At 41.8% G+C, this 69,931-nt stretch overlaps 5 protein-coding genes across 9 annotated transcripts in view; 3 read left to right on the forward strand and 2 right to left on the reverse strand.

Annotated features, from left to right (window-relative positions):
* Positions 1–5,108: 5,108 nt before the first annotated feature.
* LOC121198447 (trinucleotide repeat-containing gene 6A protein-like) lies at positions 5,109–38,087 on the forward strand. Of its 2 annotated transcripts, XM_041062607.1 has the most exons (26): positions 5,109–5,300; positions 6,858–6,909; positions 13,611–13,709; positions 20,852–21,190; positions 22,049–22,096; positions 23,497–25,557; positions 25,693–25,891; positions 26,004–26,467; positions 26,627–26,758; positions 26,875–27,030; positions 29,426–29,614; positions 29,750–29,916; positions 30,088–30,165; positions 30,522–30,689; positions 32,034–32,153; positions 32,433–32,570; positions 32,761–32,853; positions 32,980–33,154; positions 33,328–33,474; positions 33,863–34,033; positions 34,123–34,263; positions 34,720–34,827; positions 34,929–35,159; positions 35,744–35,814; positions 35,982–36,121; positions 36,623–38,087. In XM_041062607.1, the coding sequence occupies exons 5-26, from the start codon at positions 22,051–22,053 to the stop codon at positions 36,969–36,971; spliced, it is 5,544 nt and encodes a 1,847-aa protein (XP_040918541.1). In that variant the 5' UTR covers positions 5,109–5,300; positions 6,858–6,909; positions 13,611–13,709; positions 20,852–21,190; positions 22,049–22,050; the 3' UTR covers positions 36,972–38,087. The 2 variants fall into 2 exon arrangements, with proteins under 2 accessions (XP_040918541.1, XP_040918543.1); XM_041062609.1 differs by lacking the exon at positions 22,049–22,096.
* Positions 38,088–45,122: 7,035 nt separating this feature from the next.
* On the reverse strand, positions 45,123–47,944 carry ndufab1b (NADH:ubiquinone oxidoreductase subunit AB1b). The gene is made up of 5 exons (XM_041062646.1): positions 47,734–47,944; positions 46,423–46,542; positions 46,246–46,333; positions 45,424–45,539; positions 45,123–45,321 (listed from the first exon to the last, which is right to left on the reverse strand). The coding sequence occupies exons 1-4, from the start codon at positions 47,902–47,904 to the stop codon at positions 45,448–45,450; spliced, it is 471 nt and encodes a 156-aa protein (XP_040918580.1). The 5' UTR covers positions 47,905–47,944; the 3' UTR covers positions 45,123–45,321; positions 45,424–45,447.
* Positions 47,945–48,351: 407 nt separating this feature from the next.
* On the forward strand, positions 48,352–52,298 carry dctn5 (dynactin 5). Its single transcript, XM_041062644.1, has 6 exons — positions 48,352–48,506; positions 48,697–48,765; positions 48,893–49,011; positions 49,168–49,279; positions 50,042–50,144; positions 50,250–52,298. The coding sequence occupies exons 1-6, from the start codon at positions 48,459–48,461 to the stop codon at positions 50,345–50,347; spliced, it is 549 nt and encodes a 182-aa protein (XP_040918578.1). The 5' UTR covers positions 48,352–48,458; the 3' UTR covers positions 50,348–52,298.
* Positions 52,299–52,325: 27 nt separating this feature from the next.
* On the reverse strand, positions 52,326–59,959 carry c18h16orf72 (chromosome 18 C16orf72 homolog). The gene is made up of 5 exons (XM_041062636.1): positions 59,586–59,959; positions 58,355–58,435; positions 57,792–57,859; positions 57,417–57,627; positions 52,326–56,049 (listed from the first exon to the last, which is right to left on the reverse strand). The coding sequence occupies exons 1-5, from the start codon at positions 59,779–59,781 to the stop codon at positions 55,733–55,735; spliced, it is 873 nt and encodes a 290-aa protein (XP_040918570.1). The 5' UTR covers positions 59,782–59,959; the 3' UTR covers positions 52,326–55,732.
* A 2,470-nt stretch (positions 59,960–62,429) lies between these two features.
* usp7 (ubiquitin specific peptidase 7 (herpes virus-associated)) overlaps positions 62,430–69,931 on the forward strand; it is a 24,474-nt gene continuing 16,972 nt past the window's right edge. For 2 of the 4 annotated variants that reach the window (XM_041062621.1, XM_041062622.1), the window contains exons 1-6: positions 62,655–62,898; positions 67,100–67,204; positions 67,493–67,691; positions 69,004–69,142; positions 69,496–69,584; positions 69,719–69,827. In XM_041062621.1, the coding sequence (XP_040918555.1) occupies positions 62,805–62,898; positions 67,100–67,204; positions 67,493–67,691; positions 69,004–69,142; positions 69,496–69,584; positions 69,719–69,827 (735 nt within the window). In that variant the 5' untranslated portion in view covers positions 62,655–62,804. Of the gene's footprint in view, positions 62,899–65,507; positions 66,046–67,099; positions 67,205–67,492; positions 67,692–69,003; positions 69,143–69,495; positions 69,585–69,718; positions 69,828–69,931 lie in introns of those variants that run through there. The other 2 variants (XM_041062625.1, XM_041062624.1) reach the window with 2 other exon arrangements.

Consider the following 69,931-nt stretch of genomic DNA (forward strand, 5'->3'; position numbering starts at 1 on the left):
TACTAAATGGATAAGAATATCATTTTCACACAGTGTGAAGTGTCTAAAAATCTGCTGACCAAGCCAAGTTTTCAGATTCAGCAGGTTTTCAGATGAGGAGATAATGTGTGGCTGCACAGTATGTTCATTTTGAAAATAGTTTTTTGTTTTTCTTTAATTAATGAGGACTATTCCTTAATTTGTACGAATGCACTTTAGATCATATGCTTTGTGGTATTCAAAGATTAAATAGTAGCAGATTCATTTTCTGTCGGTCGACTAATCCGTTAATCAACAAATGGTTGCAGCTCTGGATTTGATGAAAATGAACACAGGGAGAAATGAAGAGAGAATCAGAAATACAAAAGAAGACAGCTCACGAGTCAGTGTGTGCTTGTGTTGATGGAAAGTGAGGGAGGAGGCAGGGAGAAGATAATGAGGCTGCAGAGGGAGAACGTGATAAATGAAGGGGTTGCGGTGGTAAGTGTGGACTGGATGGGGGAGTCAGTCTGAACGAGTGATAAATGATTTGGATCACACTCAAAGAAACGGTGAAGAAAGAGGTTGAGAGGCATCAAAGTCACAGACACACTGAAGCATAAGACATAAACTTGTATATATGTTGTTTTACAGGTTTTGACACACAAGAGTTAGACTGGATATTCTAGAAGAAATGTAAATGTGAGAGGAGCAGAGGCAACTAGTTTAGCCTGGCAGACAAACAGCATGGACACAAACGCACACACACATACACACTGCAGCATTATGAACACTGCAGCTTAGTAGTGTGCGTGTCTGTACTCAGGACAAGCCTATTACTACTTGACATGCAAATCTCTTTTCTGACCTTCTTCTGTCTGTCAGTCTGTCTCTCTCGCACCCCCCCTTTCTCCACATAATCTCTCTCCCTCATCACTAACTCTGTTCCCTGCTCCTGCCTGCTCACTTTCCCTTTTCCTCCTGTACATTCACGTTTCAGCCCAATTTTCTATGCCCCTTTCTCTCTCTCCAGCACAATGGTCGTCCCATTTTTACAGGCTCCCTAACTCCTGCAGCTGCAACCGATCACTGTGACCTCTGTGTGTGTGTGTGTGTGCATGCGTGCGTGCGTGCGTGTGTGCATGTGCGTGTGTGTGTGTGTGAATGAAATGCAGACAGTGGTTGAGGTAAACCCAAAAAACAAGCAAACTTTTGGACAGAGAAAACATTAAATTCCCAGAAAATAAAACAATAAAGCTTAAAACATTCAAATGTGTGTGTGAATGAATATGCATGTTAGGTTTTGAGGAGGTTGTCAGGGCATGTTGTCATGTGTATGCAATTGCATAACTTTATTGCAGCCAGTGTTGTCTCAGCAAGTGTGGACATTAGTGTATGAGCTCTCGTATGCATTTGTTTGCCCAAGTAACCAGGGTCTCCTGGTTTCCTGCATTTGTGTGTGTGTGTGTGTGTGTGTGTGTGTGTGTGTGTGTGTGTGTGTGTGTGTGTGTGTGTGTGTGTGAATGATTAAACCTTGGCCTGTATACACTGCTATGCCTGTCAAGGTGACTGCCTTTTGTCACAAACTATTACCAAACTCTTTGACTTCGCAGCCCTGCTCTGCTCCCTGTAAACCCATTCATACACACACGCACACACTTAGCTGGGTTTCAAAACTGTATTTGTAAGTTGATTCATCAGTCGTTGTGTCAAGCAGCCAAAAAGTAGTTTTCTGCTCTAAAGTTAATATTCTAAAGTGGCCTCAGTTTTACGTTGCCTCAAGCTTTGAGGCAGAGCTCTGGTACCACTTGACCCACTGTTACAAGGCATGCAGAAAGGAGGCCATTTTCAAGATGAAAATTTCAGCAGCACTTGTAGTGTAGAGCAAAGCGTTCCTGGTAAACCCAACAATAAAGTTGTCCTCAGTACTATAACATTTTACTGAAGTTTTCACCTTCAGCTGCACCAAATTTGCAAGATTATGAGTTTAGACATTCTCTTCATGTGGGAGTTATGACTGTATTTTACATATATTTTTTAGTGTTGTTACTCTGCCTGGCAGGCCTGTGAGCTCTGTGGTTTGTTTGCATGCATGTGTCAAAGTGCCCCAAACCATTTGCTATCATGTCAGTACATCCTGTAGTGTAGCTATCTGCCTGCAGCTTATATACAGTTGAACTGCAAGGCTGGCAGATGATATTGATATGGGGTGTTTGTTGTAATACAGTGCACTATCAAGCATGCATGAACTCTATAGAGAGGTACGGTTGCCAAGTGGTGAATGCAAAATCAATGCTTGATTATATCTTATCAAAATCACTGTTATATGTTGGTAGAAACTGAAGAACTCTTAAAGTTATGACCTCTAATTGAACTTGTAAAAAAACCCAAAACAAAACAAAAAAAACTTGTAGTTTCCGGAAACATACAGCCACTTAAAAATGACATTTAGAGCAGAGCAGCAACAACTTAAGCAATAGCTGTTGTGTGGAGCTCTTGAAACCTAATCAAAAGCTTTTGAGATTAATGTATTGTTTTAGCATTGTGGTTTCATTTTTAACAATTTAGCCCATACATTTGAACTTTAGCATGTGGCTCAGCTAACATTACAGTCTATGACTGCATGCCACCGTTTGAGCTCAAATCCTGAAATCACACCATGTGCAACTGGAAATTCTAACACAGGTTTCAGACGAAGGACTTCCACAGGACGTGCCCTCACAATAAACAATGATTACAAGAGGGAGAACTGGGAGCAACTGTGATACAATTTACAGAGGTGTGACGTTTTTATTGACCTTTGACTCTTTCTTCACACAACAGTAGAAACACCATTTTCCAACATGAAACTCAGAGTTTTGCTGTTATGGGCAGCCCTGTTCTCATGCATTACTTATCAGATATCTTTCCGGTCTGCTTGATTTTGTTGCAAAAGAATAATAATGCTTCCAAGGTTTAATTTAGCAACCTCTGTGTCCTCCTGACATCCTCACTGTGCCTGGCTTTGTAATTATGACTTAACAGCTGTGACATAGTCGCTTCAAACAAGTGCATGAAGGCAGGGAGACAAATGCAAGGACAATCACCTGGATATTTTCCCATTTGGAGACCAATTATATCTGAGTTCCCAGTTGTTCCGAACACATCGGCAGCAGTAGGAATCTACTGGGAAACCAAGCTTTGGGTATTTGGCAACAGTCCCCTCCCCCCGGGGGCTGAGAGCTTACCCACTTGTTTTTTTACTGTATAATCTAATCTTGCAGTCTTTAATACCTGGTCAAATAAAATCATTACTTGGCAGGAGATGAACTCTACCTCTCTTTCTCTTTCTCTCAGTCAAATACACACAGATAAGGGAGGTAATTTGTGCACAAGGTTGGGGGTTGTTTTTGCCAGTGGTGGGTCAATGGTCATTGCTTTGCACACAGTCTCTCCTGTAAGCAGCAACAGCCTTTGTCTCATTGGTGAAACGTTGGCAGATTCCACACTGTATTTGTTTCTCTGCTGTTTAGGCATCACCCCTCTCTTTTCTCTCTCTCTCTCTCTTTTTTTAATAAAAAAAAAAATCTTTTCAAGGTTGTTTTCTTACATAACAACCAGAGCCATGGCTAAGACAAGCCTGTGAAAACAGGAGAGAGATGCTTAAATTCTTCACATTCTTTGATTGTCTATAAGTGTGTGTGACACATATTTTTGCTTTCATTTCAGTGTACATTCATTCAAGCACACTCAGCAGTGATGTGCAGAGCATTTGTATTTCCTCTTGTACATACCAGCAAAAACAGACTCACTACTGGGAGCTTTTACGTGTTTATGTTTGCTGCTTTTAAGACTGGTATTCCACAGCAACTGTGCTTTGATGGGGAATTTCTACTCAGGCACATACACGCACACACCACGTCAGTTACCTTTTTTAATAGTGTGAGTTCAAGCTAATGTAATTAAGCATAATGATAATAATTAGATTAATTAAACAACTGGCAAGAATGTTCTTATTTCACTTGATTTCTCCACCACAGGAAGGTCAGAGGTCAGAGTCCCCTACTGTACAGATCAATTTAGTGTTCTGCTCAAGGACACTTCAGCAGGGTGGACATAAGTCGATATGAGGGTTTCACTTTGGATTCTCCAGCTGAAGGCTAATTTACACTACTCCCAATGAATAAATCATTAATATTGTCTAGATCTGTTTGAATATATGTTTGAGTATTTCTACAAGGACTTAAAGACACTGAGATTACGTTCTCTGTATTTTTATTTTATTTATTTATTGTAAATTTGGGAGGCAAAGTTGACAGTTGTAAACCTACAAAAGGTGGGTATTTTATGAACTCATTTCATAAATTGTATGTCTGAAAAAATACCCAAATGTTATGTCTAAAACATTTAAATATATCACAGTAAATTTAAACTGTAGTAATTTTAATTTACTGTAGTAGGTTTAAATACACTACAGTAAGTCTAACTTTTTGGGCACCAAAATAATAAATACTGTATGTTTCAACAGTCTCCCCAGAATTTTATTCTTGGCAGCATGGAGTAGAATGTGAGGACAGCATTTAAACCTTCATGATAAGAAGTCAAATGTTTGGAAAGTATAGCTGAACAGTTAATTTAAAAGAAAAAAAAAGATGAGATATAGCCAATTTGGTTTCTGCTCATAGTATTGGGGGGTGGTGATGGAAGTATTGGGGGAATTATGGCCTCGGTGTTTTCAAATGTGATTTTCTGTTCCTGGGCAGACAAATTTGAATAATGGGATATACATTCTTGGTGATTAGGGCCTTTATTTATTCATTGATTTTACTTTGTCAAGCCCTAATTTGTGGGGTCTTTATTACACATCGTGACACTTTTTATTCTCTATGAATCTCTTAAAACAAACAAACAAAGCTTTTATATATGTATTTATTGGCTCTAATTATATGGTACTGTGCTTATATTTTTCATGGGTTTAATAATTGGAAGGGAGACAGCTGCTCACCTTGGACAGGACTGACATGCTTGGCCTCACAGATTTTTACTTAGAATTTCTTCAACTCTATTTAGCTACCTTTGGCTGTATTTGGTTTTCTCGTTCAGAGGAAGTGGTGAATGTGTTTCCTGCCCTGTCTCCCCCCTCCAGAAACACACACACACACAGGCAGAGCTGAAGTGAATGCAGAGAGAGGAGGGGAAAGCAGAGCTCAAGCGAAAGAAGGGTTTAGCCAGCAGCGAGTGAAGAAAATGGCGATCACGCAGGACGAATTCCTCCCCTCGTAGATGCTGCAAACGCGCCGAATTTCTTTTAGCCTTACAGCCGGCTTTCCTTTCCACTCTGTTGCACTTTATACTTCAATGAGGTGAGGTTGGTTTTACGATGTTTTCTTATTAGATGACCGTGTCTTTTTGTCGAGCTTTATGTACATACGGAGTCCGGAGCAGGGGAGACCGGGGGCTGGTGCTAGATAAGTTGAGTAGTCGCTGTTGTTTAGTTAGCCGTGACTGAGCTATGCTAGCCAGCTAGCCTCCAATTCAGCTAGTACTTGGCAAGGCGGCTTGGTTGCATTGCAGTTTGCAGTGGGAAATAGTAAACGCATCGACTGACAGACCATTGCGTTAGACTGAAGACTTCAAGGCAAATGCGATAGGCAAACACTTGCATTTGTAGTCAGTTTAACCTTGTGCTGGCGCTAACTAGTACGAGCATTGGTTAACCTTAACGCTAGCTCGCCAGTTGTGCGTACATTTCTGTCAAGAATATTCCCTTATTTCGTAACATATTAATGTCTCCGGGGATTTGTTCATCAGTAGTCCGCCATAGTTTGCGGGTTCAACGTATCCCGTGATTATTAAAATACCGTAACCGCTACTTTTGGAATAAGACCGGGTAGGTTAACTAGCCACTTCGTAACGTTAGCTTTTAGCTAGCACTAGCAGCCATGCTAATTTGACGACGCAGGTTGCTCGGTGGTGACTCCGACCGATTGCCCTTTTTTTTGGTGACTTGCATAGGGGACTCCGTGATTCAAATATCACTAAACACCCAAAACCTTTGCGGTGAGACGTAATATTAGTGTGAAATTGGTGGTGAAATTCTCTGCCTGCAGAGTTGTATTTCGGTCAGAGCGTTTAACACCCTCTGTCGGCAGAAAGACGGAGCCAGCTGGTTAGTCCAGCACCAGACGTCCGCTGTGCTGGTTTTGCAGTCGTGTTCAGCTAACTTTTTACATTCACCCGACGACGCTGCAGACGCTGCTAAACCACATAATATTAAAATTGCAGCGACTGCAATTAGATGCCCTGTTAGGGCCATTGTCAGTCTTGGCTGCGCTGGAAAAATACCAGGCTCGAGAGAAGCCATGTTGGTTAAGCTGTAAGTCAGGCTACAGCTGAGATAATGGCCGATCAGGACCAGATCTGTAACTCTGACCTACACACTCACTCTTTATCAGTCATTTTCAGACACACACAGTCTCTATTCACCTTGTAGCGCCTGAGCTTAAGGGGCCCTGGTCATGCATTGCCCTGTTATGCAGTTCAACCTGCATTTCCACATCGCCCAGCTGAAATACTTTTCATGCAGCAGTTAGTTTAGAGTCTCGCTGTTTGTTTGTGCATGCCTGTCCTTGTGCAGATTATTTGAGTGAGGTGCATGTCTTTTAACCTGTGCAAAATGAATAATTAGTTTGCAACATTTTAATGAACTTATGTTTACCAATTCAGATGTAGCACTTGTCTGTGTAACCCTCTCACATATAGTTGTTTCGCTTCCAAGGTGTTGTTTAATCACAATAAACCAATAAAGCTGCATCACACCCACACACAGGGTATCTTTTATTTGTGAAGGAGGTTTGTTTTGGTTAATGTGGCCTTTGCTGTCTGAGAGATTAACTTCTTATCTGTTCGTTCTCCTTCAGAGATTCGGAATTGGAAGCTGTAGCCACCAAAGAAACTGAAGCATCTTAACAGGTGAGTGTGACAAACAGTAACGCACACGTACTTGCACACTGAATTTAAGAGCATGCGTATCAGTTTATATCACCTCCCTAGCCACTTTTCTCTAAATGATAGCAGGAACTGCATGTGTTTGTGTGTGCTGGGGTGCTAAAACGGTGTGTGTTTGTGTGGGTCAGGGGGACACGGGATGGGCAGCTGCTGCTTATGCAAGCACATGCAGTTCCGTTTGAATTGAATTGGAGGGTCTGGGTTGGTCTAGGCCGTATTGTGCTGAGTAAGCTTTGCTGTTTTAAAATCGCTAAATGAGGAGCCAGAGTCCTGATGTTTTGTGTGTGGAGAGGTGTTTGTGCAGCTCATTGTGTCCATACAGTTGGTCTACATGCACGCACACAATAGAGCCGTGGACCACAACTAGTCCATCACCCTGCTCCAAGGGACGTGTTTAATTTATAGATCCTAAAACTGTTTATGAACCTTTTTGTCATGCTCAATTTCCTGAATTGTTTTTTTGTTTGTTTTTTGTTATGATTGTGCTGTAATTATAGAGCCGGTGCATCAAGTTAGTGCTCTTTGACACCTCTCATTCCTAAAAGTATCTGTTGTTGTCAGTGTTGGAGTATGTTGTTCAAACAAAACATGTCAGACAACATATTTGTTGTGTTTCACGATTTGACAATATTGTTTAGCTAATGGCCTCATAAAATATTCTATTATGCTGGTTTGTTTGGAGTTCGTTGCTAAAGACAGATGATGTTTCACATTTTCCCAGAATTGTGGCTTATTTTCCAGTTGTGTGTACGCACATGTGTTTGGAAGTGAGTGCTGCTTAGTAATGTAAGGGGAAGCAATATAAATACCCTTAGATGTAAAATAACATGAATAATTTTTCCCATAACAAGTAATTTGTCTGCAAATTGCTCCTAAAATTTCCAGTTAAATTATTTGCCGCATGGGAATCATGTTTCATTTGATCTTCTACACAAGCCTGAAATATGTTTCTCCCAGTTTAGCTCGGCTTAATTTTGGAGATGTGTTCATTTTCATATAGCTCCAGTTTTGCATTACACAAACTAGATGGAAACACTGTTTTTGTTCCATTAATAACATACTTCTAACAGTGCTGTGTTGCTTGAGGTAATTTCAGTTTCAGTTCATGGTTTTTAGGAAGTGGCTTTACTTTTGTTTAGAAAAAATGTCCAGCCCTAAAGTTTACAGCTGGTAATTGATGGTGTTTTTGTAAAAGAAAAACCACAGTATCATAAATTTAATACGTTCATAGCATTTGTGCCACCAATGGAGATTACATACTTGGGGTAAAAACTTGAGAAGTGTTCAACATTCCTGCTCTGAAGCAGTTCAGTTATGCATCATCAAAACTTGATTTTGGACTAGATAAATTTGTAATCATAACCCAATGACAAAATAATCTGTAATTAGGTGTGACTAGTGTTATTTCCTTTGACTTTGTGGAACAATTTGCTGTTTAGCTTCACTTTCACATTTGATTGTTGTTTAGCTCCGTTCCCTAAATTACTGTTCTTCTTTGCTTGTATAGAAATATTCAGGGTTTTTTTTGTGAATTGTTTTAGCTGTCACACTGTAAACTTACACAGAAGGACTCCAGGCGTAAATAGCCACCTTGAGATTGTCGTATTGGGAATTTAATACTGCGGTGCTATAAATTCCTAAAGTCTTGCAACATTGCTACAGTGGTTGGGGATCAGGTAGTTGACCATTGCCCCTCTGAGCAGTAAAGCCACACCTGCAGATGGTCAAGAGAATGGAAAAAACAAGAAGCAGGAATGGAGCGTTTGATTCCACTGACCTGCGCAGGCACAAATGGGATGCCAATTTTATGTGTGGATGGACAGTTATGTCTTTGGCTTTGTAATTTTTCAGATTAGTATAACTGTGTTTGTGAGTCAGAAGTACAAAACTTTGACCTTAATTCATTTTTTATTGGTTTATTTGGTATAATGGTTTTGGATATGAAACCTATATTACAAAATGTCTCTATATTAATCTATTAAAGTGTTAAAATTGTTTTATATATAATGTATATGTATTAATCTTAAATTACTGTAGGAGACTTTTTTCATTACACCATGAAGTCACGGGTTGCTTGATGCCACACATCCACCTAAAAAATAGAAAACCAATGTGTGATTTTTTTTCACATTACCAAACAGTTTTGTGTAATGGCTTACTACAGTTAATGTAACTGCCCGCTTAGAATTAAATATTTTTAATTGTATGCAATTTGAAATAATCTGGATTTGCCATTTAAGTTCCTTTGTTTTTGATGATATCAGTTGTGCGAAAAAAACTTCAATCTGCATTTTAGAAACCTGAAAAAAAAACCTTGCTGTTAGAAATGCTTTGGTTCACAACTTGCCTCACCCAGCTCTCCCAGCAGAAAAATTGAATTGCTTTTTTTTTCAGCCAGAAATATCATATTGCCTCCTTAAGTTACCGTGACCTGAAATGAACCGGCCTGATTTTGTGTTCTCAGTCTAAGCGAGAGGTTTAATGCAGCCAGGCTGGAAATGTCGCATCTTGCAGTGTCAGCCTTACAAAGCCTTCCCTGTTGGGCTGTTTGTGATGAGGAGATACCCGTTGTTATTCACTAATTGAGTGATGGCTTTCCTGAACGGAGCCTCCTGTGTTTAGCCTCCGTGAGAACATGCTAATGCAAATTGATGCAAATGATGTGGTGTTGTACATGCAAATTAGCCACGCGACTATCCTCTGGTTTTTGTTCTTCAGGGACAGAGAAAGCCTTGTGAGTGTGTGTTTGTAGATGCTCATGTTTATCGGTTTATGTTTGGGTGTATGTCTGGTGTCTTTGTGTGAAAGCAGCTACTCCTTCAAAGCTACAAATGCAATCAATACTCCGTCTCCTATAACTTCAGCAACACTTGCTGGATTCACCGCATGACTCACGACTGGGAGAGAAAAAACACCCTTTACAAGGTTTATGGATGAAGTAGTCTAAAGTCTCAGACTTCTGATCTCCACCACCTCAGAAATCCAAATATAGTTGGATTATTTTTAAAGCGTTTCAGCTTTATCTGACAGCAGGCAGAAAAGGGCCTAGAAAAAAGGCAAGTGGGAGGCAACAAAATCTGTCTACACCATGAATCGCTCAAGAGCAGAATTATCTTTAATCTTTGCTGAATGTAGCAGATTCCCTAAAGTTAAAAGGAAAATTCAGGGGAAAATAATGAACCTGAAGATTGATTTATAAGCTTTTTTTTTTCTATCAGGATGCTTTGCCCTGTTCCGATGGCACTTAAAAACTGTTTTGCAGAGTTGTGAATTATATCACTACTGACCTTTTACAACTGTTTACCTCCTCTTTCATCTGTCTGCTGCTCTTTATCCCTTTCAGCCCTCCCTCTGTCTCAAAATGGAAAAACCCAAAAAGTAGAGGCTTAATAGTGGAATCAACTGTTCAGATGGTTATTTTATCCACTCTAAACACAACAAAGACCATATTTAGAGATAAGATATTTTTGGAAAGTGATGGCTCTTCTGCTGTCTGGTCGTGTGTATGTGTTACAGTGAAAATGGCAGCTGTTTTCTTTCTGAAAGTTGTTGTAAAATGATGCAACACAATGAATGTAGCATTTTAAATGTATTTTGTTGATTTTGTTGAAGTATACTACTACTAGGGCTGCACTTAATGTATTTTATTATTAATATTTTTATCTCCATTCATTTAAAGTCTTGTCTATATATTTGACTCCTTTGTCCAAATTGACATATTCACACTGCTTGTTTTGTCCCAGTAGTAGTCCAAATATTAAACTCACTGTAATATAAAAGAGAAACGCAGAAACATTTACATTTATTAAACTGGTACCAGCCAATGTTTGACATTTGTGCAAAAAAAGTGACTTGTGATTAATTGATGATGATGAAAAGTCAACTGATGAATGGCTGTTTTAAGTGTAGGCTTAAATGTCTTAGGTTTGCACGGTGTTGATGTATTATTCCACACTGGCCAAATGGACAGACGCCTATTAGAATCTGTTCTTGGCAACTTGGACAGAAATCCATTTTCTGAATATCACTCCACAACTTTAATTTTGTTCACAATGCCCAAGAAAATAATAGCAGTGAACATTGTAACTGCAGTTTTGTACATGCTGGATTTACTGAAGATTAACACCTTTCAGACGGGAGACAAACAGACAAATAGGGAAGGACAACTACCATTCCTGGCCTGATTTGTCATAGTGGTAACAGACTCATTAAAGATCAGCAACAGAAAGCACATGGTCAGTATTTGTACTCATCACCTTTCAGGTGACCTAGATTTGGGAAGAGCTGCTGGTAATCAGGGTTTAGGCAGTTAATGAAAGTGCTTACAGGGGAAAAAAAGCTGCAATTTATAGTCTTCAATTTAATTTTAATTGTTTTTGTTTAGTTTTCGGTACCACCCTGGAATAGGATAAAACAAACCATAAAACACATTGTTGCCCTCTTGTCTTTTTCTTTCCTTCCCCCCTGTTCTGACTGCCTTGGTCTTCTTTATCCCTTTGGTTTGCTTTTGGTGGCTGGAGGTGTCCTCCTCCCTCTGTCAGCTGTAGCTGTCGGGGGATGGGCAATTGTCGGTCCATTCATAAACAGATGCTGTCCATGGTGTGTATGTGTGCTCTCCAGGAGGGCCCCCACCAGGCTCTGCTGTTGTTGTTGTTGAACCCAGAGCCATCTGCTGAAGCACTTGATGGTTGGAAAGGAGTGGAGGAAGGAGATGGGGGAAGTGTGGGAACAGAGAGAGAAGGGTGGTGTCTAAAGGTGGTAGCAAAAAAAAAAAAAAGAATGGGACTGTTAACATATTAAGGCAAACACCTGATTTAATCTGTTATTTCAACACATTTACCAGAATAATTTAGGGAAATTAAAGTCCTTTTGTGTTGGAACTGAAAATTTCTGACTTCAACAACTTTTAAAGGCAGTTTCAAACAGCAGCACATGTTGTTTGAAAAACTTAAACCTCCAGCATGTAATAAAGATATGTGAGGCCCTTTTCTTTCGTAGATATGTCCCATAGCACGGCTGCAGTATTCGCTCTGACTCACAGCAGGTCAGTGCTGTTTGTAAGATCTGTAACTGTACACAATACTGTAAAACCCTACACAAATCAGATGTGGTGGTTTCCTTCAGGTCAAGATAAAGTAAAAGATTTATTTGGTTTTTATTTATTTTTTACATGGACAGTGCACATTGGTCAACATCAATGTAAATGTGTCACTGGGGAAATAAATGGTTGATTATCAATTGTTGTCTCATGGCCAGTTGTTAAATAAGCCATTAGACTTATCTGATGTTAGTGAGTTGAGGAGATGACTCTTCCTGTTTGACAATAATTGAGCACAGTAAATTGTAAAAAAAATGTACTAAATATATTAAGCCATAGTTATTTTTTGGGGGATATTTTTAGTTTGCAGTGCAGAATCTTATATCAGCATCATGTCTTTGATCGATCCTACTAGAACATTTCATAGTATTTGTGAGCCACAGTGAAATTGTCAGATGATACCAGATGATTAAACATTTAAAGTTACAGCCATGGTGACTGTCAAAGTTGTTTCAACATCTCTGTGCGTGTCTGTTTATAGCTAAGGTAAGTGCTGTGCTGTAATCCCATTATTGGATTAGACTGCAGCCTGCAGCTTTCTCCTGCAGGCTAAATGGCACACCCACCGGGACCAGTGCAGCTAAACTTAACACTCACTGAGGGAGAAGCTACAGTCTGATTATAAACTAATAGGACACTAATTGGAAGACCTTATTTCTTTTTGGGAGCAAAAACAGTAATACTGTGAACATGTTTTATTACAAATGTTTAATTGAACCAATTTTTCTATTCTGGTTTGAAACCAGTGATTATTTTCATTATAGATTAGTTTGTTATATTTAGCTTTAATCAGTACATGGTTTGATCTGTTAAATGTTAGAGAGCAATGAAAACACCCAGAGCCAAAGTTGACAGCTTTAAGTTGCAGGTTGAGTCTGATCAACAGTCTATTCCCAAAGATATTCAGTTTACAGTGATATAAAACTGAGAAAATCAGCAGATCTTCACATTAGAAAATCTGGTAGTTCCATGTTTTTGCTTAATAAATGACTGAAACAATTAGATTAGAAGAATTGCTATCTTAAAACTTTTTCCTGTGAAAAGAACCACTATGCAAAGTAAAGATGCTGGATGGGAAAAACATTTTCTGTGATTAAAATAATGAAGTGATACAGTTTGGCAGCCCTCTCAAGTTCACAGTTTTTGACATTTATACCATATCAACTTAACACTCCTGATCAAAATTGTATTCCTCTGATTAAGTGATGGAGTTTACTTGAGAAAAAGTTGTCTGTTTAGTGATGGTTGTGTGCATGTGCGTGCATGTTGGCACAACATGAAAGATATTGCAGGATATTGTTGGAGCGCTTGGCCTGCCATGTCAGATCTTTCATTCTGAATATAGTAATCTCATCTTTTATTTGGATGGCAGCCAGCTCCCTCGTCTCAGTGCATCCAGTTTTAGCTTTTCCTCCTTAAAGTTTGACTAGGTTTTAGAGGTTAAATTTTGGCTGGTTGGTGGAAAAAAGAACGCTCAATCTTGTGTCATTCCATATTAAACATAAAAATGTAATGTAATTGCAATTACAGTGCAAGTAATGGTATCTCCTCCTGTTCTCCTCCACAGGGATCACACCCATAGAGGGAAGAACAGTGGATGGAAGAGAGAGAGAGACAGAGAGTGTGAAGAGGAAGGAGGATAAGAAGATACAGGACTGGACAAAAGGTGAGAGAAGGCGTCATATGTCTTCTGTCAGGAGCTGTGGGATAGTTGTTTGGTTGTTTTCTTTAACAGTTTACTTAATTGGAGTCATAAATTAGGACAACATCATGAGATGGTCCTACTAAAAGTCAATTAAAAAAAAAAAAAAGAAAAAAAGAAGTTATTTCCGAGCCCAAGTCCAATTGTGTTTAATGATTTTCCATTGTTAAGGTCGTCTATCTCCATGTGGACTCAGTCTCTGTAATTCATCAGCATCTGCTGCTTCTAGGACACCTAACTTCCTTTCGCCTTGCACAGGGTTATTTATCCACAATGAGCGATGTGCCATTAAAACAGTGAAGTCTAGCTCTTATAATGTTCAATAGGCCCATTTTGCCAGCCAGCAAATGCAATTCCGCACAATAAGCAAGGATATGATTAATATTGAATATCAACAGAATTGTACTCTAGGTAGTAAAAAATGAACACTTTAAGCTTAAAATAGTCTCACAACCCTCAGTGCGGCAGTTTAGTGTAGAGACGTGAATCTGGCAGTACATGATAGGAGCTGGCTCAGTGTAAAATACCAAAGCATGCTTGACTCCCAGAAGACTTCAGAATATCCACAAACTGCTTGGCTCACAACATAAAAAAACCAACACTAGACTATTTGTTCACTTAAGCAATGGGGCCTTTGAAGAGTTTTCGAATATTAAAATGTTTATTTTTTCCCAACATTTTTCCTCCCTGCATGGTCTGGGTCCTGTTCCTGTTTATCTGTCCCAGTAGTGCAGTGTGCTTTGCTCTAATGACAGCGCCGGTGTACTTTGCCATGTGACGTAGTCGTGTTTTCCATTTGAATTGCCGTTACAGTTTCCATTGAGTCCTGTTTGCACGGGCCTACTATTGTTACAGCTGAAACTACAGTCATGGCTAGTGTAGGCAGGAAGTCTGATAGCGTATATCTCCGACCTTGGGTGCGTCTTTTGAGTTTCAGTTGCTCTCTCTGTCTCGCTTTTTGAGTTCACTCTTCCACTGTCGTCCTGCTGTGTCTCTAGCTCTGTCTCTCGCTCTGACTGTGCTGTTAGATTCGCTGATGTGTCTCTGTAGTAACAGATGAGTAGTTCAGAGTTTGTCTCTCTAGTACCAGACTGAACTGGCACAGCCATTTATTGTCATGGAACCTCTTCCCCCAGATAATACAGTTATACAGTAACAAGAGTGTAATCGTTGTACTTCTGAAAGGCCCAGTGTCTGGCTATAGTGCGTGTCTATAGGCTGCTTTGCCTTCAGCTGTGGAACTCTTTAGCATGCATTCAAGTTCAGCGATCTTTGGTCTTGAATCCAGAAGGAATGTGACATTTTGATTGAGTCATATATAAATGAAATATTTCAGAAGAACTGCGCTGATAAATTGTTTAGTAGATTGACTGAAAATTAATCTGTACCACTTGATAACCATAACCAGTAGATACACTGAAATGAAAATAATTGTTAGTTACAGCTTTACACATAAGAGAGAACAAATGTGCATAACTTGTACTTGATGCTTTGAATGTTTGAATGCAGCTCATACTTTATGCTCCATGATGCGTAAATGGGTACAGTCAATAACAGAAAAATGTAAATATATGCTAGTACAGTGCGATAATTATCACGATTCAACCTGGCTGATGGAATGACCAAGTTATTTCAAAATAAGAGAAAATAACCTATCAACACTGGCTTGTTATCTCCCTTGTGACTGGTAGAGTAGATAAAGTCCTGTAAGCTCAAAATAGTTTAACAACCCCGACTGCTGTGGTTTAGCGTAGAGACATGAGTCTGGCAATACATGATAAGCGTTTGTGTAGTATAAAATAGCAAAGCATGCCCAGCTCCCAGAAGACTGAAGAAAATCCATTTGCTGCTGGGCTCAAAACAGAAGCTTGAAAAGGATCAGTCCTGTTGACTAATTTTAAACTATTTGTAGAGGAGATAAAAGTTTCTGAGCATGCCTGGTAGCAAATACTACCTACCTGGGTGTGGGTGGGCAGGTGAGTGTAAAGTCAAATGGATGACTGAATAATGGACAAATCAGCTGAGTCATAAGCAAAACCTGAAGCCTGTGCTTTGGCTAACATTGCCCTGGGTTTGAGTTTGGTTAGTGTGTGGGTGCCCCTCCGAACACCTTCCAAAGCTGACGTGACAGTGGTGGACTGTGCAGCAAGTGCGCTTATCTGCTCCTGCACACGCTCGCTCTTCTCATGTAATCTTATGCACAGCATACTGTTTTGTTAGTAAAGCAGACCAGACACATGCAGCAAAGTCACTCCCTTAAACTGCATCTTTTCTTAACACTTCAGTTGCGCTCTTCAGTTCCTTCATGTTTATGTCACATGAGACTAGGGAAGTTATAGCAGGACGGAGGCAGACTGCCTGCTTACACTCCCAGGGCTCCCCTCAGCTTTTCTGCTTGGTTAGTGAGTGGTTTTTACATATTTGAGACACAAACACTGGCGTGTGCTTCTTGCACTGATGTCATCTTGGTTGGACAAGCTCGGAGGAATAGGGAGTGTTTAGGAATGTCGCCATGACAACAGGATCTTCCCCAACAAGCACTGGTTACTTACTTCAGCTCCAGGAAATACATTTGAGATAGGTTGCTCTGAGAAAGATCAAACTGAACTGAGTTTTAAGATAATCAAATTAAAGATCATTATAAATTTTGTAATAATGCACTGTACAGTATAAAATATATACAGTACAAAGAGCAAACTGAGCCATCAAAATAAACATGTCTGTAAGCATGAGGAGAGTTTGACGATGTGCATGTGTTGAACTTGGAGCACATTTTCAAACACAGCACTACATAGGCAGAATCAAGATGAGGAAACATGTCCTTGTACGAGACATTTGTCACACATGCAGTAATTGGTATGTATCCCTCCAGCCAGCTTTTTATCATGCAAGTGTGCATTTATTTTAGTGTTAAATCAGAGTGTAACATACAGTCAGTGCACTAATGCTTGTGTGCCGTTGAAGTAATATGACAGGTGAAATCAGTTTTATAACAGAACTAACTGGATAGCCAAGTCCAACTCATGTTGCATATCTGAGCCTGTGTGTTTTCTACACCTGTTATACCACCGACTGTTTCTTTTTCTACATTAAGATTTGTTGTTGAAGGCCTGTAATGTTTTACTCTTATGCAAATTATTAAAAAAGAAAAGTCAGCGTTGGGCAACAAAGCATCATGCTTCAAATAGATTTTGTAGTTGCATAGCAACAGCAGGACACGTGAAAAGTGCCTGTAGCTAAAAACAATGTTCAGTTGTCAGTTAAGTTGCATCCAGAGTGTTTAGACAATCAAGTCAATCAGTGCAAAGCTTGTAAAATGTATTGTTCATTTAATAACCTTTGTACTGTGAAAGTGTGGCTTCTCCGGTAATTGTTAGGGATCCGTTTCTAAACATGGAGCAATCATCTAAAACGAGCCATTTTAAGCAAATATTTAAAATGCATATTTTTATAAATATGTGGGAAAGAATATGCCAGAGATTCAGAGAATAAGAAAGATGCATTGTTTGAGGGCCTCTAACAAGTTTAGGCAATGTCCTAAACATTTCAAACCAGTTAAACGTCTCACTTTCACTCCATACAACTCAAGACTTTTAGTTAGCCTCAAATGTCCATAGAGATATACCTGTATTTATAACAGGTTTTTTTCATGAACAGATGCTCTCAAAAACAGCGTATTATATCTGCTTGGATGTATTTTGGTTTAGATCCACCTCTGTTCTACTCCTACTCTCTAGGTTAGTTTATGTAACTGGTAAGGTAGAAAACAGTGCCAGAGCACTTCATTGGTTAATTCTTGTCGTTATTTTACCACTGGTCAGGTGTTCAGTGAATTGGCTTCTTTGCCTTTAGTTTCTTTGCTTCGTACTCCTTTGAAGTGAGAGCACACATTGTACTGGGTTCATGTGCTGCTGACTTCAGGAAGTTGACCTCTTTGCTTTTTATACATGTTAGAAGCTGCAGCTACATTCCTCTCACATCAACCTCAATGACAGGCTCATTTGCCTCTGCCTCTTCGTCCTTCCTTTATCACATTGCACTTCTCTGTTTCTCTGTCTTCTCTCTTCCCCTTTCTTTACCTTGGTATTGTTGTTTTTTTAATCTTTTTTTTGCATGCCCCCCCGGCCCCCCCAGCTGCACTCTCTGTGTTTGTGTCTTGTCTCTAAACCCCCCACCCCCCACCCCAGTCTGTAAGATGATAGCAGCAGTCGAGCTGCTGCCAACTCCAGGGGCCCTCATGAAAGCTGTTCTCAGATGGAAGCAGGGGGAAAGAGGAACAAACTGTACTCTGTGTACTGTGCAGCAGCAATGGCCATGCTTATACACACCAGGGACAAGAAATGTTAATGTTTTGTATGCTACACTCTGATTGTAAACTAAGAAAATTGTTATTTGTGTTGTGATAATTCCCAATGAGCTAAATAAGTGAATAAGCCTTCTAATTAAAAACCCTGATAGATTATTTGACATTTAAGAAATTAGGTGCAGGCACAACTCCAACTGACAATTATTTTCAATATTGATTAATGTGCTGATTATTTTCTTGAATGATTTACTAAACCTTTGAGCCTATAAAAGGAAATAGTAAAAAAAAAAAAAAAAAGCCCATCACAAATTTCTAAAGCCCAAGGTTACTTGTTTTATGTGGAAAGGTTTTTTTTTTTTTTATACAGTTTACTATCACATTACACAAAGAAAAGAAGCAAATTCCCACTTTTATTATCAAAATAGTTGATTGACTTTCTGTTGAAAGACAAATTGGTTAATTAAGGAATTGTTTCCGCTCTAGAAGACACAAACCAACAGTATTATGTAGGCAGCAAGTACAGGTTGGGTGTTGGAGATCGCAAAGCTCAGTCACCCCCCGTTTTGTTTTTTTTTTTCTTTGAGAAAGAAGACTACTTTCTCAAGTAAAATGTGACATATGTTTCTACATTACTTTGATTTGCACTACCTTATAAGGATAAGTTGTTATCCTTGTGTAGGCACTTTGAATCAGATTCTTTGGGGTTGACAGAGGTCTTTCCATGTATGAAGGTTGAGTCAAGATTCATGGAGGTAAACAGCTCAGTTTGCTGGAAGGGGTTTGCTCTATTTGCGCTCTGGCTGCCAGAGGCAGGTCAGTTCCACAGTTTTGCTTTCTTGCTTTTTTTCATTCTGTCTTTTGGATAATGCTCCTTCTTTAAAATACTTTTGAGACACTTTTTTGGGAGGTTTTTTTTGTAATGATGACATCCTGTCTGTTTTTGATTGGATCCAGAGGACGGCTAAACAGCTTCTGGCGGGCTTATGTTTAGGTGCTGGCTGTATGCCTGGGTTTAGCTAGTGAGTTGAGTTAACAAAGGTGGAATCTGGCCTCAGTTAAGCGTGTCTGGTCAGTATGTAGGCTTTTATAGCCCTGGTTGCTGTGTGACTGAAAGAAACCTTTTCCCTGAGTTGCAATAGTTGGATTATATTTTGTGTTTGTGGAATGAGGTTATTCTCACCACAATAAGCAAGCCAGTCACCCCTGAACATTAAAATCACTGAAATCTGCTCTGAACTTGTAACACATGCATGCTTCATTTCATCTGCACACTTGCTCATTGTCCACACATGGGTTTGTTTGGTCTCTTATCATGTTGGCTAGTGAACAGAGTGGTTGCTATTTGAACTGAAGGTTTATAAATAGACCTGTGTACTGCTGCAGCAGGCAGAGAGAGCTACCACACTTGCTAACCTACACTGAGAAAAGGTCAGCAGACACGCACACACACACTTATCTCCTTGCTGTCAAATACACTGGTCCACTTTCACTGAAGGATGTCTGTGTCTCTCTCCCGTCTCTTGATTCGTGCCTTTGTCCTATTTTTCTTTTTATTGTTTTTTTTCCTCCTTGTCTCTTGCTGTCTTTGTCCCCTCACTACTTCTCTTCCTCTGCTCTAGGATAAGAGGTTTTGCTTGCCATGGCGTCCTAGGGCAGTGCTGCCAGCTTTAAGCCTGTTGTATAACCCTAATCTAGTTCAACTCATACACATTCATTCCCCCTCAAGAAGAGAAGGTGTGGGGTGGTCACTCGCTCCCTTTCTTCATTCTACTTTTCTGAGTAACCTAGCTGACTCACATATTTGTCTCGCACTCAAGTGTACCATAAGCTGGGCCAAGGACAGATGGGAATAATTAGTTTCTTTCAGCATGAGAAAGAGGAAGAGAACAATAGGAAAGGATAAGGCTGTTTTTGGACAGCAGTGGCACTGAAACAGAAAACACAGACTTGTAACCCTCACTCATTTCCACACTTTTTACAGTGGAGGTGCAACCACTAGCTATGCCGTCGGCCCTGCTGCAGCTGACCTGCACCTCTTTAATTTAACTATGCATGTAACTATGCATCAAGGCTATGACGGCTAAGGAGCTACCACGTGGAGACCATAAGAATAATGATCTGCTTGTGTGGTGTGACGCTGGTAGGGATTGTTGTCAGTGGAGACAACATGAAACAAGCCTAAGAAAAGCTCAATAATTTTTTCATTTTCAGTAGTGCAAGAAACATTTTGTTCTTTAATAAACCATTTCCACCACAAGCCTGCTTGTGGCCATCATTGCTCTTTTGCAGGGATTAAAAAAATGTAGCCATGATAACTGTAGCTTTGGGTACTTTTACATAATTTTTTTGTCACTAGAAAATGCTAACCCTCCCACTGTCACTGTATCACAAATGAATAAGAGAAAGTACACATCACTACTTTCTGTAAATAATGATCACGTACAACACTCATCCTGTGTTATAGTGGTGCTACGAATCATTAAATTAGTCTTCAAATAGGCCTCGTGAGAAGTATACACAAGCAAAAGTGTTTTTACTGATTCATTTGTGTGCGTGCCATCTATTCATCTGAGTCCCAGTGGACTGGTATAGAGGCACACGTGTGAGACGTGAGGGAGCGACAGTCGTCTAAAACCCTCTAGAAACGTTAATAAAACTGCTGGTGGTGTGGACTGGTGATGGATGTTGTGATTGAGAGTTTTACAAACTGATGATTGTAGACTTGTTGATAATGGACATGCAGTATTTTTAACTAACCTCCCTGTTCTCCCCTTTTGTCCCTTTCTGTCGTTTTCTGCAGTGCCAGAGCTTACCAAGTCAAGGCAGAGTCCTAAATCTAAACCACATCCCCCCCTTCCCCCTCCCCACGCATACACCTACACACCCACATACTCACACATACACACACACACAAACACACGCATACAGTCTTCAGCAATGCCAAGGGGGCCTGATCAGCCTGCTGCCCGCTCTGATAAGCCCCGCCTCTTCATCTCAGACCCTTGAGGCTGTGTCCTCTGAGCTTTGACCTTTGACCTTCCCTTTGTCGACCTGGGAACAAGAGGTCACCTGTTCTCCACTCAACCCAGGGACGCCCTCCTGCCCAGCCAGGAGCCGCAGCCACAAGCCGCACTCACAGGTAAATTATGAAAAAAGAAAGAAAAGAGCACCAGCAAACAGCAGTGGGTTACATTCAGTTAGAATGTATCATTGAGGCACACTGGCCTACACAAACACACTGTCTGCCAATGTTCACATTCTTGGATAAACAGAGAAACAATTGGACAATTACATTTAAATGGCAGTAAATGTTAAAATGTGGGTGTGTTCTTGCTCACAGGTCCTGACGAGTTTCCTCTTTTTCTTGAATCCCAAATACAAAGACACTGTCTAGCCAAAAAAAAGAAAACAACCTGATTAATGAATAACTTGATTAACCTTTAATGAGCCAAATTTGTGACCTTTAACTAAACTGCATGTTATAAAAATGTTTAAGCAACAACTTTTTAACTGTTTCTAGTTTACTGAAGTTGTTGAAGTATTTGCCAATTTGTTAGTTTGCTCTAAATTTATATTACATATGTAATACTCAGCAAAATAAAAGAATTATTTATAGCATGCTATAGAAGTATTTATAGTTTGTGTTGTGTCTTGCAAATCACTAATCACAACAAGCAAGTATAACAACTTATTGCTGATTTGCTTAGACTATGAGTTAATACAAATGTGAATAGTTCACTTTATACCTTCATATGATGATCTGTACCTGCTAACTTGGGTTCAGAGTCTAGCAGTGACAGTCCACTAATACTCTTCTACTTGCAAGCCCTTCTCACTGTGAACCCCTCTGACCTAAACACTCGTGTTCTTTTCTATTTTCTTGATTCTCAGTGAATGATCTCTCTATTTCTAACATCTCCTCACTGTGTTTGTCTTCTGTCTCTCTCTCTTAACCCCCCTAAGTCTGTTTGACGGTCTTTCCTCTCTCTGTTTCCAGGCATGGCTCCCATTCGGGATTCCGTCAGCCACTCCCCTAATCAAACAGGTGACTACACATGGCTTTTTTTCCTTCCCCTTTTCTTCAGCCTTTCAGTCTTCCTCACGCTGTCTTACTTTGGCTGTCTGCTTCGCGATTGTCAGATTAGGTAGAAGCAGTGTGACTTGACCTTGACTGATGATGGATTTTATTCATGGAATATCAGAAATTCAGAGAGAGAGATGAATGGGTGTGAAATGGTGCCAGAGCTCAGAGTTTATTCTTTGCATGTCCTGCCCTCTGTATTTCCCAGGACAGTTAGAACCACTGCACCTCTTCATCTAACTCCATCTTCTTTTTTTTTCTCATAACCCAAAAATGTTTACTAACTGCAAATTGTTTTTTTCCCCCATTTCCTACAAGTTAATTGTTTAGTCATAAGGTAGAAAGTCAGCCTTTCTTTTTGAAATGTCATCTCATATTTTGTCTGAAAACCTTTAATTGTCCTTTCAAGGTGTCCATGTATCACCAACCTCTGCACAAAAAATTGTCACAAGGAAAATATCTATTTGGAGAAACTTAATCCAGTCAGCTCTTGTTAACATTAACTAACCTTCAACATCATGAGAAGTTCTTTTATAATGAAGACATGCTTCATTGACCGCCTTCACATTAAAACGCTTACATTGTGAGTTATCAGCAGTACTACTGTGCATTAACATTGGTTTACCACAGCAAAATGAATGGGGGCTCCCTCTACAGCAGTGCTGTAAGAGTGACAAAGAATACTGATAAATAAAGTAGTATTATCCACAGAGAGTTTCTGTACCACTGAAAATTCAGGAACTTGCCACTGTGACTGATACAGTGTGTTCAAAATGGCCATGAAAGCAAAATCGGATCCCAAGTGGTCTCTGTCATTTAATTTTGGAGATATGCCAGGTCTTAATGAAGATGATCTTAGACATTTTAAATATATTTGGAAAAAATGTCAAGATGTAAACAAAGTCTGGGTCTTTTCAGTTGTCACCACCTCTTCTCCTTTTCCACTTCCTCCCCTCCCTCCCTCTTTTCACACTCAATTGCCACCTCCCCTGTGCCCTCCATCTCTCCTCTCCTGCTGTTGGTCGTCCTACGCCTCTGTGAATCCTAGTTTATAGCTTTGGCATGCTTTTGGGTCCTGCTGTGGTGACAAAATGGTGGCAGCTGTGCCCAGGCTCAGGCCTGGCGCTGATCACATCCAGAACAGTTGGGCAGCTGAAGGTTGGAGGAAATGGGAAAATAGAAAAGCGATTGTGAATGAGGGAATTAAAACCACATCTGTTATTTCATTAAATATAGTACACTAAGGATAAATTAACACCTTGAGTAAATGCACTTATCTTTTGTTTTTGAAAATGAAATGAGAATGTTTTTAACACCTTCAATCTAACAGTGTCCTCTGCCTTGTCCACCCTTTGTCTCTTCAGGTCTGGAGCATCCTGGCTTGGACTCACAGTATGAGCCTTCCCCTTGGTCCTCTGGCTCTCCCTGCAACAGTGACAGCAACAGCAACTGGGGCAAAGTCCTAGTGGACGGAAGCACTGACAAACCCAACAACCCTTCTTCAACCAGCTCCTCCGTCTGGCCTCCTTCCTCCTCCTCATTCTCTTGCTCCTCGTCTTCTTCCTCTTCTGGCTGTGGGTCAGGATCAGACCCCGAGCTGGCATCAGAATGCATGGACGCGGACTCTAGCTCCTCGATCGGCTCAGAGAAAAACCTTGCCGCTGTTGCTGTGACAACAGTGATGATGATGTCAGCAAATGCTTCTTCCGCTGTGTCTTCTACGGCTTCTTCCCCCTCTTCCTCTTTGGTGACTTCTGCCATGATGGTCGGCGTTTCAGTGAATGGAGACAGCAACGGCAACAGTCGTCAGGTTGTTGGTGGAGGGATGGGAACCATCAGTGGTGCAAATAATGGAAATAATAACATCACCGGTCCCTCCCACTACTCTGTGGCTGGGTCCAGCAGTATTGGCAGCAATAACATGGGTAACCACAACATCAAGCTCGTCAGTAACAGTGGTGTATGGGGCACCCAGTCAGGCAGCAACATGATCACCACGGGCGGAAGCACCCCCTGCATCAACGGAGGGTTAAACCCAAACACTTTAAACCCAAATGCCAACCACGGTGCCTGGCTACAGAATCCAACCCCGAGCCCGGTGTCCCAGGGCCAGCGGCCTCCACAGGCCCAGGGGATGAGTTCCAAATTGGGTATAACATCCCAGCAGGGCCCCTTGCTGGGCTGGGGTGGCATGGCAGCTCCAGACAACAGCAGTATGATGGAAGACACTGAGGTGAATAATGGTACAGCAAGCAGCAAGGTGTTAGGAAGCAGCAACAGTGGAAATGGTGGCCTGCAGCCTACCAACCTTAACACTGAATCCAATGGACCAAATAACACTATTATGATGAATACTACTACTACTACTACTAACACCACAATGACCTCTAGCCCACCAAACTCTACCGCCTCACCCCAACTCAGTGGGGATTGTTCCTGGGGCTCCATTGGAGGAGGGAATGGGGGTCCGCTGGCCAATGGAAACCCCTCATCAGCCCCCCAGAACCCCCAAGGAGAGCTGGGGGGTCCTGGGGCCTTCGGTACGCCTTGGGGCGCAACTACCTACCCTGGAGACAAGGGCCCCCCAAATGCAGACACTGTGAACCCCCAAAACCCTGCCTTAATGCAGGCTGGGAACCCCCAAATCTCCTCTTCTGCTGCTTACAAGAGTAATAATAACCACAATAACACTGCGGCCCCACGCTGGGACCAGGGGCCCGCCAATAACCCAAACCAGCCTCAGAGTAACTTGTCCTGGGGTGTTGGCTCAAATCAAATCCCAGGCTCTGCAGGCCAAACACCAGGAAGTGGGAACCAAACTACGATGGGCCCTCCAGCAGGGATACCTCGTCCCTGGGGGAGCAGCACATCATCTTCTTCCTCGTCCTCATCATCTTCTTCCACATCAAACAGTAAGATGTCAAATGGAGAGTGGGGATCAGCAGCTCCTGGTAACAACCATCCAGATGCTGGAAGTCAGAAAGGAAGCTCTGCCAACAATGGCTGGAAGAGCCTGGAGGATGATGCCATGGGCATGGGAGGCGGAGGGGGAGGAGGTGGAAGTCATGGCTTGGCGAGTGTCACTGGGGGCTGGGGTCGCTCTGGAGGAAGTGAGGGAAGTGGAGAAAGCTCCGGAGGCCGATCCAGCTCAGACAGAGACAGCAGCCAGCCAAAAGGGGGGAACCGCAGAAAAGGTGCCCATTCTGCATCCATAGTATCAGCTCTGGCCCGGGCCGACGTGGACCCTAGGGTTCTGTCCAACACTGGGTGGGGTCAGACACCCATACGGCAGAACACTGCTTGGGACGTCAATTCTCCTACTAACAATCAGCCCCAGGGTCCTAGAGGAGATGAAAGGAAGCACAGCAGTGGAGGCTCCAGCTGGGGCACAGCAGCACCGGGAGCTCCCTCCCAGACCTCTGGAGGTAGTGGCATAATGTGTATGACACTTTTATGAATGCAGTATAGTGATGTAAATGAAAATATTCAAAATTAGATCAGAAATTGCTATTTCAGAACTCAAAATCAAAAAAGAATTTCTCCTTTTATTTTTCTTGCAGGCTGGGGGGGTAGGCCAGGCAGCTCAGGCCCAGATACAGGAGGTTCTGGCTGGGGAGACCAGAGACCAACCTCTGGATGGGACAGCAAAGCCCCAGCGAGCGGAGGGGGTGGGCAGAGTGGATGGGATGATGGATCCAGCTACAAGGGTAGCAACACCAACAGTAACACGTGGAGCAACAACTTTAACAAAGATGACAGGTAATTAATGTCTTTGTCTTTTTGGCCCTAACTGACATCTTAATATATTTTCTTGCTTTTTGTCCGCTGACCATTTTATATTTTACTGATCACCTTTATTGTTTTTGTTTAGGTCCAATACCTGGACTAATGCGCCCAAACCACAGCAGGGCTGGGGTTCCAGTTGTGGAAATGGAAGTGAAGGCTGGGGTGGCAGTGGAGATGGTGCCAGAGGAGGTGCCAACAACCACTGGGGTGAGCCCCAAAAAGGTGCTGGCTCAGTGGGCTGGGACAGCGACAGCGACCGGTCTGGCTCTGGATGTTGGAGCGAACCGAGCCGAACCAACACCAGCAGCAGCAACACCTGGGTAGGGAGTGGCGGATCAAATACTCCAGACCAGAGCACGCCAAACAACTGGGGCGACTCAGTCCACAAACCCAGTTCTCAGAGTAACAACCAGAGCTGGGGTGAGCCAATGAAGAACAACCATGGACCCCAGAACTGGGGTGAGCCGAATCCGAAGCCCTCCAATGAGTGGGGAAAAGGTCCTGACTCCAACATGTCCAGAGGCAATCAAAGCTCCAATAAGCCCACAGGTAGTTATTAGAGCAGTCATTCTATCACAATAAAAGTTACGATGACTACAGTGCACCAAAACTGAATTCTGGCTCGTAAGAGTATTGACACAGTATGGCAAGACGTTTAAGTAGGAGGACATAAAATTGATGACTCACTTTTATTTACTCTTCCATCAGGCTGGCTGGGAGGCCCCATGCCCACAGTAGGTCAGAAGGAGGAAGTGGCGACTGGGTGGGAAGAGCCTTCTCCAGAGTCCATACGGCGGAGGATGGAGATCGATGATGGCACTGCAGCTTGGGGAGACCCTGGTAAATACTTAATCCAGTTTTTTTTGTGTGTCTGTAGAAGAGCTGTACAAGGCCTGAGCAACATCAGATGAAAATTGCAACTGATGTCAAAACATTTAATTAAACCGTCTTCCTAGGCAAATACAGTGGTGGATCTGTCAACATGTGGAACAGGACCGGCCAATCAGAACAGGAGAACACGGGCCCGTCCTCTCAGCAGCAGTCACACTCAGCACACAGCTCGATGCATCCTCCTCAGCCCATGCAGCCCCAGGACAAAAGCTGCAGTTCTGGTATGTTTGGATATGTATGCACGCATACAGTTCAGGCACATACACACCCATATGTTTATATTCATGAACTTACAAAAAATGATCAGTTTGCTAACTGAAACACATTACATTTTATATATTTTACTCACAGATTAAACAACTAGTAGACTAAATTCAAAACCCTGGTTTCAGCAGGCACCACATCTTTCATGTAGCTTTGACTATAAAAACAAATAGGAAAAAATGTCCACGTGCGCACTTACCTCTAGCACGTGTATACATGTGAAAATCAGTGATTCTTAACACTGCTGACTCACACTTGCTCATTTCTTATTTTGGTCCTGTATAGATGTGGTTGGTTAGTTTACAACAGATATTTCAGTGTTTAGCCTGCAGGAATACTTTCATCTCAGCATTCTTAAAAGACTGTTTCAGTCAGTTCCCCAGTTCTGTATATTGTGTGCAGTTCTAACAGCATGCAGTGAATCTGGGTTGCATTAGCTCGCAGATTAATGTTTGTTTTTGTTTTCGTAGTCAGTACTGAGGTAGGACATGAACCTGTACCTAAAATGGTGCGAGCATGTAAGTGCAGGCCTTCTGGTGCGGTCTGTAAGCCTGAAGAATGGATAAAAAGGTGCAAGTCCCATCCACACGCTCTTTTTGAGATAGCTTAAATAAGATTTTAAAAGGATTTAGATTGTGACGGTACAAACACAAGAAGCGTGGACGGGCACACACTCACAAATATATACAAAGGCATACACAGTTAGCACAAAAGCATAGACAGGAAACAAACGCGTAGAGCCATTCTCTCCCATCTCCCTGCAGTGTTGTCTATGTTGAGGTCCTTCTGTAAAGCAGGTTGAGTCATCCCTTTGGAATGCTAAGAGCATTGATTTTTCTCTCCTCTCATTCGCCTTTTTTTCCTCCTCCCTTTCTCTCTCACCCGCCAGTTCTGCTTTCTGTTGAAACACAGGCTTTTGTTGGGTTTGAGAGAAAGAGTGAGAGACCATGAGTGGTAGAGGAGGAGGTCTGGTGACTTAGTAATAGGAACGGTTCCAATGTAAGATGGGAAAACTAAAACGAGTAAGGCAGCTATTCTGTAGAAGTGGGCTTGAGAAGGGGAGGGGCTGTTAGGGTTATTCGGGGTTGCTGGTCTAGCAAGCTAACTGGAGCAGTTAAGTGGATGGCTAGGAAGGGTGGGGTGAACTAGCCAGCTACTGTACTACTGAGAAAATAATTATCTTCTGGATAATGATTCGTTTTAGTTAATATTTCTTTTATTTTTGTTGACATAAAAGTGCAAAAGTCACTGAAAGCAGCAAAATGATGAGTTTAGAGAAAATTATTTGAGCGAAGTGTTGATTGAAACATAGATAAATGCATATATTCAGATAATTTCAAAAGCACAATTGAAAATTGGATGAAAACGATTGTTAGAAATATTATATAATATAGTCTTAAATTTGCATATGAGCAACTGAAATCTAGAGATTCTTTGCCATGCATATATACAAAGGCACATACACACAATAGGTTTCAAAGAGCAGTAGATGGGGGATAGGGTTACAGATTAATTTGTATGTGTGCGTTTGCATCTGTTTAGATGGACATGCACCCCTGCTTCTGTGCAAGTGTATAGGAAATCTGCCTCAAAGCATGTGCCAGTTTGTATGTGTTTGTGTATTTGTTTAATTAGCTGTGTGTGCATGTTTCTTTGTGTTGTTGTGTGCATGTACTTGTGTGCGAGCATGCCCAGTCACATGAGGGACACCAGAGCCTGAGGCCACCCCATGATCTGTCCTATTTTTACAGGGAGGTATCCCTGGCATCTCCCCAAACGCCTCCTGTGCAGGGAGAAAGTAGCAGGTCTGGGTGGTCAGCTGTAACAGGAGCCTTTTGAACTCATACGCACACGCGCTTGAACACACACAGTCTCACATTTGAAAGTGTATAGGGGTCTGTGTAACGCTTACATAAGAAATGTGACGCAGGGTTCCCTGCGTATATGAGCAGGGCTGTCTCTCTAAGTGGAGGAAAACAATGAATGTGAAACATTGTGAAAATGAAAATGTCAGCTGAGTTTCACGAAAGATTATATGCATTGAGGTGTCGATGTTACTCATCACATGATCCAAGCCTAGTGCAGCTGCTCTGAATGAGATATGTTTCCAAATAAAAATAAATATATATAGCTTAAATAATGTTGCTGTGTGTATGTGTGTAACTAATACTGTTCTGGAAATATTGTCCATCCACTGTTGAGACCAGGAATTAGCTTAGGTGCTTTTATAATAAATTGAATGCAACCGTATATATTTTCTAGCATAGAAATAGTGACATTGACATTAAACCTGCAGGTTTAAGACAGTACCACATAAAGGACAACCGAGTGACTCCCTCCCTTTTCCTCCAGGTTGGGGTGAGCCATACCCCCAGCAGAAGGAGTCCTCATCATGGGGGGAGCCTACCGCTGCTCCGCCTGTTACAGTGGACAACGGGACATCTGCCTGGGGGAAGCCCATGGACAGCAGCTCCGGCTGGGATGAGCCCAGCAGGGACAGCAGAGAGTCTGGGTCCGGGTGGGGTGGCCAGCATAAGCCTGGTAGGTGCACACATGAATATGAATATTCAGCTGAAACTTTGCAACTGTCAAGAGGATGTTAATGTTAAAACAGTCCGGCAAATACAGTCACTGGTTGTTATTCAGTTTCTTCCTCCCTCCCTTCCTCCTTGATAGCTCCAGGTCCCAAACCCATGGAGACATGGTGTGGTGAGGAGGTGTCCATGGGCAATAGCTGGGACCAGGAAGAAGAGGTGGAGATTGGCATGTGGAGCAACAACCAACAGGACAACAGGTCACATGACCAAAACACCTGGAGCTACAAGCATAAAGGCTCAAACAAGGTTTGTTCACCCTAGACATGAAAACGTTACCAAACAACCAAACACCATCTGATGTTAAAGTAAAGCTCATTAAAGTTAGGAGTTCTTTTAGTCGTCTTTATTTTTGACAGAGTAGCATATAAGTTTCAGCCAGCGACATTATTCTAAAGTGATTTGTCTGCCGTGTTTCAGATGAACAAACCAGTCAACAAACAGGATGAATCCTGGATGAAACCTTTCATCAACCAGTTCAGTGGCATGAACTTCCCTGTAAGTACTATTTCCCTTTATTTATGTGTGTTGGAAGCAGTAACAATGTGTTTACATGGTAGAAGCATCTTTACTTGAAATGGCTTGTTGGCATTTGTGTTTACCACAACAACTCTGTTACAAGCTTTGACCATATAGAAAACACACTTTTTATGGCTACATGATCAGAAGAACCATATTTACAGAATTTCCTACCAGGAGATATCTGTCCATTTTAAAGCCTTACTTTGTTTATGGACATCAGTGTTTCTAAATTCTCTTTAGTGTTGAAAGAGTAAAATTCTCTTTGAAGAATCAGTGCAACATTTATGCTTTTCTATCTCAATAATTCAATTTTCCCATCTTTCCACTTGCAGAGAGACTCTCCTGATGACTCCATGAAGACAGGAGCAGGGATGGTGCAGGACAAGCGTATGGACATGGGCAGTATGGGAGACTTTAATGGAGTAATGGGAAAGAACCCTGGGTCTCGACACCAGCTCCACAAGGAGTCTGCTATGGATCGCAGCCCTTACTATGACAAGGTAAGCAGATGCATCAGCTTTTTTTTCCTGGGTATGGTAGAGGTAGAGAAAATACTTGATACAGATTTGTTCAGTCTCTCTACTCTTGTGGTGATCACGAGGCATGTATGTGGGAGACAGTCTCATGCATGTAAGCTGCTGCAAACATCTGGCTGGGTAGTGCTCTCTCAGCCCTGTTGTGCCCCACAGTGGTTGTTTTAACACACTGCATTTGATGTGTGGACTATGGAAAGCGATGTTTCATGTGATACTCGCTGTTTTCATGTTGTAGTATCTCATCACTACCCATTATAAATGATAAATTAGGCTCTGTTATTTATCAGCAAAAAAAACCCAAAGAAAAACAAATTTATTATGCACACTTGCATGCTTAATTATAATAACAAGTGGTTTAGTTTTGCAAGTGATTTGTAATTGTGCAGTAATGATTCATTCCCTTTCATGTCCTGTACAAAACTGCAGTGGTTTGGTTTGGCTTTGCTGCTTTTCCTTCCGCACTAGCCGCTGCTTGTCCGTTACCTTTGTTTCTATCTTTCTGGCTCCCATCCTTTGATGCCACTTTCTTTTTCTATTGCTCTCCCTTCCTTTCTGTTGCTTAATTCTCTCCTACGTATCCTGTTTTTTATTTACTCTTTGATGCAGTCCAACACTGTTCACTCTCTCTCCTGTTCTGTCCTCTGTGCTCACATTTCTTACTCTGTCTTCTTCCTCCTCGCTCTGCTCTTCTGCATAATTAACTCTTTTCCTTCTTTTTTTTCCTTCCCTCTCTGCACTTCTCTGGCTGCTGATGTGCTTCCTGTTCCCTTCTGTGCTTGCCGTCCATCTGCTGTGCGCCTGGCCTTGTTTCTGCAGCTGTCTGTTTCCCCCTCTGCTTATGATAGCCCAGCTTCTGATGAGCTCTCCTCCACTCAAAGCATGAGCTTTTCCCCTTCCAATTCTGCTCAGCCTCTCCCCTGTCTCGACTCTGGGCCATCTCCTGCCCACTCTAGTCCTCTGGCCGCTCGGCAGGTGAGTGTATAAGGATGAAGAGGGTGGTGCTTTTAGGTCTTTAGCAGGGTCCTTTGTCAACCGTCTGCCAAATACTCTTACTGAGGATACTAAGACACACACAAAAAGAAACAATCGTGTGTGTATTGCTGCATATTACATGCAGGGTAGTCTATTAGATTACCCATTAAAATGTTAAAATTTCATTTCCCACAGTTGCCCAACTGTGAAAGCACTCACCGCCGAGCTAATAGCCTGTGATCATAAAGTCATCCGTTTCTCTGTCCTTTTCACATGAATGGCTGACCTGATTTTTTGACTCACAACAATGTGTGTTTTTGTGTTTTCCCTGTTCAGAATGTAAACCCTATGTTGGGTGGCAGCAGCGTAGCACAGGGCCGAGGCGGCCCCCAGTCCCAGGTCCCCCCCCAACCCAACCTTCGTAACCAAGTGCCTCCACCCATCCTGCCCTCTCAGGTAGCGCACACACACAAAACCACAAAACACACATAGCTTTTTCAGTTTATGCATTTTTTTTCCTGTGTTTCAAGCAGCTATTGGTTTCCTTTATTTCATTACAATATGAGAATGAACTTTAACACACTGTACTATAAACAGTTTAAAACACTTTCTAGATAATGATAAGACATCTGCCAAAGTGAAAACATTTCTGTGTCTAGAAATCACATTTGATTTGATTTATGTTAAACATTCAGTCCAAAGAAAAACTCAAACCAAATTCTTGTTTGTGTTCAGGTCCCTCCATCCCTGTTGAAGTACCCAGGAGGTAACGGAAGTCTGAACCCTCTGTTTGGCCCTCAGCAGGTGGCTGTGCTCAACCAACTCTCCCAGCTCAATCAGCTGTCACAGCTCAACCAGATCAGCCACTTACAGGTAGAGTGATGGAAACATGCACTTGAACACACATACATGCAAGCATGGAGAAGAGGACATTTTCTGCTGTCAAAATACAGCATATAGATCTATACCTATAACATAGGTGACAAATGCTTGTTACTGTGAAGTGAAAAGAGACAGAGAAACTGTTATTTACTTTTTTTTTTACCCTCTTGTTTTCCTGCAGCGTCTTCTTCTCCAGCAGCAGCAGCAGCAGCAACAGCAACAGCAGAAGGCTCAGAGCCAGAGGGCCATGCCCGTGGGACGACAGACTGAACAGGTGTGTGCCTGAAAATCTCTCTGGATCCTGCTACATCACACCCACACTGTTATGAAACAGCACAGTGTCTCTGTGGTGTTGCCTCCTTGGTTTACTTCTCTTAACCTCCTGCCTCCTGTTCCTCAGACACGTCCTATTGGTTCGTCTCCATCAATGATGCAGCCCCCACGTCACCTGGACCCCTCTTTGTTGAAACAGGCCCCGCCTCTCAAACCGTACCTGGATAACTACTTGTCTCACAATACCCCTGAGATGCAGAAGGATGCTGCCACTCTCGGATCCTTCAGCAACTTCCCTTTAAGTATGTTTGCTAGTGACAGTCATTTTTCAAAATGAGTGGATTCCCCCAAATTAGAATAACAGTACATTTAGGTTTAGGTATTTTCCTATGAATTATATTATATTATATATGAATTTCGTTATTTATTTAAATTGAGACTGACTGAAATTCTCCTGTTTCCCCCTTCCCACCAGGCTTGAACTCTAACCTGAATGTATCCCTGGACATGGGTGTTGGTGGTGGTAGTAGTGGCGGCAGAGCTGTGAGCTACAAAGAGCTGCCCCAGTCCAGACTGAAGAAACTTTGGGCTACTGACCCTCTGGAGCAGAACAGCAAACCTGGTACATAAGAACTAGTTTATTTTTGACAGGCTAGTTTGATGCTACAGCATTCACTGATGATTTTGGAAAGTGCCGTTGTAGTCAGTGAGAGGTTATCATTTACTTGTGAAAGGGCCACCACAGAGGTGCAGCAAGTTAGAAAAAGTTTCCTGTTCACTCACTTCCTGTTGTCTTTAACGTTGGTTTCAATTAAAAACTTTTCCTGTGACTGTGACTTATATGTGAAAGTGACTGATAGATGGAAATCTATGAACTGCTGTGGTCATTGAAACCTTGGTTTTCTGGCCTTACATGCTTATAAAAAAAATACTCATGACTAAAAATTAGCACTGGCATAAACTACTTAAAACCAAATCATCTGTGTGACTACGCTGTGTTCGTCCCACAGGTGCTATGTCGTCTGGGCTGCGTCTGGAGGACTCTCCCTTCTATGACTTCCTGTCTCCTGGCCCATCTCCCCTGAGTCCTCCCGGCCAATCAATGGGCTCGGTGGGCGATGGCTGGCCGCCCCGTGCCAACTCCCCCCCGCCCCATGGAAACACTGTCACCTGGCCCCCAGGTAGCCCCGTTTTCACAAACGCAAAAACAAGAAAAATGTTTTTTTTTGCTTCAAAAACCGCTAATCGCTCTGTCTGTGTGCGCCTGCAGAGTTCCGGCCCGGGGAGCCTTGGAAAGGTTACCCCAACATTGACCCTGAGACTGACCCCTATGTGACCCCCGGCAGTGTCATCAACAACCTCTCCATCAACACCGTCCGCGACACAGACCACCTCAGGGACAGGAACAACGGTAGGTCACACACTTATTCAAGGCCAAACATAAACAGAAACTAGTGGGAGCTTTTTCACTTTTCCATCTTGTACTAAGCTGAAAAATTATCAGTTATAAATTGTGAGCTAGTGTCAAAGCTGGTTTCTTAGAGAACGACTTAAAAACTTAAATAACCAAGAAACTAGGTGTGGAAAAAAAATCTGAGCCATACCTGTTGTAATGGCTCAGATTTACTTGATGTTAGTCAACATTTTGTCTGCTCTGCTGCTCAGATGTCATCAGGTTTTAGCTACAGGTGGTCTTTTAGAATTGTAGTGTTTCTGCCTTCTGAGCGAAAGTTTTTGCAATTTAAATGTGTGGAGAACTAAATTGATTTAAAAATAAATTTGAAAGGATTCGTGTTTGATGAGCAGAATTAATGCTGCATTCAGATTTAACTCACAGGTCACTGACCCATGTCTTTGTTACTCCCAGGGCCATCCTCATCACTGAACACCACGATGCCTTCTAACAGTGCCTGGTCATCCATTCGTGCCTCCAGCCACAGCGGTTCCCTCACCAGTACAGCACAAAGCACTTCAGGTATGTATTTCTGTTTGGAACTCTTTAAGAAGGTTTAAGATCTGACCACAGATGGGAGCAATGTGAGAAGGCTTCACTTCGTTCTGCTCTCTCCCTTGCAGCCAGACCCAGTGAGTCAAAGTGGTCTCCCGGCGGCGGTTCTGTGTCCAACTCCTCCCTAGCCCATGAGCTGTGGAAGGTCCCCCTGTCTCCCAAGGCGCTGCCTGTGGCAGCCCCCTCCAGACCACCACCTGGCCTCACCAGCCAGAAGCCCAGCCCTGCCTCCTCTGGCTGGGACACGTCTGCCCTGAGGTTGGGGGGATGGGGCTCCTCTGAGTCCAGATACACACCTGGTGAGAGAGAAAAATGATTAGCCAATGTATTTATTACTTTGCCTTTACTTGGTATTACCATAGGTAATTGAAATATATCTATTTTTGATACCAGTGTCTAATATGTGCTCCAGATTTGCTTAACTAATGGTGGAAATCAGACGAGGTTAGACTACATCACGTTTTCTAAATGTTTTGGCAACTGCCTTTGCAGATTCTTCTTAACTAAAATAATTAAATTCTTATTGATTGTGAGTCGACCTGTTTTCCAAGTGTATTTAGATGCTGCCCTGGAAACAAGAATTACCAATGGATGGTGCATTGAATAAACCTGTGTAATAAGTTGTTTTATTATTATAATACTGTTTTAACATCATGGTTTTTGATACCACATCCTCCAACACTATTTCTATTTCTCATGGTTGAATGTCTTATGCTGTAGTAATGACATCTGTACCACGTACTTCACTTCACCCCTGTTCTGTGGCGAGAGGACACCACTGACCTGTACCCTTTCAGCCACTCTACCTCTTTATACTTGCGTTTTACTTAAAATGTACGTGGCCTCAGCTGAGTATGATTTCACACTGCGTTTGTATTGGCAGGTTCCAGTTGGGGTGACAGCAGCAGCTCAGGGAGAACCCAATGGCTTGTTCTAAAAAATCTCACACCTCAGGTACTTGCACATGAATGTAACATTTAATCTGTTTTTTGTTTTGTTTTGTTTTTTTATTCCAAGTTTTTGTGTGATTTTTTTTTTTTTTAAGAAAATTGGAAAACTTTTGTGCAGTTGTATAATACTGTCCCTGTTAATCCCCTCTGTGTGTGCGTGTTGTCCCCCAGATTGACGGCTCTACCCTGAGGACCCTGTGCATGCAGCACGGCCCTCTGATCACATTCCACCTCAACCTGCCGCACGGTAACGCCGTGGTATGCTACAGCTCCAAGGATGAGGCTGCCAAGGCCCAGAAGAGCCTGCACATGTAAGAACACCAGACAACACTTGTACACATTACATACATGTTCTGTTTACCTTCACATTATAGTCCTGTGTTAAATCAGCTCTGCTGTAGTCGAGTCAGTCTCATAAAGGTACCTTTACTGTACTTTTGAATACTTCAATACTGTTCTTACTAGCCCTCCACAGACACACACACACACACAAAAACAAAACAATACAAACAGGATAGAGGATATTTAAACATTACAGTCACTACAAAATATAAATAATGCTCCCAAAATAAGGTCAGGGGTAGGGGGGAGACATTTCATCATGGTCATGCTTCATTGAAACACAGATTTACAGTAACCGGTTACTACAGGTATGTATCATATTGTCTGACCACCTGCATAACCTGATTCCTCTGAGTGACCTCTTTACTCGTGTGCATGTAAACATACTTATTGTAAATCCCAGCCACAGGATGTTTTGGAGCAGCAGACACAATCACACTCACACACTTTGACCTGGTCTTTCACTGTAGGTGTGTTTTGGGGAACACTACTATTCTGGCTGAGTTTGCCAGCGAGGAGGAAATCAACCGTTTCTTTGCACAAGGGCAGTCATTGGCCACTCCCTCCTCCGGCTGGCAGGCCATTGGCTCATCTCAGAGCAGAATGGATCAGTCTCACCCCTTTCCCAGCCGCGCTCCTGAACCCAACCAGTGGAACAGCAGCGATCTCCACAGCTCCTCCCTCTGGGGCGGGCCCAACTATTCCAGTAGCCTGTGGGTTAGCCCCAGTGGCACAGAGTCGGGGAGGATCAGCAGCCCTTCTCCAATCAGCTCCTTCCTCCCAGTTGATCACCTGACAGGGGGTGGGGACTCCATGTGAACCGCCTGCCAATCAAACAGGCTGGGGGAAGGGTCAGTAGAGAATTATCAATAATCAGCAGAAGAAAATGGAAAAAAAAATGTAGTTATAAACGCAATGGCACTAGTTGGGACTCTTTCACACTTACAAGATATTCAACAAAACGGGGTCTCCCCTGTGGAAAACAAGTTACGTTTCTCTCTCTGCACATATGTCCACTTTGTTTTAGCCCAAAAACATATCAGTCGAAATACTTGAATCATGCAGGCCAATTCTATAATGTGAACGGATGGATATTTGCTTCCAGGTAGTGCTCTTTCAGACCGAAAAAAGCTTCAGTCGAGCTCATTATTATATATATATTTTTTGTTTCATTCATCATGTTTATTTGAATTCCAATTCTTTTTATTTTTAACGTTTTCTTTTTTTTTTTAATTTTTTTTTTTTTTTGCATTTGTTTGCTGACAATGTTGGAGTATGAGCTTTTTTAACTTTGCACTGAATGTGGTTTTTTCTCAGTATATATAATCTGCAATATAGAGGGAGCAGCCAGTTTTTCCAGTGTAGCTGTTTACTCATTGAGGTCCTTACCGTATGTGTGTTTGCGTGTACACGCGCACGTGTGTGGAAGTACTTTGTGTGTGTGATTGCGTGTGTGAATGAGTATGTGTGCGCTCCTCTCTGCCTTGGCACGCCTACCTTACTGCGTTGTCGTGGAGTTCAAGATCAACAGATAGTTAAAGAAGAATAAAAGCTGACTTAGGAGGATTATCTGGTGATAGTAAAAGTGACATTAAAAAGTATTGCACCAATTTTGTTTTAAAACTAAAGAACGTTGAGCTCTGCAGTGCAAAGGACTGTAGCCGCAGCTGGGACTAGCAAGCCCCGCCCATCCTAATATAGGGGTGGGGCCTATCTAGCAAGCCCTCCCATTAGCCCCCCAGTGGGCTTGGGGGGGAACAGCACTTTCAGAATAGGCTTTCAATGTTTTGGAGGTGCCACACTGCAACCTCTTGTTTACAAGACTTAGGAGGCGGAACGTGTGTTCATTCTTCATTTTAAAGAGAAGATGGAATAAAATAAAATAAAATAAAAAAAACGCACAAAAAAAAATCAAAATTATTAAAAAAAAAACTTGAAAAAAATTTATAAAACAAAGAGAAAAACGACAAAAAAATTTAAACTCGAAGATGATGCTTTGTAACTCTGGGAATTCGGATCAGTGTTTTTGGCCATGGCGTTGGTTATTTGAACTATTCCTCTTTGTCTGCTAAATAACCAGCAATGGTTCTCAGGAAATCAAGCCAGTTTTCCCCCCCTTGTAGTTGAATTTAAAAAAACATAAAAACAAAAACAAACAAAAAAAAAACTACTACTCCTTGTAGGAAAGGAAAATCCAACTTCTAGCACTGAAAACGATGTATAGGTCTGTAAATTTTTTTTCTCTGCCAAATAACTGCTTTAAGCTGGAGAAGCTCAACACACTGCTTTCGATATGCTGTCTTTTGGGGTGGGGGTCGGGTGGGGGGGGGTCCTAATGTGGGGGGGTGGAGGACGGGCTGTAGAAAACCCAACGCTCCCTCTCTCTCCTCCTCTTCCTCCACTCCTCCACTCCACTGATGTAAAAAAAAAAAAAAAATTCAAAAGTGGGGAGTGTTTATTGTGCGAGTGTGTGATTGTCAGTGGAAAATGTTGTCTTGTCGGACTTAAAAACCAAGAGAAAGGCGAATCTGTATCTATGCATACTGTAGCCTCTCAAATGGCCTACTGAGAGGCATTTCTTTTCTTTTTTTTTTTCCCGTGTCTCATGAAATGTTTTAAATGTTTCATTAAGTACAACAAAATGCGAAATATTACTTGCTTTCTTTTTTTTTTTTAAGTCGCTCTCATTGCCACAAATGGTGTTTTGAAAAAAGGAAAGAAGAAAAACTTTAAAAATCTTGTTTTGGTTGAAGATTCTTTTTAACAGTGCAAAAGTCGTCCACATTTCATTGCCTTGATCCTAATTGTGTCCGAAGATGCAACAACAAGTCAAGTGGCTTCTACCTGTTTACAAATAGAATATGATTGTATTGTTGTACTGTTTTATTTGTTTTTTTTTTTCTTTTTTTTTTTCTTTTTTCCTTTGAGCGGGGGGGGTTGGGGTGGGCAGGGTACTCATCTGAAGTTGTGTGTGTGTGTGTGTGTGTGTGTGTGTGTGTATTTGATGCTCTGTACCGGCAGGTGTGAGTTCTACCGCTGGAGGGGAATGGTTCAGGTTGAGGGAGGGAGTCGTAGTTGTGTGTGCGAACAGCGTGAATGTAAATCCACCAGTGGTGTTTGTCAACAAAATACACGTGTGAATAATAGAATTATCTACCAGTGATTGTTTAGTTACTATGATGCACAATTTCTTCGGGGAAAAACAAAAGCTTCAGAGAGTGCGTGAACGAGAAGTCAGCATTAGCGAAGCCATGGACCTTAATTTTTTTTCTTCATCAGTGTAATTATTCTGTGTTAAGCCTGTTTTTCTGTGTGTGTGTGCGCGCGTTTTCACCCTACAATATAGGTTTTTATTTCAGAAGTACTAGATATGTTGGCTTTAGTTGTGTTTTTAAGTTTAGCCGTGAATATTTAACAATTTCAAAGCATACGTAGTGAGACAGAACCTTGAGTATTAGCCAGACTTGACAGTGGTGTGTGCCAGTATTGAACTGCTCTCTACCAAATAATTCAATCAAACAAAAGATTAGTTTACTTAATTCCAGATCTCTTTGCTTAAACTATATATCTCTCTTATTTGTATATGTTTTTGTCTTGTTTAACAAATGTTATCAAGTGGAACATCTGAACCATGTTTGTCATTTGTTTTTGAGTTAACTTAATTTGACAAATTGAACTGAGGAGCCTTGGATTTTGCACTTGGGTGGATTTGGAGGAAAGGCCGGTCAGTCAGACTGAAGATGGTGGTGTAGTTTGGATTTTCAGGTCTGTCTGAGGGAGAAGGTGCGTCTGTGAGAGTATTGTGACAGGGTAAAGTCTGTTTGTGTGTGTGTGTTCATGCGTCTACATGTTCTCAACTGAAGTGGAAGTTGTTTGTGTGTGTGTGTGTGTGTGTGTGTGTGTGTGTGTGTGTGTGTGTGTGTGTGTGTGTGTGTGTGTGTGTGTGTGTGTGTGTGTGTGTGTGTGTGTGTGTGTGTGTGTGTGTGTGTGTGTGTGTTTGCTGTGATTAGAGAAGATGGTGCTTTGTTGGTCCCAGTGAGGGAGTGAGAGAAGAGGGAGGGAGAGGGCGTTACCCCTCCCTTTCCAGGTTTACGTCTCCCTGTTCACTGGGCCGGCCGGTCAGAGCGGTGGCCCTCGCCGCGCCGCCTGAACTGAGCCAGAATGTAGCTGAAAACGGTTTAAACAGTATAAATGATGGCCGAAGCCTCGATCTGCCTTCTCTGGCACCTGATCAGCCTAAAACATTGAACCGCCATGCCGGGAAAAATGAAATAAAGCAACCACTGCTTGTTGTTTTTGCATAAGTATTTAGCTACTGTTCTGACCACACCTGGTTGTCATGGCGATCGCTGGCTGTTGCTGTGGAGGTGCTTGCATCTTGACTGAAACGAGGCAAGCCTTCTTTTTGGCCCGTAGTGACTCAGGCAGGGGATGCGACTTGTGATTGGCTGGTTTTTCCTGGCTTTTCAGGGACACAGGGTTGCACTTGCCTCTTTGCTGGCTTATCCAGGATCAGCTCTCCCTCTCCGTCTCCTAAGCTTAACTACAGGAGAGGAAACGCAAAACTGACAGGAGGTCTGGGGCAAGTGAACTCTAAATAGTCTATATTCCCTTTCTGCTCTTGATGAAATTACTTTACACTTCATTCATTCTGAATTTGGCAGCGCTTCTCTCCCAGCACTGACCTGGGAGAAGTTTTGTCCCTCCTCAGTATCCTTACCTTAACCATTAGTGGGGACACAAACTGACCCCTGATCAGCAGCTCAGGAGGCAGCGTTGCTCTGCTGTTAGAGAAGGGACGAGCAATGTCTGTAAAACGCCTCTCATTAATGTTACTGTTGTGGTTCCCAGCTTAATCTCACTCTGTTTCTGTCTCGTCCAATCTACTGTTGGAGTGTGTGTGTGTGTGTGTCTTGTGGGAAGAGCAAAAACCCAGTCTCATACAGAATCTGTGTGTGTGTGTGTGTGTGTGTGTGTGTGTGTTTGAACACAGTATCATGCCAAATTGAGGAGGGAGGGTTAGAGGGAAGGAAAGGGATTGATAATTTTTTTTTTTTTTTTTTTTTTGTGTATGTGTGTGTACGTGTATTTAAAAAGCTGGACAATGTTAAATGCTTGAAGAAAAAAAATGTCATTTGCAAAAGGATGATGTGAGGAAAACCTTTTCAGAAAGTGAAAACCACCATGAGCAATGTACAATCCCCAGGGCTGCCAAGCAGCTTCCCAATAGGGCCAGAGGAGGGGAGGATGGAGGGAGGGTGGGAAGGAAGGAAGGAAAGAAAGAGGAGGGAAGCTGGCTGGTGAAACTCACTACTTTTTAATATTTAAGAAAAATGTGACTTTGTTTTTCTCTTGACTTAACTATCCTGTGAGCAAATGCTATATCATAACACACACCCAATGGCTCCTACTGTCGATCAAAAGCGCTAAGGCAATTTTTTTGACACATTAAAAGAAAAAAATACACAAAAAAAAAAACACAAAAAAACAAAAGAAAAAAAAAACACAAAAACTGTGAGAATCTGCTGTCTTTTTTTTTTTTTTTTTGTCATTTTACATTTAGTATGAATATACACAAACAAACCCTGAAAAGCTTTAGTCTAACCAGCACAAAGATGTGGGTGGGGCGGGTGGGATATCTGGGTGGGGGTGGGCACAGTACAGAGGGGAGGGGATGGGTGTCGCTCAGAGAGACTATGCAGTGGAGTGTTGAACCCAGGCTTCCATGTCCACCTTGGGTTTTTTGCTTTCTTTAAATAAAAACAAACAAAAAAAAATCCCAAAAAACTTCAGAAAAAAAAACAGCTGAGATGGGATTCCCAATAATATTCCTCAAACATGTTGTGCCATCGTTGAATCGTACTACTACTACTAATAATAATAAAAACTGAAAAAACCTTTATTACCTAGCAACCGTCGGGCCAGTTGTAGCAGGAGAGGAGGACAGGTTAAGATTTGCAAAGTCCATTTCTTTATTTTCACAGCTTGTCTCCTCGATAAGCCGAGGGGAGCGAGGCCGGTGAAATTGCAAATTTTACACAACTACAATGTTTTTTATAGAGATTCTATCAATCCACAGTGTGTAGTTGGATCACCTGTAAACCTATTATGCACATTGCTTTGGGAGACTGTTGAAACTATATATATAATATAATATAATATATATATATGAGAATATAAACGTACAGTGTCTATAATCAATGAGGGGAAGTCTTCCTCTCTTACAAACAAAACAGGAAGTACCTTTTTATTTTCAAACGTCTTCCTCGGGTCATCAAAGGATTTTATCTTAAACTGTGGGGGAAACTGCACTTTTTGAAGGACAATCTTTATTTGTAGGGGTATGAAAATTGACAAAAACGAAGTCGCCTGATATTACAAGGTATAGAAAACCAACTCCAGTGTGCTCTAATAATGAATGTCTCCTCTGATGCTGTCTGTCTGTTTGGTTTCATTTAATCTTTATTCTCCTTCCTTTGTTGCTTGGTTTGTTCTGTATTTTTTTTCTCCTTATTTTTCTGGATTTTAGTGCTCTTAAGAGAATCTGTACTAAGGTGTAGAGTAGTAGGTAGTAGGTCTTCTGTTGGCTGTACTCGTATACTGATTACTGTTTGTAACCCTCTGGCTCCTGCAGCCAGCATACAAAGCTGTATAACTTGGGTACAACCCTCAATAAAAGACTAACAATGACTCAGTGGTCACCTCCTGGAGTCTTTATTTCTACTCATCTCGTTGTAGGTAAAACTCTTTAAGATGAAAGTCATGATAGTACCATATCATCCTAACAGATTGCTTCGTTCCCAGAATGCAGGTTTGCTTATGGCTCCCAAAATCTCTAAAAGTAGAATGGGAGGCCGAGCCTTTAGCTATCAGGCCCCTCTCCTATGGAACCAACTGCCAGTTTGGGTTCGGGAAGCAGACACCCTCTCTAATTTTAAAACAAAGCTTAAAACCTTCTTGTTTGATAAAGCTTATAATTAGTTGTAGTTACAGTCCTAGTTATTTATTAAACTTATAGTTAGTCACAATTATCTCTATAGACACTGTTACAGTTAAGGATATAGCCCTTAGTAGGGCTGGCTCAGGCAACTGAATCATCCCCTAGTTATGCTGCTATAGGCCTAGGTTGCTGGGGGACATCCCATGATTTACTGCGCACTTCTTCTTCTTTCTCTTTCTCTCCTCAGACCCACTCTCAAATTTATTAGCCTTTATTACATGTCATTAACTCTGTGTCCTCTCTGTCCCGTAGTCCTGTGTTTGTTTCTCTCTGGTCTCTCTTTCTCTGTACCTTTCTGCAGGTATCTCTGGCTCCGGAGCTGCATGTCCTATGGTCCTGGCTCCACCCACCTGCTGCTGTTTATTGTTTACAATGATCTATTTCTAACATGTTTAATGTTCCATGCTCCATGCTCCGTGCTCCGTGCTCTGTTTCATAATTCTAATCTGCTGAGCACACATTATCCAATAACTGTTCACTAACTGTAATGTAAATGCTGACCCACATTGTCTGTATTATGCTATTATGCTTCATAATAGCATAATACAGACAGAGATTCCTAGCTGTCCTAGCTTCCTAGGACAGCTAGGAATCTCCTCCATTCCTAGCTGTCCTATCTTCCTCCTTTTCCTCCTTTCACCCAGCCCGGCCATCGGCAGGAGGGTCCCCCATCTGAGCCAGGTTCTGCTCAAGGTTTCTTCCTGTTAAAAGGGAGTTTTCCTTGCCTCTGTCGCCTTAAGTGCTTGCTCTGAGGTCAGGCTCTGGGTCTCTGTAAAGCGCTTTGAGACAATTTTGATTGTGGAAGGCGCTATATAAATAAAATTGAATTGAAAAAATCCGTAACACTTAACTGTTTAAATAGTTTTACAGAGTGTAGGCAATCTAATGTTTCCTCGTTTTGTCCTCTGTTGGTTAACCTGTATTTCTTAGTTTTTGAAATTAAAGCGGTAAAGACCAAGATACCCTAACTTTTCTCTGCTAGTATGGATTCTCACATTTCAGTACCATCGTTTGACAAACCTTTCCTGGCTGTTAAATGGCCTTTTCTTTAAATCTCCGCTCCTCCAGTTTGTAATCCAGGTCTCCTGATCATTGAGTTTGGCATCTTAAGCCAAACTCAATGATCAACTTCAGTTATCTTCTCAAAACTTTATAAAAATCCTCCAGAGACAAAGAAGACAAAGACAAATTAAGCGACTGAGTAGTAATACCCATGATGAGTAAACTGTCCTTCATGTGTTTAAAAAAAAAACTTTACTTGAAACTTAAATACTGGGTTATTAGGTATGGAACATTTATTTGACCACTGATGTTATTCTGTTCTGTTTCCAGTTTTGTTAAATTATTATTTGTGCTTTTCTTTATTCTCTCCTGTAGACAGGCAAACAACCTGTTCTGTGAGCAGTATCAATGTTTGGTCCTCATGTTTTGTTAAGCTGAAATGTAGATGATGATCATCAGACTTTTTTTTTTTTTCACTTTACATTTTTCAGTCTTAAAATGTAACTTGAAAAACATTTGCATCTGAGTTGGCAATAATTTGCCTAAATAATGAAACGACTGTGGATCCTATTCAGTGTGTGTTTTTCTATAGATCATCAGAAAATCAGCAGCTTTCACACTAGACTGATTGTGTTAAATCTCTGCCTCAGACATAAAAAAAAAACTTAGACCCCACTTTAGAAGTTTGTGTATATGTTTGTAAGTTACCATCATCTTAAAATGTAAATTTGACACTGAATCTGTATTAATTCATCCTGTAGTGCACATATTTAACACCTCTGTCTGATATAGGCCAGTGGAAACTTCAGTTTTGGGTCAAATTATCAATTAGTTTTAAAAACTGATGTCTAAATATCAGAGACCCAACACACAACATTATACAGCATGTGTCTTTATTGATCTATTCATGAGAAATCAATTATACATCGGAAACCACAGGGTGGAGCTGAAGAAAAAAAAAACAAAACTGTGATAGAACCTTGTTTAATATTTTGTTTAATCTCCAAGCTCCCAAAGCACATGTTCATTTAAATACAGTTAAACACAAGACACGGCAGCACAATGCCGTAATAGACAGAAGAGCTGACGGAGAGGACGTGGAAAATGTTTTGGCTCCCATCTGCTTCACAAGTACTTCCTGTGTGGATCACGCTGAGGTCAACCTCTCTGGAAGAAAAAGAAATCTCTGCTAAGCACATTTTTCATCAAGACCAAATCTCACCATCAGATGCCGTGTGTGACATAACACAAGAAAAAAAAAAGACTTACCCCTGTGTTGGACTACGGAACAGATTATTCATAAACATCCTTCTTGTCTGCGATGTACTGTACAATCTCCTCAGGAGTCATCAACTTCTCTGCTTCTGCATCTGGGATCTCAAAACCTGCAGAAGAAACACACGGAATAAGAATAATCCTGTAAACACTGCCTCTGATTTATAATGTTAAAAACTGCGCTTGAATGCACCACGAAGACGATAAACATCAGCTGCTGGCAAACCGGCCAATCATTTTGATGCCACAGTAAGTATGACTACATATTCTCATGTGTTTAGAATATAACTTGACAATATGATTCTTATAGTCATTTGGTAATTTTGATTTTTGTTGAATACCAAATTATCCATTTTCTGAAAAACCTGTTTTGGATCAAACTGTCAGGTTTATGCAAAGAATCGATATTTCCAAGTGAGAACTGGTCCAAGTGACGTGGTATGTCATGACTGTGCTGTTATGCTGAAGCTGATTTCCTCTCACCCCAGCCTTCACTTAGGTCCAGCATTTCTTGGTCCACATACGCTACACCTCCCCATCATCTGTGACCAGACTATAAGGTGAGTGCTGGCTTTTACATGACAGTTACGGTATTATACAGTATCAGTTTCTCTCAGAAATGTTGTTTAAAATGAAGTCTCATCACTCCTGTATTTCTCTGTGCTGCATCCTCAGTTTGGGAATCGCTTCTGAGCAACAGTAAGATTCTTCTTTGCAGAGCTCATGACTAAATCCTCAAGTTGTGACTCTTAAGTGAGTAATCCTGAAGTAACCAGCTGCTGCACAGGCAGGTAGGCACGCCGTCAATACACTCACCAAACTCATCCTCCATGGCCATGATGATCTCCACCTGGTCCAAGCTGTCCAGACCCAAATCTTTCATGAAATGGGAGGATGTCTGAAGCTGTGGAGCAGACATTAACACTGACATTACAAAAAAGTCTTTTTATTCCACAATCACTGAACAGGCTGATCAGCGCTCGCCTCTCTCACCTTCTCAGGATTGATCTTATCGTAGAGCTTGAGCACATACATGACGCGTTCTTTGATGGTCTCTAGGGTGAGGGGGGGCAGGTCTCCGTACTGTCGGCACAAGACACCCACCGAGGAGATCTGAGGAGGAGGGATAAAAAAAAGAGTGTCAGGAGAAGGGAAGATGAGGTGGAGGGAGGGCAGTAAGAGGCAAAGAGGGTAAGGAGGTTGTGATCATTCAGCCAACAAATAAGCCTGAAGCTGTCTGAGCTCACCTCCCATTTGTGGGTCAAACTGTTACAAGCACAAACTGTAAACAGGCTGTGCCCCGAGTGTGTGTGGTACGTACAATTATAAGGATGCTGGAGGGTCTGGAAGAGACTTCAGGCACACGGGGTGGGCAGATAATCAGTGCAGCAAAATGCTCCCTTGCAATGCAGAGCAACACAGGCACCTACTATTGTTTGTTAGATGAACGTTTTGCAAAGCAACTTGCTTTATAGTTTATTTTTCTATTGTGTGCATTGTCTCAACCAGGTTCAAGCCACAGCTTCTTTCTCTTTCTTAACTCCCACTGCAATTCAGAACCAACTTCAAAATTTTACTTCCACAGTTTAAAACAGAACCAATGGGGTAAACAGGTGATGGTTTTCTATCTGTACCTAAAATAAGATCACAAATGTGTCCACATTTTCTCAGGCTTACAATAAGTTAAGGGGTGTGTGTGTCTGTTGGGTGGATAAAGAGTTTATTACTCTCTTAAATGAGTAGGTGTTTTCCCTCTGTTGTTATGGTTCCATTTAATGAAATGTGCTGCATGATTTCAATTATCTCCTTCTACATATTTCTGCTGACTTTAGATAACACGACTCGCATACTAATAACATCAAACATGATACACGAACACTTCTGCATGATGCTTTCATAACACATACTCTAAGGTTCATGCTTAGCTGACAGCTATTCGCTATTTATTATCAAGAAATAACCACAGTGTTTGAGGACGATTAAGTTAAGCTTAAAGATTTAAGTGACTGGAGACTGCAGGTGACAGAAGAGAAACAACACAAACGTGTGTCAATGAACCCACCAACTATGCTAGCTAGCTAGCTACCAAGCAAAACATGGCTGTTGTGTAAGCAAAAATACCAGATGTTTTATGGATTTCGGACAGGATTTAAAGCCGGCAGAGTTTCGTGAATCTTATAATAAGTTGCTTGCATGCCACTGTGAACTTAAGCAGGCAAGGTTATCCTGGCAGTTTTGAAAGACGTCGGTAGGTCACAGCAGAGAGCGCTAGGCCACGACGGTTCAATGTTACCGGAGACTCACCCGGCTCTGTTCGAGCCACCGCGTCCTCCGACTGTCTGCGGCAAAGGAGAGAGGTCGGTGAATGGCAGCTGCCGGTGCGGCAGCGGCTCTGACTGCCAGGTTACCGGAGCACAGCCTCAGCGAGGGCCGGGCGAGCGAGCGGACACACTGCTGCAGGACACGGGCCGCCATGACGGAGAAAAGTGACTGGTAGCTCCCAGCGTGCAAGGCGAAGAAGAAACGGGGTCAAGGGCTCCGCTGTACGCATGCGCACAAAACAAGCTCCGTCTTCATTCTGCACATTTTTATTTTATAAGTGCATTTTACAGTGTTACTTACTGTACATACAAAAAACATTTATATAATAGACAAATACAAATTTGTGAAATATAGGTTAAATAAAAGGAACTTGGATTCACCTCAGGGAGGACCAATCAAGCCCAGAATCGTTTTACGGATTAGTTGTTTGATAATTACCTTGCTAAATGTATTTGAGGAGTTAAATAGTTTAATACTTTATATTGCACTTGCGACGATACACCTTAAATATAATAAATACTAACGGAGTTTCATTTGTTTGCCTTAACAAAATAAATCGATGATTTTGTACTCAACTCATATAGTCTGAAAATGTATTCATCATCACAGTCGGCTGACGGCTGAGCAGTAGCTGAAACAGATAGATGCGTTAGATATTATCATCCAAAAAGCATCACTGTCTTAAATACTTCACCAAATTTCGAGCCATGGAGTTGTCTGAAATACTGTACAACAAAGCGGAGTACATTGAGACGGTAATCAGTTTGATATTAAGTCGCTGTTAGCTAGCTAATCTCTTGCTATTTGGCTAGCAGGTAGCTGAGGCTGAACAGGGCGTTGGGCGTCGGAGACCTGGAAACATTATTTGTGTTCAGTTTAGACAGAAAATGAAAACACAGACACGCTTTTATACAAATATTAACCACTGCTTTTGATTTATTTCAGGCTTCTGGCAACAAAGTGAGCAGACAGTCAGTGCTGTGTGGGAGTCAAAATATTGTCCTCAATGGCAAAGTAAGGGAAAAAACACAACTCAAAAATACATCTGACTGTGCAAATATGTTACTATCAGTTTATTCTGTTAGGCTGTGATAGAGTTGGATCCTAATGAGTGTGTGCTTGTGTGTGGTCTCTCCTCCAGACTATTGTCATGAATGACTGCATCATCAGAGGAGACCTGGCTAACGTCAGAGTGGGCAGACACTGTGTTGTGAAGAGTCGGAGTGTTATTCGGCCACCTTTTAAAAAGTTCAGCAAAGGGTAAAGTACCTTCCTTTTATGGCAAATCTTCCAAACATTCAGACTATATTCTTACCACTGAGCCGTCTATGTGCAGTTTTGTGCCTAATTTGTGATTGCTGCATGTCCATTAAAAGAAGACTTAAACCTTTCTCCACCCTCACTGTTTCCCCCCAGAGTGGCGTTCTTCCCACTGCACATCGGAGACCACGTCTTCATTGAGGAGGACTGTGTGGTCAACGCAGCACAGATCGGTTCCTATGTTCACATTGGCAAGAACTGTGTCATAGTGAGTGAGATAAAACACACACAACCAAGCTAATAAAGAGAAATCAGAAACCATGCTGAGAGAGACAGAGCCAGTGAGAGAGGACATAAACAGCAGCAGTGTCTCCTCTTGCCTGTGGTGAAGCAGTCACATGGTAGTCATGTTCAGACGAACTGAACGCAGCAGCATACTGCTGGCAGGCTCCATTGAGCAGGCACAGACCTGGGTTGGAATATGAAATGAAACACGCTGAAATACATTTTTTCAATGTAATTGCAGTTGATTTACAGTCCTGCTCCAGCAGTAACAGATTGCATTTAACTAGCATTGCCTTGCAAGATTCTACAATGGATGCAAAATTAGGATGCTGTAAGCCGAATGTAAAATGGTTATAGAGACAGTGGACTCTGGGAAGTGTGTCCTGATTTTGGTTTCTCGCGGGGCTAAAATGGATTATTAAATAATTATGGTTTAAAAAAATATCTTGGTTGTTTTTCGTTTCACTGGTTAATTGTTAAAGATATTTACCCCCAAAAAAGGCACTTGGCCATGAGATGCTGCCAGAGCCTAAACACATAAACTTTAAAGGATAGGTGACTGCACAAGACTTTAATGAGATAATTTAAAAAGCCACAGCAATTTACAGAGGCAGATATGTAGCATAGACATTTTGACATCATTGTGGCTGCAATGAATGACTGAAATTCAAATACAGAAGCTAAATACTAATAAATAAGGTCTTAGTGTAGGTACTGATGTGATTCAGTGGTTTGTGTTTTGCAGGGTCGTCGCTGTGTGCTGAAGGACTGCTGTAAAATCTTAGACAACACGGTGCTTCCTCCTGAGACAGTGGTGCCACCTTTCACTGTCTTCTCTGGATGTCCAGGTCAGCCGTACTACACAGACACACACACACACATGCACACCTAACCCTTTCACGTTCTGTGTATCTATCATGTCTTTTACCTGTGTTTATTTTTGTCTTTCTCAGGTCTGTTTTCAGGAGAGCTCCCAGAGTGCACGCAGGACCTGATGATTGACGTAACCAAGAGCTACTACCAGAAGTTCCTGCCCCTCAGCCAGATCTGAGACCCACCTTCAAAACCTTCAGCAGCGTCCACACCCTTTCCAGCCAGTTCCAGGTCAGCGTTGGCTCCTGACCGTCAGACTGAAATGGACTCTTCAGAGCTCACCTTCTATCCTTCATCTCCGAGAGGCCGTGAGTTTTTCTGCCCAAGGAAAAACACTCATCCTGTAGTAATAATCCTATTTAGAGTCCTTATATGATTCTGACTTTTGAGTTTGGGGAAAGCACATAATTAATGGATACTGATAAAGCTGCAGGACGCAGTTTTGTATGTTTGCAGCTCCAGATTGCAGTGAGTCTTGAAAAGTCTTTTAAGTCTGGAACCCCTGTAAGCTGTTGTTACCAAACTACACACAGCATGCTCACATTTACCACAGCTAGTCTGAGATAAAACTCCCTAACTGATTTCTGTTTCCAGTGAATGCTTTGATTTTCTAATGAATTAAGGTCATGTAGTCATAGATCCTTTTTTCTGGTCAGTGTGCTGTGGAAAAACTGCTGATTATCACAGAGAACCAGAGAAAAGCAGAAGCTCATGTGTAGGAGGTTGTCATTCTTTGGCAGAAGTTGAAGGTGAGGAGGTGGAGGAGCTATGAAAGGAAAGAAGGTGAAGGTTGGAGGTGTTTGAAGGATGTGGGAACACAGCTTGTAACATCCATGGACCAAAACAATAGCAACAAGAGTTTTGTTTGAGGATGTCGGACGTACATGTGCATTATGCATATCCGCAGTTCATTTGGACAACAGAGCAGTGCACTCAATGAAGATGTTGTTTTAGCCGCTGTCATTTTATTGTTAATGTTGAGGAATGTGTGTTTGTTTGCTCTGTCCTTTGCCGGCTTACGTTTGTCATAAACCTTCTTTAATAACGTGTGTAATTTAATTTCATTATGTTCCAAACAATCAACTGCAGCTTTTATTTGAATATGTCGTGGTTGCAGGATGACACTCTGTGCTTTGCCTTTGTTGTCATTTTCTGTGAGCATACAATAGCCAGGGCCAACATCTCAAATAGTGAAGCATGTAAATAAATATAAATGCTTGAAAATCTGCCTTGGAATTTAATTTAAAAGGTCCCCTGTGGAGTATTGACCACTGGTAGCACTCTGGAGCATTGTTATGAGTAATGAGTGGGTCGCTGTTTTTTTTTTGTTTTTTTTTTGGTGTGTGTGTAATATGTATGTGCACAAAGTTAGCTTTACAATTGTTTTATGAGGAAGGAAATACATCCTACACATAAAGCTGTCAAGGTTACAGACCGTGTGTTTTGGTAAGAAAAGACTGAATGTCAACATAACTTTTGTTTTGTGTACAAGAAGATTCCACAGAGCATCTGTAAGTCAGCAGCTAGCACCTTTAAAGGTGCCCTGTGGACCTTTCTTGTAAACAAACAAAGGTTGTATTTACTTTATGGCTCACCAAAACACACATCTTAAGGCCTTACAGATGTGTTGAATGCATTTCCTTTTACATGGAACATGTAAATGTTTGAATATTGCATCATTTACATCCTTGTTTACTAGTGCAATGGTGTGAAACCATTGGCAGGACTGTTTATCATGCTACCCACATGAATCTTGCAAGAGACAAATAAAACAGGGACCTACTCATAAAAAGACTCCAAACTGCTACTGTAAGTCAAAACCTTCTCTGGGTAACTTTAGCATGACAGAAAGGCTGAGAGACAGAAAAGGAAAGGAACTTTGCAGGCTCTTTTCAAAATTTCCTCATCAGACACTTTCCTCAAAGGAAAAGAAAGTCTTTCTTAAGCTGTCCTCTGGCACCACCTAGTGGCTTGTAGCAGGGCTTCAAGCCACAGACCCCCGTCTATTCAGGTTATTTCTGTTGACCTTCAGTAGTTAAAGTGGAGCAGGTTGACAAATGAAACGCCCCTGTCCAGCATGTTAACAGCAAACCTTCATGGATAAAATGTTAAGCAGATCCAATTCTTAAAAGCAACCAAATAAAACAAGACTCGTGTAACATTTTCCTTTTTTAATGAAACATAGTCCATCCAATTGCAACTCAATGGTTTTATTTCTTTTACAATGTGAACCACATATATCATACCAACAATTAAATGTTAAGTATATAGATTAGCCATTTATTACTTTTTAAACAAATAAGTATCAAGAAACAGCTAATAATAGTGTTGGCTCCAGAGACACGTGGCATGAGTCAGCCTTTTGAAACAATGTGGATGAAGGCCTGCGACTGGCTCAGGGGAAGAAAAGAAAAACGCAAAGTGCCCCCCTCTATTATAACCAGGCTAATCAGTGGTGTGGGGGTGGGTTCAATGTTGCAGGTTGAACAGTGGGCTTGGAGAGACAGCACCACCCTGCTCGTAGCCAACTCTTTAGTCTAGCCTTTGGAAAAACTGTCCTTTGATAGTCTCAATTGTAGTTTCTTTTTCCTGTCAGCGGACACGTCTTCTCATCTTCCCTTTAAATGTTGTCATGCAACAGAAACACTGGGAGGTTAGAGCTAAGTTGCAGCTAAACGCACAATTTGGTTTCAGTCAGTAATGCTACCAATGCCAATGTGGAGTGTCAGACACACAACAATGAGTAAAGTGTCTGGAGAAGGAAAACAACTAAAATATTCTAAATGCATTCCTCTGATTTAACGAAGAGCGTGTAGACAGGCAGTCAGGTCAGTCCTTAGGATTCACTCCGTCTCCACTCCTCTTGTCAGCCCGCTATCACTGTGTTCTGCCATGAGGATTCCAGTTCTTATTCAAGAAACATGGATCCTTCCTATGTTATATTAATCATTGGAGCTGAAGCTACCCAGAACTTACATGAGATTGTTGTTTTTCTCGCTCCCCCCCCCAAAAGATATATATTTAAACCAAGAGCCAAACAGCTTCGACACTGATTACTTGTCAGCCTTCCTTCACAGTAATCAGAGGCTCTGTGGACAAATCAAATCTCACGTTTCCCCAGTGTGAAGTTTACATTTTCATTCTCATTCATTTTTTCCCCCCAACTCATACGAAAGAACCAACTTTAAAACACAGAGCTCTTCATTTTGACAGAATCAACATATGTCAACCTGGTTCTTTTCTTTCACTGACCTGACTTGCCAGTGATCATGTATGAATATAAAAGCCAACCTATATGCAAAAAAAGAAATGAAATCTGTGACCAAAGTGTAACAGAAGTTAAAAACTGGCATGCTTTATACAACTAAAGAAAACCTACTTTCCAGGTTATAGAGGTGAAGGGGAGTGAACAAGTCAACAAAAACTGGGAAAAAGAGAAGGAAACACTGACATCTCACAAGTCAGCTACAGCGGGTATTTACAGGCAAAGTTGAGTCTTACACCCCAGTCAGCTCAATGACAACTTACTGTACCACTAATACGTCAGAGCATCACTGGAAATATCCAAAATTGGTTTAGTAACTAGACAACTCAACAGTTTTTAAAATAATTTACATTTTGTTAGCTTCCTATGCTAAATGAAAGCATATTCCAACAACTGAGTGTACTACACTCATAAACAAGTTCAGATTTAACTCCAATAATCTTGTGTTAATATCCTAGAAAAAGCCAAAAAAGACAGCACATTACCAGTTCACATTATTTTTTACAAATTGCTAACTATACCCACATTTTTGACTCATGTGATTTCAGTGTCTCCTGCTCTACTCCCTTACAGAAGGATGGAAGGCAACAACTATTTCAAGAATGAAACAAGCCCCGAGTTGCATCATCCTGTACCAAGTAAAAAAAAAAAAAACAAAAAAAAACCCCAAACCCATTCACGTCTTTTTAATGCACGCGCCCCTCATACAAAAAGCAGACACTTTCCCCAACATCCAATCCAACACTGTAGCCCGATCATCCAGTGACTTGTGTGCACTGGTTGGCATGTCTGATAGGTCTGTTGAGAAACACTACCTTTGTAAGAACATTTCTGTGATTTATGCTTTCTTTACAGCACCGATTATCATCCAATAAGTTAAATTATTTGTCAGACAGGAAAGGACTCGGGAGTCTCTGAATACAAGTCGAGCCCACACGCAGAAATGCTCCACAACTTGATCAAACGCTTCTGAAGAGTTGTCGGAACTAGAGGTGTGTGCGAGAGCTCCTTTTCTAGTCAAGTGTTTACTTTTTCTAAGCACCAACCTGTAAGTAATGTGTGGACCTGTTTAGGGCTGGACAAGGCTACAACTGGGATACAATGGAAGAGCCGATTTGTTTGCATGAGTTGGAAGTGAAAGCTAAGTGCAAAAATCCTTATTGCAACTCATCAGAATAATCACACGATCACATAAAACAGCAGCTGCTTTTGTATTAAGTATAGGGTAAAGGGGGAAGAGGGCATCACAGTCAGCAAACGGGCTGTCTGAGAAGCTTTATGAGACAAAAACTTTTTTCCTTTCCATTATCCTGAACAACAATAACAAAAAAAGAGGGAGAAAAACAAGGTGAAGAAGAATGCAAAATTAACTTGGCTATTACTGCTGCAAACCGCAGCAACAAACCAAGAATTTTAACACTGGTGGTTGGGGAAAAAAAAAAGGGCGACTGGCTGAACTAAATCAAACCACTGTTGAAGCAAAGTCGTTAGCAGAGAATAAGGTCTAAATATCCAAACATCAATAGCCTGCTATTGGTAGTTAACATGCCATCAGCCTAGTAACCAGAGAAATGTAACTGGTTACAAGTGGCAGTTGAGGCAGGATAATGCCACAGATGTACTCCTACTGGGCGATTTAGCTCCACCACTGACAGGCAACGTCAACTAAGAGCTGCGATGATGAAGTAACAGAAAGAACAGTTGGGTTGTTTGACGCAGAGGTGAGTCTCTGACTGAGCTGGGTCCAACATTTGGCGAGCAACTCAATTCACTGAGTGAGACGATTTGATCATGGCCCTCACTTCCTTATTAAGGTGGTGGGTGAGGATGAGTGAGGTTAAGGGAGGGAAGGGCACAAATGTGTCAAGGATCAAGTGGCTTTTACTTGTAAAGCAGCACAGTGCGTGTTCGCCCCTTTGAGAACTGTTTGCGTCTCAGAATGAGTTGGTTCCTTCGTTGTCTCCTTTCCAGGGCAGCGATGTCTGAGGAGTGTGAGATGTCGTCCAGACTTCCCAGTCTCTCGCACACTCACACAAAGTGTTCTGATTGCAGAGCAGTGATTTGTAGTAATGGTGTCAGAAAAGGAGACAAGGAAAAGAATTCATCCAACATCTGATTAGACTGAACTGAGAACCTTCAGTCCCCCTTTTCATTTTCAGCCCGGGTTCTTTTGCACAGCCAGGCATCTGAAAAGTCTGTCTGTCCCACATAAGCCCATCCATCCCCCTCTCCTCACCTTGGCTTTGAAGGCCCCCCCCGCCCCACCCCACACTCTCATACACATAGGCAGGCAGCGGATCAGATCATCCTGTTGCGTTTGTGCGTTGGGGAGTCTGTGATGACATCACTACACTGGGTGGAGTTTCGTTTCCTGGTTCCTCCCCCTCCAGCTGAGGCAGAGCCTGTAGAGTCCAGATGCAGTGCCATCTCCTCTGAGATGAAAGTGTTCAGGTCGACGTCTTGAAGCCCATTACGCCTGCTGCGGCACACGGGCCCCGAGCCAGAAGAACCACCTCCACCAGCACCGCTTCCGTTACTGCTGCTCCCACTCACATGTGTGGGAGAACCAGGAGCACCGGAGCGCACACTGATACTTGCCATGGCTCCACTTAGACCTGGAGGGAGGAGGAGACAGGAGACAGGAAGGAGAGGTCAGTGATCAAAGCGTAAGTTACACATGTAAATAGTATGTCACTTTTTCCCCCCTTTCTCAGTCATGTAATACGGGATGTTAAAATGTTGTTGGGTACGTGCACAGCAAGTAAACAGCTCCTTGACAAGACTTGAACTTTTGTTTCTCCCCTGCTTGGGCTGCATTTTGGACATCAGACGAGAACATGGGTCACAAGGTTCAAGCTTCTTCAGACAGGCATTGTTAGGATGTTTGCCACAAAACAGCATTTGAAGCAGCCATCTCACAAGCACAGAGGTCATCACTTCATGCCAAAACTTAGACGAACAACAAAATTACTCCCATGGTAACAAAAACGTGCCCAGCGGCAGTGCCGGTGACTTAAAGAGGGATGACAGGTTTAACTTCAAACCACACTGTGGTAAACCAATCAAGAAACCATTTCTTTCTCCTAACTGTAAGAGTGAAAGAGCTGTCTACTTGTTGTCAAACGTACTGAATTTGCTGTGATGTTTTCTCATTTTTAATTCAACAGATGTCCCACTGGTCTTTACTACAGTGGTAATGTTATGAAAATATACAACAACTGATCTGTGATACAGCTTTGTCACAAATACAAAAATCTCCTAATCTGATTGTCTGTAAGAGCCAAAGAGGTAAGTGGCAAAAAATGTGAAATGCTATTTTTAATTTAATAAGTAAATCACTTATTTTGTCAATCCCAACACACACAAACATCACTAGTGACATGCAAACAGTATCTGATAACTGAGGAAGGACACACACTGAACATGTGTTTCTGTAACTTAAACCACCAAATGCCAAACATCATTCATCCTAACCTTAGCTACACCCTAAAATGGCCCCCTTAAAATGTGAGGACCTTTAGATGAAGTACTGCATATTCATTTGCTCCGACAGCACACCAGAGGTATACACCAGAAATACCAACACACTGTAAAATATGTAAAATTACACATAGAAGTATTTAAAAACTACTTGGCTTACAGTTCAGTGAGATCTCACAAACACAAACACAGAGGAGGGGCTAACAAAGTGAGGCCTTCTTTCACCATTGGCCAATACTTACACAAACAGCATACCCTTATCTTTGAGCCACGTGTGGCAATGTATGATGATTAGAGGACAAGCGTACTCGCTAATATAAATTCTCTCACAAACTCACTTGATGTAGTTCAGTGCTTAGACAACAAACAGCAGTACCACTTAATTTCTATCCAACAATGTAGCTGCCTCCTGTGTTATATAAAAATTTTCTTATTAGATGTCTAGAATGACCATTGGTGCACAGGCTGTGAGCCAGACTTCCACTTGCATAACTTTTCTTACCATGCAGTGCTATGGCCTCCCTGAAGGGCTGGAGGTCTGCTTCCACAGATGAGCCCGTCTCAGCTGGTGAATTAGCCCGACTAGGGGCTACCATGGCCAGCCGGGTGTTGGCCCTGCTACTCCTGTGTGGTGGTGCTTTGCCGCACAGAAAGCTGATGAGATCCTCCCTACGAATGGTTCTCCGGCGCTTTTTCACCCAGGCCAACATGTCCTGCAATCCAATGTCAGAGTTGTCAATTCAAGTCAGTCAGGTTTAAATTTTCTTTAAAAAAAATACGCCATAGCATATTCTAAATATGACAGGGAGGTGTAATGTGTCCAGATAAAGGTCAACTTGGGTCCCCTCACAACAGGTAGCAGAAGAATAATACCCACCTTATTACGGCGTTGGTGGCCTATTTGGATGCCCCGATCAAAACTTCTCTGATGGGCCTCCACACTCTCTGTGATGGTGGAAGACAGCATAAGAATAATAATCATTATTCATTATTCGTGTATTCCAATGTAAAGCATTGACATGACTGGCACCTAGTACAACTACACAGTCTATCTTGGAATCCTCTGCACATTTTATGGGCGAAACATTGCCAAATTAAGTAGAGTCAAATCCAATGTTTCTGATGAATTCCTGACATTTTGAAGTCAAGTTTTAATATGGTATCAATTTTTTTTTGCCTCATAAAGGACATGTCTTCCATTGACATACAAAAACCTACAAGCCCTGTGACAGACTAATCAATATGAAGCCAATAAGAATGATAATGACTAGGTTGTTTACCACATGTGGCTATGACTACATTTACAAGTACAGTGATAGCCAGCCAAGGTCCATATTGAGGGAATGAAGCACAAAAACAACAGTAGGTGTAGCAGTTGGCAGATCAATAACTCCAGCTCATGAGCACAAGGATGGAAAGAAGAGGGATGTGGTTAGTTACCTTTGTAGAGGTTGGTAACTGCTGTGGCAGCATTCTGAAATGGCACCCACAATGACAGGCCCTGCTGATGGCATACTCTGTCTGTGGGAAGAAAAGGAAAAAAAGTGTTGGTTTCCATATGTGACATGAGGCCTTAAAAGCAAGCACCCTTGTGGTGTGACGATTAATGCGACCAAATGATAACAAAACGTCCGAGAAGCACGACAGTCTGGTGCTTATAGAGAATGATGTGAATATCATTTTCATACGCCATTTTGTCTTGCACCTACAATTGCAGGGACAGGGTTTGGCATAAAAATAACTGTATGCTAGGGCTAACGTTAGATTGCTAGCTTGGCAGCAGCTTGTTTAGCAAGAAAGCACCGACACACCAACTTAACTGCCCTCTCAGCGGTAAAGTTGCAAAGACATGTCAAACATACATGCTAAACATGGACAGGCTTGGTAAGTCGAGCTCTGTTATTCCCGACAGGAATTTATTATGTCCGAGAACACAACAGCCACAGCAGATTGTAGATAAACCAATATTTCCACATCGAACCAATATTATCCTCGCCATTTTGTGATTATAACGCTAGCTACGCGTTGCTGAACTGCTCACTCAGCAGCAAACCGGGCATTTAAAATCAAGTATACACTCCTGTGCTGCTAACTTTATGTCTTTGTAGGACATTTCAACAGCAAATCGCGTCTGATATAACAGACGGCAACAGTGACAGCTTTCAAGAGACTGTCATCTGGGAATGTCGCGTAGCTACGGTTGTTGTTACCATCGCCATTTTGTAACTAGCTTGGCTAACGTTATGTTAGCTATTCGCTGCTGTCTAACTTGGTGTCAACAGGGTAGCTTATTGACAAATGTATTCATGTTGACTTAAAATAATTTACTTATGTCAGTCAATCTAACTGCTGTTAATTAACAATCGAAAGAGATGTGTAACCACTGATTAGAGTTCATAACTGTTTTTGTCACTGCCTAGCACAAGCTAGCTAAATTTAGTATTGCAAAATCAGCTGTAAACGTTACCCTGTACTGGCTATCAAGGTAGCTAACGAGCTAGTTAGCATTCTACCAGTACTGGCGCTAACGTTAGTCCACAGTAACGCTTGCTTAATAGACAGGTTGCTAACCAACAAGCCAAATGCTTGGGGTTAGGTGGTAATAGTGGTGGCTTAGTGGTAACGTAGGCACCGTTAGACGAACAAGCAAACAGAAAGCGCTGGTCTGAACCTTTGTATAACTGTGCCACAGCAGTGGCGGAGTTCTGGAAAAGATGCCACAGTTTATCCTGATCGTTGTCGGCCTCCTCCTCGCTCGGCTCTCTCTGCTCCGCTTCGGCCAAACACTGCCGCTCCCATTTTGAGAACCAGTGCTCGGGTCCGTGTTCCTGTATCTCCGAGTCTCCGTCTTCCTTCTTCTCCTCCATTTAACGCACCAAAACTCGAGGAAATGCGCTTTTAATCTTTACGAAATAAGTAAATGAACACTGTATAAAGAGTTATATAAGCAAATTCATTAATACTGTTACTGTTTTAACTATTTCGCACTATAATAACGCCTTAGCATGTATCACTACCATCTGTGAAGATAAGCTTAACCAACTGTTTTTCCTACTTGCAGACGTCGGTATATATACAACGCATACTATCATGTTATGCGCTCCATCCCGCCCTTTAGTCTATACTCTAGCGATAATTGGCCACATGAGCACGGTAGGGTGGGCTTGAGGTCTTTCCCCAGAATTTAATTGGGTCTTGGTTACGTACGTCACAACACTGACACAAAGAACCTCCGTGAAAATTACCCATAACTAAAGCTTGCAAGAGAGTGAGAGTTTTATCATGTAAACTAATCTGTATCAAAGTATCAATTAAAAAAATGTATAAAGCTAGTGATAATATAATATGACATAATATTATATGTTTTGCAAAGTGCTTTATAAATAAATAAACAATAATTATTATGATTTGATGTGATGTAGTCATTTATTCGTTTCTTTATTTTTATTAGTTTTACAAATGTTGCTGTACCGACACAGAATACTGTATTTCGTTTCCACGTGTTCACGTGGAAATGACAATTAACAACTTGCGAGTTTACACATCGCTTATTAGGCGATATTTATTAACACCCTGGGAGTCCATATACGACGTGTATGACGCAGTTTAGCTGTGAGAAAAGCATTGATATGGTGATTTTTTTAAAATGCTTTTATAATTAACAATAGCCACAACCTGAAGTGAAATTAAATAAACTGGAATGAGCCATCACAAAAACACCAACTGCTCCGGTCTCTCACGCCAGCTTCGGGTGTAGTTCGGTTTTTATCCACCGGAGAGTGCCATTTACTCAAAATCTGAGGGCGGCCTGATTTCAGCACTGCAGATATGGACCAGCTAAGTGCTAGTAACACACCGGGCACTGCCTTGATAAATACATAATGATTGGACGTAGGTTGTAATACAAATAGGCAATGCCGATTGATTTAATTGGTAGTTGCACACTCGCCCCACTCCAAAGAATATGAAAATATTAATTTAGGAAAAAAGTTGCAGGCTATTATGAGTGGATAGATAATTCAAGAGTTTCAGATGTGATTGATCTAAATTAGTCCCAAGTTTGTAAGTCCAGGTTTTTTTTTCTTTTTTTTTCTGTAAACCACGCTTTCATTAAGCCTTGAATAAAACAGTATTTTGCGGCAAAAGAGTCTTTGAGAGAAACACCGCTTAGTCCTGGAAACTTGAGTAAACAAACTTGAGGAGCATCATAAGAACAGGCTGTATTACATTTGTCTTAACTAAAATAATATTTTAGTAAATAAATGAGCAAGTAAAGACAAGTAAAAGTAGAAGGTTAATTTAATAAATTAGGGTTAATAACTATAATAAATGCCACACAGCGTCTGTGATGAAGTAATCAGACAAAGGCCTACTACACTGTACAGTCGAAAGAAACTTAAATAATGCAGCACAAGGGAAAATGTGCATTGATGTTTACTTAAAGAAATATGCCACTACAGTGAAAAGCAGCACATTTTGAAAAAGGCCCGAGTCCAGAGTGTTTTTTATTATTTTATTTAATGGCTGATATATGCTGCAGGTGGTATATGTCATTCATACAACGCATATTTTCATATTTTGCACACACATTTTTAATTTGCAGGCATAGCAGCCATGGCAGCCGTCCAAGAAAAATCTACGTATTTTTCGTAGTTCTCTTGATAAAAAGTTTGAGAACTTCCAAATGAAATTAACTGAGTAAACTTATTTATTTATTTCAGTGCTTATAAGTTTGTTTCTACATTCAGACAATGATTTCACCCATTTGCTGTAAAGGGCCTCATTGCAATACACTGCCACCAGTAAGCACAGCCCTGTGTTGTCATTCCTATAATAATTGTTGTTAGTACTTATTATATTCCACCCTGTATCAGATGCACATGCCTGATCCCTATCATTTAACATGGATGTGAACCTGGCCGGGGATGGGCCCAGTGTTTGGAGCTCCATGCGGATGTGACATTTCAGAGAAGAGCGCGACCGCCATTTTGAGATTTACCTCAGACTCAACACATCACAAACCACGGGAGGAGCGGGTTGAGAGCTACATAGCTAACGTTGTATGACCGGGCACATTCCTAACAAGAAACAAGGGGTTAGCTAGAAATGCAACGAGGTGCCGCGTTTTGTCCTTTATTATTTTAGGGGCGGTTTTGGGGAATTGGTTCATGTCGGGCCGTGGCAACTCTCGTCTCCGCGAACTTCCAAATTAGTGCTATTCCGTATTGGAGACTGGTTTGAATGGATAGCTTTTTCCTCCGCTCTCCCCCAGACGAGGGACAATCGGAGGAGCACACGGACTGGGGATATCGCAGGCAAAGTTGTTGAGTGTGTGTCTATTGCAAATGAGCCTTTGTTTTCATTGTTGTTGTACCTATATCACCCGTTGGCTACCCAGTGTCAGGTAGCTTAACGCTAGCTATAAACAGGGTATTTGTTCGTCAAGGTGCAGGTCGTGCTGTGGGTTGTCTTATTGCCCCACATTTCCCGGGGTAAAGCCGGATTGATTTAGCTAATTTCAGCGGGCCTCCCTCCTCGGAGCCTCGGTCCATCCATCCCGACCCCCGCCGTCAGCCAGCGACTCGCACCCACCAAAGGCGCCGAGATTGGGCGAATAGCGAGCAAATACGTCCGCGTTTCTCTACCCGCTCCCCCGCCGACCTCCCCTCCTCACTCCCCGGCGCTGACAGCGGACAAGGCCGAGGTCGCAACAGAGCAGGCCCGGCCGCCAAGGCTCGACCTGTCCACCCCACCTCCGCATCCTACCACACCTCACCAGCAGTCCAGAACCCGGTTTCCCACCGAGCCGACCCTGGACAAGATCGAGGGTAACAGAGATAACAGGGAGCACCGCATCACAACCACAACCACAACAACAACAGCTGCCAACATGAACCACCACCATCACCACACGCAGCAGCAGCAGCAGCAACAGAAAGCCGGCGAGCAGCAGCTCAGTGAACCAGAGGACATGGAGATGGAAGGTAAGTAATGGTCCCAGGAAAGGCGAACGGACACTTCGCAGTATTTTATGTCATAATTTAACAGCTGTACGAGGAACGCACGACGGTTTATTTGTGCAAGTTGAGCTCCACTTTACAGTAAACACGAAGGCCCGAAGCTAGCTAGGATAGCCGGCTGCATTTTTGCTGATTGTGCGTCCGTTGCAGCATACTTGTGTGGAGCTGACCTCATTTTGCGTTATAAGCAAACGAAGCTTGTATTGCTTTCCGTATGCTTACGGTACCCCATTGCATGTATATAAACAAAAAGAGCCTGTTTTGTCCACACTGCTAGAAATTAGCCTCAAAAATCATTCATTCGGATCGGTCACTGTTTTTCAAAATTAACTGCTCAGATTTTGATAACGCTCGTATGCTGTAACAAGTTTTCAAATGCGGTTTTTCAAATCATCATCGTTTAGAGTCCACATGCAGCCATGGGATTCCAGGGTCACTGTTGATAACATAAATGTTTGTAAACAGTGTGGCTGATAGTCCTGCAATTAACATGGATCCATCACTAGGTAAATTAATCTTGCTACGTTGACTTCACTGTGAGCTTTGGGTTGATTTTGGCAGTTATCGGCACCTGCAGTCCTCATCAAGTTAGCAGTTCAGAGAAATAAGCTAACAGCGCCTTAGCTATCATGATAACTATCAACGTTTAAATAAAGTCCGTTAATTACCGTTCGACATCGTAACGTTAAGCCAGCCCCTCTAGAATATGTGTTAGCATCGTGTCTAATGGCTTGTACATTCAATGTGGGCCTTCAAAGTAACGGTGTCGATCAACGACAGGGTAAAATCTGCCAGTTTAGCTCCTAAAAGGTGATGTCGGTAAATTAGACTGGTTAATATTTGTTTCAGAAACATCCTGTGGGGAAAGTGCCGGCTATCTTTTTTACTACCCTACGTGTTCCTTAAGCTGGTAAAACGCAATGAACGTTGCTAGCGGGACAACTGATTGTAAGCTACTCAATTAGCTCCGAGGCCCACTTCGTTACGTTCATTTGCTGGCTAGCATGCTAGTTAGCTGATCAGCTAACGCTCACGGAGGGGGTGTGTGGCGTTCCAAAATGGTGGCTTGTATTTTGCAACGTTCGATTTGGCTATTGCTCGAATGTTAGGCCTTGAATATTTGCCTCACGTAATCTAGATATTTCCACTTGTCTCTAATGGCAGTCTAACGGTATAACCAACTTAATCTGGGTGATCTATTTCTCTAGCTTTAATTCTATCTTAAGTGGTACTAGTGTTTCCAGCTAATGTTAGCTAATAACGGCCTGCAGATGAATCTGCAGCTAGTGTTTGCTAGGTAGCTAACGCTAACGCAGATGCGTCAATCTTGATTTGCTCAATTGACTGTGGTTTAACAAGTTTAGCGATTCGAGTACAGACTGTTAGTGCACTTAATGTAAATTGTTCTCTGGCTTAGTTGTTTGTGAGTTTATATGTTGACTTTTGCTAGTGTTTAATATTAAACGTGTGGCAGTGCTGGCAAGTAACGGTAGTCGCCGCTGCGGTAAGCCAGGCCCGCACAGGGACAGCGCGGGGATTTGCTGCTTCATTGTATGGAAGACCAAACGGCATGGAGCTCGCCATTTTTAATGATCTGTGTTTTTGTTAGTCCGAACTGGAGTCAGGGCCACCCCTGTTAGCGTTTAAAACACAGAACACCAGTCCTACAAGTATTTTTATTGAGCTTGTTTCTAATGACAACTTTGGATTGAGTAGAGGCTTGTGGGAGCCCTCAGCATCACTGCGTCATTTAGTCCTAGTGATTCTATCATCTGTTCGCACACGCATTGTTACTTGTTATTCCTCAGCATACATTATAGTATCTTATTTAATTAAAGAAATAATTAAGAAGACACAGCCCAAGATGGCATATACATTTTTCAATCATTCATTTTAATACTTGTTTCACTAGTAGCAGGTGCACTCACCAGACTTCCTCACCCTTGAGTTGCAAGCTCATCCCTCTTGGGTTCTCTCCCAGTGCTCTTCAGCCTTACAAGGAAAATCAAAACAAGTTCACACAATAAGCTCTTCACTGTTTTTTTTTTTGACTGCTTATAGCAACACATGCCACATTTCCTTTATGGTATGGGGTTTCATAATGTTGCAGTGGGGTTAATCCATCATCTGCTCCACATATCTCAGTCATTTTGTCTGTTTTACCACAGCAATGTGAGTAGGATGCCAGGCTGTCACTGTTACATGATCGATCTAGCGTTTATGCCTCTAATAGCTCTCGTGAAATGTAGAAAATTAACAGAAAACAAACACAGTGTTACTTGTCAAAATATGCTGTTGTTTTAAAAACCTGTTTACCTAATCGGACAAGATTAAGGACTATGACTAACATACTTATAAACTTTACAGGCATGGTTTCATTTAGTGATATTTGTACTTAATGTTTTCTTTTTAGGAATGAATTGTATGTTTATAACATCTGTCAACATTCAAACAGCGGCCGGATGCATCAAACGTCATATCACCCTCTTTTTGCCAAGTCATTGTAACAGGATGAGCTGTGCTGTTACAACTTAGTTGCTGTAGGTTAAACACACATCTGGAGTTGTTTCTCTTTTTGTCCACCTTAATATTGTCTCATCGGTAAAAAATTTTTCCAGATGATTGAAACTTTTATTTGCGGTTTTCAGTCCAAGGCTGTGGATTTTAAAAGATTAGGAAAGATTAGAATACTTTCTTTTGCCCCTCTTACTCAAATGGAAAACATTTATAAGTAATCACTCAGTCTGTTGAGATGCTTGTGATTTTCACCTTCTAGCCACCTGCCTAGTTCAAGGGACAGTCAGTCCTACATTAAGCCTTTGTGGCTTTTTGGTCAAATTTTGAGTCCTACATTGAACTCCAGCTCATGTAGATTTCATTGACTGATGTGTTAGTATGTACTTCTCAGAGGTTTCAGGATAGACTGACACAGAGGGCGGGACAAGAAGTTGTCATGGAGTTGACTGACAGACTCCATTAGCAGGGTGTAATCCACTTGGGGAAACGAGGTCAGTCTCCTGGAGGACTCGGTCAGTAACTTTACCTGGAGGCACCGCTGCGTCTGTAAGCTTAGAGGATGACTAAAGAACCCAGATGCACATGAAATACAGTGTAAGAGTTTGACTGAGACAGCAACACATAAGGGGACATGTCTGAGTGTTCATGTCAGTGCTGTCATTACTCTCAAGTCTAGTTTCTGCAGCATCGTTGTCATCTTCACAGCATCCAGACAGATTTCACTCACTCCTAGAGGTCTACTCAGAGCTCCTCTGATTTTGTCATCAGCATGTTTTGATAGATGAGACTGTGCATCGAGCTGTCTCATTATTCAGCTGGGATAATTGTTGTCCTCTGAGCGTGTGTGTTTTTGTTTGAGTGATGACTTGCAGCTTAATCCTGCATTGTGTCCATAATTACCCAGCGTGCTGTAATGTTGCATGGTCTTTGTTGTGCACACACACACATTCTCTCTGTTGCCCTCACTCTGACACGCAGACTGGGAAAGAAGACTTGTCATGCTGTCTCAGCAGGGTTTTCCCTGAAAAAATGCAGGAGATAAAGATGGAGACAGTAATGGCAAAATTACTTAAAAAAGCAGCCCGATCTTGGTTGTTGCTGTTTCTATCGTATGCATGAAATGATTATGATAAACATCAGGATTATCAGCCTGTCCTGCTCTTTAAACAATATATATGTATTCAAAATATCTAGACAAAATAAGACTTTTAGGACTTAATGGAGGAATAGTCTCACCTCACAAAGGATGAAACTGCACAAACCAAAGTATTATAACAACAATAGTTTTAGCTGTATTGGTTTGTAAATTCACGCTGTATGGAATTAAATTGGATTCACACTGGTAAGGAAATGATCCAGCAGATTGTCTGTTGTAGGCACAGTTTTTAGTTGTAAATGGTTGTTCCTGCTGCTCAGCGAACGTGTGCCTTTTTTTTTTTAACTCTTGATGATATATTTTATTGATCTATTTGGAACATTATTTAAATATTTTTGATCCTGTGTTTCTGACCTGCTGAAGTCAGGTAGTTAGCAGGGCAGAGGCTTCAGCCAGGTTTTCCTCCAATTGAAGAAAGCTCTCTACCCTGCTATATATACTAGAACCCTTCTGTCCTTACATTCTTATCATATTGTTTTTCTTTTTGTATAGCTGGGGACACAGATGACCCTCCAAGAATCCCAGCCAACCCAGTGATCAATGGTAACGTGGCCATGGCTGACGGACACAACAACACAGAGGAGGACATGGAGGATGGTGAGTAGGATGTGCTCAAATGTACAAGATTCTAAATGCTTTTGCTTGTTTGGAAGCTTGTGCTGTAAACAAAATTGTAAGTAATGACCCAGAATTAACATAAAGCTGTGAATGGCTCAGTTGATTGGTTGGTTTTGGAGCTATTAGTCCTACATTAGGTTGTAAAAAAAAGCTGATATCCACTGACAGTTTGCTCCAGGTGATGCTGCAGTTAGTGCTGGAGGAGACCTGTTTCTCTTCACCATCTGACCTGCCCCCTTTTCCCGTCTTGCTTCAAATTTTCTACAGACACCAGCTGGCGGTCAGAGGCAACTTTCCGGTTTGTGGTAGAACGCTTCAGCCGTCTGAGTGAGTCGGTGCTCAGCCCGTCCTGCTTTGTCCGGAACCTTCCATGGAAGATTATGGTGATGCCACGCTTCTATCCCGACCGGCCACACCAGAAGAGCGTGGGCTTCTTCTTACAGTGTAACGCAGAATCAGACTCCACGTAGGTGTCTTGGTGGGGCGGGGGATTTGGTGGGCCTTTTACAGATTTGAGCAAACACCATTTTTGATGGTCACAACACAGACAAAGTTGTAACACAAAGACAGAATGGTGTCCATATGAGGGATTGCCTCCTCACACTTTCACACTTTTCTTCTGTAATGTTGTGTAACAGTTGACATAATTCTGTTTTTGACACTGAAAGACACTTTTTTCTCTACAAATTGAGGTGCCTTGAGTATAGACAAAAAAAAACCCTAAATATTCATGTAATTATTCCTCCAGGATTTCTCTCTGTTACAGCTGCATAAGCCTACAGGGCTGGTTAAGCGTCCTGCAGCATGGTGCTGTGCATGCTGCATCATTTTTCATGGTGGGCACAGTGCGTTTCTCTGCAGTGTTTGGATTATGTCAAACACAGCATGTAGTACGATTGGTGGAAAGCTCAACCGTGGTCTCATTAGACCATCAAACCATCTTCCAATGTGTTATAGTCTCCCAAATGCCTTTTGGCAAGCACTAGACCAAATGCCTTTTTAGTTACTTCAGCAATGTCTTTCTGCTGCTCATAAAGCCTCAACTAGTGAATCACCGGTGCATCAGTTACATTAGCCATGAAACACTGCTACTTCTTCTCCCATAAGCTTCTTGGTGTCTTTATAATGCAATGTGTGAAAATACCTGGCTGCCCCAATGATGATTTAGTTTAGTAAATGGATTGAATACTTGTGCAGTCAGTTGTTTTGTGTTTGGGATTAATCTTTTTTTTTTTTTTTTTAATAGGTTTGTAGAGACAATGTTTTTTTGTCCGAATGTTTTTGGGTCCTCACTTTGATTTTGGCGCTGACTGTGATTGTGATGGCCTGATGTTCTACTAAAGTAAAAGCCACCACCAAGACACATGAAAGGCAGTGAAATTAGCAATTAAAGCCTTGTCATTCTGTCATTCCTTACATTCTTTTATGCTCTTTGGTGATAACATTGGGTACTGTGTTAACTGGCATACTTGGCGCAGTGCTTTGCACAGGTTGTTGGTCTTGTGATCTGTTACAGGCTCAGTGAATCATGGTCACAGAAATTCACTAACACAATGTTGTGTTGTAGCCTGCACACTGTTCTAAATGTTATGTTAATAATTTCATATGTTAAATGTTTAAACTGCATCAAAGGACACACATCATGATATATATATATATATATATGTCATTTTTAATTGAAGGAGGGGCGGTTGATTATCAGAGAATAATACAATTATTCAAACATGTCTTATGTTACAATACTAAGAAATTCCTGGATCCTGTTTTTGGTGTTTCAGGTCATGGTCTTGCCACGCACAGGCCATGCTGAAGATCATCAACTACAAAGATGATGAGAAGTCCTTCAGCCGCAGGATCAGTCACCTGTTCTTCCACAAAGAGAATGACTGGGGTTTCTCCAACTTCATGTCCTGGAGTGTAAGTACAGAAACTGACAGAGAACTTGGTGGTTAATATTAATATCCAGATAACTTTCTGAGATGGGACAATAACCACAAAAGAAATCTGTTTTTTTCTGGTTGTACTGGCTGGTAGGGGACACTGGCAAAAATTTAATTTACATTTATTTGTCGATTGTGTGGATATAAGAGGCTGTGCTGACATGGGTTGTTTTATATGTTTTATTTTGTGCAGCATGATGCTATTTGCTCATTGTCTGTTTGGATTTCTGAGTGTGGGATCTTTGTCACAAATGAAGTTAGAAATATACAGTAAGTGCATTTTTTTTATACCCATTCCTGTCAATATTGACTGTTTTGTTGATGTTTCAGGATGTGACTGATCCAGAAAGGGGCTTCATTGATGATGACAAAGTCACCTTTGAAGTTTATGTCCAGGCAGATGCCCCACATGGAGTGGCGTACGTAGCTTTTAATTTTTTATCTAGTCCCCCCCCCCCCCGGCCTGGGTTTTCTCCTCTGGTCCCAGGTTGCATTTTCTCTGTTTAGGTTTAATGAATTATAACCCTAACATCAGCATTCTTCCTATAAACAGCTGGGACTCAAAGAAACACACAGGCTATGTTGGACTAAAGAACCAGGGAGCGACCTGCTACATGAATAGCCTGCTACAAACGCTCTTCTTCACCAACCAGCTACGACGGGTATGCTTTTATCCGTGTGTGTTGATTGTTTGAGTTGAGATTTTGTTTGTATGAGGTGTAGAAAGTATTTTTCCCCTGTTGGCTGAAATCATTTGCTTGCGCTG

This window comes from Toxotes jaculatrix, chromosome 18 (assembly GCF_017976425.1).
Source record: "Toxotes jaculatrix isolate fToxJac2 chromosome 18, fToxJac2.pri, whole genome shotgun sequence".
NCBI classification, from domain to species: domain Eukaryota; kingdom Metazoa; phylum Chordata; class Actinopteri; family Toxotidae; genus Toxotes; species Toxotes jaculatrix.

Bases quoted from the DNA above. Each gene is read 5' to 3' on its own strand.
- c18h16orf72 (XM_041062636.1), bottom strand. From the start codon at position 59,781: ATGGAGGAGAAGAAGGAAGACGGAGACTCGGAGATACAGGAACACGGA. The intron at 58,436-59,585 runs GTTCAGACCAGC...TTCTTCCCACAG, and splicing joins TGTGGCACAGTTATACAAAG to ACAGAGTATGCCATCAGCAG. The intron at 57,628-57,791 runs GTGGGTATTATT...ATTGGATTGCAG, and splicing joins GCCACCAACGCCGTAATAAG to GACATGTTGGCCTGGGTGAA.
- dctn5 (XM_041062644.1), top strand. From the start codon at position 48,459: ATGGAGTTGTCTGAAATACTGTACAACAAAGCGGAGTACATTGAGACG. The intron at 49,280-50,041 runs GTGAGTGAGATA...TGTGTTTTGCAG, and splicing joins TTGGCAAGAACTGTGTCATA to GGTCGTCGCTGTGTGCTGAA. The intron at 50,145-50,249 runs GTCAGCCGTACT...TGTCTTTCTCAG, and splicing joins TGTCTTCTCTGGATGTCCAG to GTCTGTTTTCAGGAGAGCTC.
- LOC121198447 (XM_041062607.1), top strand. From the start codon at position 22,051: ATGGCTCCCATTCGGGATTCCGTCAGCCACTCCCCTAATCAAACAG. The intron at 30,166-30,521 runs GTAAGTACTATT...TTCCACTTGCAG, and splicing joins TCAGTGGCATGAACTTCCCT to AGAGACTCTCCTGATGACTC. The intron at 36,122-36,622 runs GTAAGAACACCA...CTTTCACTGTAG, and splicing joins GCCCAGAAGAGCCTGCACAT to GTGTGTTTTGGGGAACACTA.
- ndufab1b (XM_041062646.1), bottom strand. From the start codon at position 47,904: ATGGCGGCCCGTGTCCTGCAGCAGTGTGTCCGCTCGCTCGCCCGGCCC. The intron at 46,334-46,422 runs GTGAGAGAGGCG...TCTGCTCCACAG, and splicing joins ATAAGATCAATCCTGAGAAG to CTTCAGACATCCTCCCATTT. The intron at 45,540-46,245 runs GTGAGTGTATTG...TTTCTTCTGCAG, and splicing joins GGCCATGGAGGATGAGTTTG to GTTTTGAGATCCCAGATGCA.